The following is a 72,089-nucleotide window of genomic DNA, read 5'->3' on the forward strand; positions in this document are numbered from 1 at the left end:
TAGGATTAAGATTTATCTAATTCTATATAAGGAGATGTATATTGTGTTGCATAACTTGTGATTTATGATTTGAGAGTTTTGAGTGATGTATAAGAGAAAGACTTCTTATTAAGATTAATTGTGATTCTATATGGTTTGTGTGGATAAGAAATGGGGAAATGAAGAATAAATCTTGATTTTTAGGTGCATATAGCTAGAGCTTGCAATTGGTTGTTTATGGTGGTTGGGGTATAGATGACAAAGACAATATTGTATATACTTGATGAAGACGAGGATGATTGAGTATAACATTCATTTTTGGAAAAAACATTAATGGCATTTTTGTGAATAACTTGAATATTTGGGGTGAATAAGGCAAATGATTTTTTTTTTTTAAAAGACTTGCCATATTTGCATTTGACTTGAAGTTTTGAGTCATATTTGAAAGATTTGCTATATATCTTTACCAATTTTTTTTTGTACTTTTATCGTAACTAGGTTTACGCACTATGCATGGATTATATATTTGTTTTCATTTTCTTTATATTTATATCTTTGTTTTCATATACTTCAAGATATATCAATTACATTTTCTAACGATTCAGTTGAACCGGTTTTGTTCTCCAAAATCAACTGAAAACACACAAACAACAAACAATCAATTTTGTAGCTAAATTTCATAAATTGTGAAAACTTAAACGAATCAAAAGAAAAAAAACATTAAATCAGTGAAGCTGATTTCAGGGCTATATATAACCATCAGCCTGGAGTTACACAGACAAATCTTTCTTTCTTTTTGTCCCTTTTTACGGATAGGGTCTTCTCTCTTTTGTGTGACGTCATTATAGAATTATCACTAAATATCACAATTCTTCATAAGCTGTATGATATTGAAGCTTTACCAAATTATTTGGAGCTAAAAGTTAATTTTCTTAATACTTTTGATTCTTATTCAGAAGTTACAACATATAAACATATTAATATGTAGGATTTTTTGTTGTACTTGTATATGATGTAGTTGTAAGAACTAAATGAGAAAAATAATAAAAATGAAAAAATATTCCTACAACAGTACATTTTCAACAACTCACTATATAATGTTTTAGGAAACAGAATTTCTACAACAACATTTTTATTTTTGGCGTTATTTAAAAAAAAATTGATAAAGCATGATTGGTAATTTTTATTGTTGTAGATAGAAATTTAATCTAAAGACACTTCATAAATTCTAACCAATCACCTCCATTAATATTTATCACCGCGATATCACTCGCAACACTTTAGTATATTCTTTGACAAGCTGAAAGTGAATCTCTTACATGGTTTGATACGTGATATTCCGTGTTTTTAACGGTTTTAAACTCGTTTTGGAGCAATTAAATGGTCGGTTTTAATTAATGTTTTGGTCTATTTGATGCGTTTTGGTGTTCTTAAGTGTAATATGCAGGTTACTAGATAGCTTGAAAGAAAAGAACGCATTCGGGATTTATTCAGAAGCAAGATGGACCGAACAATGGACCGAATGAAGTATTGATCGCACAGAGCACGAGATCGACCGATCCGGGCCACCTGGATCGACCGATCCCAGGCTTTCATACACGAGATCGACCGATCCTGGCCATGTGGATCGACCGATCTCAGGCGCTATGGGCTCCACACGCACAAACGAGCTTTTCACTCCTTTTTACCCCCTCCCCTCAATAATTCAGAGAAGAACTCGACCTTTGAGACTCAGAAAAGACCAGGGGCGACCAAGGAGGAGATTTACAAGTTCTAGAGAGAGATTTGAGAGTTTTGTACTTATTTTGTGTGATTTGTGAAGATTTGTGAAGGAGTTCATCTCAAAACCATTTGGAGAAGATCTTCTGAACCTTTACTCTGTTTTAATACAATCTTATCATGTTTTCTTCATCAAAATCGTTTTGTTCTTGCTTAGTTATGTGTGAGTAGTCATCTAGTTGGGTTTAGGGGTTCTCATAGGGGATTTCTTGATGTTTTGATCCATAAAACGTGTGTAGACTAAGGGATTACGTTTTGGTTCTTCATCTAATGGATTTCTTACTGCTTGAACTGAATTGATCACTTAGTTCATGATTTCAGATTGTTTGATGCACCGAAAGTGATTGTTTGAACTTCCGAAAATACTTTAGATGAGCAAAGTGTCCTTAACCCTCGGAAGTTGATGTTATTGCGCTTTGTGAACATATTGAACCTGTTCTTAATGCTTGTTTAGAAATTGAAACTCAGCGGAAGTTAGTGTGGAATTTCTATAACATAGAGAATTAGCGCTACGGAAGTAGGTTAATTCTGATATCGTGTTTGAGTTCTAGACGGTTCTTAATATATCCCTGTGTCTGCCATTAATTGTATCTTGATTAAAAAGAAATCCCTGAGAATTCCCAATGCCCAACGTTTGTTTTAAAATAGTTTTCAAACCGTTTAAATCATCTTTTTACAGCTTGTTTATGTTTTGTGACACCTAAGAAAATTAAATAAAAACCATCAAAAATATATCTTGATTCGCTGTAGCTATTAACTTGTCTGCAACTCTACGTGTGATCATCGGTCCCTGTGGATTCGATCCCGCATTACTACTGCGTACTTTACTGTGCACTTGCAGTTAGATAATCGGGTTAAAACTCGAGACATCAAGTTTTTGGCGCCGTTGCCGGGGACCATTTGGTCACCCTAGAGTTAATGATCAGTTTAAGACTATAGCATTTTTTTTTATTTTGTCTAATGTTTCTGTCTTTCTCTTTCTGTTTGTGTTTTCAGGTGAATGAGCGGATTTCATACTAGAAGCAAAGGATCATCGAATTTAATACCTTTGGAGTTAGAGCTCGGCCGCCTAGAGAGACAAGTGAAAAAGAAAAGACTTGAGTCCGCTGAAGAGGTTGAAATGGCTGAACACCAAGAAGACCAATTTCAGAACAACCCGCAAAATCCAATTCCTGTAAGAGAACGAGAAGGCAACAACGCTGGTGATAATCAGCAGGCTGGCGTAGCTGCAAGACAACAGGCTGGAGACTATGGCATGCCTAGGATGACGCTTGCACATTATGATACACCAGATGCATTCTATGCCGATCGTTCTGGGATTCGCCCACCTCCCATTGAGAGAAGAGACTTTGAGATCAAGACTGGTCTCATTAATTTGGTGGAGAAAAATCCGTTTCATGGAAACCCGTCTGAGGACCCGATGTATCACTTGGAGCATTTTGAGCGAGTCTGTGACACCAGCAGACATAATGGAGTTCCTCAAGGCGCTTTGAAATGCAGGCTGTTCCCGTTTTCCTTAGCTGATAAAGCTATCAGATGGTTAAAGTCCATCCCTCCAGGATCTCTCACTACATGGGAAGAGACAAGAGCTGCTTTTCTACAGCATTTCTTCACCAAGTCAAGGTCCACATATCTAAGAAGCAGAATTGGAAGCTTTCAACAGCTTGATTCGGAAAGCTTTCATGAGGCTTGGGAGCGTTTCAAGGAGTACACACAGGATTGCCCTCACCATGGTTACACTGATGTGAGTTTGCTGAACATTTTCTATAATGGAGTTCATGAAGAGAGTCAAGATGCCATGGACACAGCAAGTAATGGTGATTTCATGACCAAGACTGTTGAAGAAGCTTACACCTTGTTGAACAACCTGTCATCCAGCAAAGCAAACCGCAAGTCAAGGTTTGATACCAGCCAGAAGGGTGTTGGTTATGAATCCAAGAAGATAGATGAGCTGAATGCCAAGATTGAGATGCTTCTCAAGAGAGATCAGAAATCTATGAAATTTGTGGAGGAGCAAGACTATCGTTCCTCACAAGAAGCTGTTGGTTATGATTCACATGATATGCATGCTGATGTGAACTACATTGGTGGTCAAGGAAACTACAACATAGGCTACAATCAGAACCTTGGGTGGAATCAAAACCAGCAAAATAATCTGTCTTACCGGAGCAACAATGTGGAGAATCCACAACATCAGTCCTACCCTCAGGCAGGAAACAGGCAGAACCAGAATCAGAACCAGAGTGTGTTCAACCAAGGATTTCAGAACAGAAATCAATATCAAGGGAACAACTCGGGCAACTCAGGATTTCAGCAAAGGCAGCAGTACAACAACTATCAGAATCAAGGAAATGCCTCTTCGTCACAGCCTTCTCAGGATAACGAAATTAAGAAGATGCTGCAAATGGTGCTAGAAGGTCAGAAGAATAGCACTGCAGAGATAAACACCAAGGTGGATAACATGTATGGAGAGCTTAATGGGAAGTTCGAAGCTTTGAACACCCGTTTGAAAGTTTTGGAAAAGCAAGTTGCTCAAACCGCCTCCAGCAGCAGAACAGCACCTGGATTTCTACCAGGGAAGTCAGAGACAAATCCCAAGGAGTTTGTGAATGCTATAACACTTAGGAGTGGAAAAACGATTGAGGAATCAAAAGAGAAAGAGATCGACCGATCTCAAGAACAGATCGACCGATCCAAGGGGAAGGAGATCGACCGATCCGGGCCATCTGGATCGACCGATCCCGTGTCGACGAAGCTAAATTCCTCTGAACCTGAAGAGGTGTATGTGGCGCCTCCTGCTTATGTTCCTAAGGCTCCATACCCATCCAGACCAAGGCAGAAGATCAAGGAACGTGAATACGAGAAGCTAAAGAACCTTGTTGGGGAGTTACATGTGAGATTGCCATTTGTTGAAGCGGTGAAGATGGTACCTTCTCTTAAAAGGTACATGAAGGAGATTCTTACCAATAAGATGAGCCTAGAGCGGGGTGTGTTGATGCTCAATGAGGAATGTAGCGCAGTTCTACAAAATGTCATGCCTAAAAAGCGTGAAGACCCTAGAGCATTTGTTCTACCATGCCGCATTGGATCACTTACCTTTGAGAAGAGTCTCTGCGATCTGGGTTCAGGTGTGAGCCTAATGCCTTTCTCTGTCTCTGAGAGGCTAGGCATGACGAACTACAAACCTACAAGGATCTCCTTGGTCCTTGCTGACCGATCAGTGCGAAGACCAGTCGGTGTATTAGAAAACATCCCTGTTGGTGTTGGAAAGGGATACGTGCTTACCGATTTTGTAGTTCTGGAGCTGGAAGAGGAACCTAGAGATCCTCTCATTTTGGGAAGACCGTTTTTAGCTACTGCTGGAGCCATGATTGATGTACAGAATGGGCATATAGACTTACGTCTAGGAGACATGGCGATGAGATACAATGTGGAGAAGGTGCTGAAAAACCCGACTATTGATGGACAGACTTTCTGGGTTGATACATTGACTGAACTGGTGGAGGAAATGGATGAAGAGTTGCACACTGATGATCCTCTACAAGTCGCATTGACCCAAAGGGAGAGTGAGTTCGGGTTCATGAACCAAGAAGTGGTTGGATTTTCTGAGATTTTGGATTCAGCCCCACCGATTGAGAAGCATGTCGCCTATGTCAGCCTTGAAGACTCAGGCACCGATAAAACCGTCAAACCATCATCCTCCCAACCAGATTGGAGTGAGGAGAATGCTCCAAAGGTGGAACTTAAAGCCCTCCCAGCTGGGCTGAGGTATGCATTCTTGGGACCGAATTCCACATATCCTGTTATTATTTGTGCTAACCTGAATAATGTGGAGACCGCTTTGCTTCTTTCAAAATTGCGAAAGTATAGAAAAGCATTGGGGTACTCTTTGGATGATATTACAGGTATTTCTCCAGATCTTTGCATGCACAAGATTCACTTGGAGGATGAGTCAAAGACGTCCATAGAGCACCAGCGAAGACTGAATCCCAAACTGATGGAAGTTGTGAAAAAAGAGATTCTAAAGCTGTTGAGTGCAGGGGTGATCTACCCGATTTCAGACAGCACTTGGGTGAGCCCGGTTCATGTGGTTCCTAAGAAGGGTGGCATCACTGTCATTACAAATGAGAAGGCTGAGCTGATTCCTACCAGAGCAGTCACAGGGCATAGGCTGTGCATTGACTACCGGAAGCTAAACTCAGCCACAAGGAAGGACAACTTCCCACTTCTTTTTATTGACCAGATGCTGGAAAGATGTGAGGAGAAGAACTTGGTGTTAAATTGGGAGAAGTGCCATTTCATGGTGAAAGATGGCATTGTTTTGGGTCACAGGATATCAGAGCAGGGTATCGAGGTTGACAAAGCAAAGATTGAAGTTATGACCAGCCTACAGCCTCCCAGGACAGTGACGGATATTCGGAGTTTTCTGGGACATGCCGGTTTCTACAGGAGGTTTATCAAAGACTTCTCTATGATAGCGAGACCACTCACCCGTCTGCTGTGCAAAGAGGCGAAATTTGTTTTTAATGCTGAAGGAGGAACCAACATTCCTTTATCGGAACCTGATCTCACCTAAGGACAACAAAATAGTCAGGCTCGCGACTTTAAACAAGCGCTGAGTGGGAGGCAACCCACATGGTTTGATTTTCTTTCTCTTTTGTGATTATGTTTTCTTGTGTGAATTGATTTTTGTTTGTGTTTTTAGATGATTTTCAGGCATGTATCACGAACAAGCTGAGATCGATCGATCCGACGCCTATGGATCGAAGGCGCCCACGACACCGTTGCTGGACCTGAGGCAGCGGAGGACTCTGATGATGATGGAGCCTTGGAGAGGCGCTCCAAGAGGCGCACTGACCGCAACGCCTGATCGGACTGTTAGCGCAGACAAACCGAGGAACCACTTGACCAAGCAACCTCTCTTTAAATCATTTATCAAGTCTCAGTGAATTGTAATCGACTCAACTATTTTTGACCACTAATGAATTTAATTTCTTTTGACCAGGAATCAACATCAGGAAACGGTACACCATATACACATTCAGGATTTTCTTTACCACATTCTACTACTCTTTAATAATCCTGAATGGCCAGACTCATCAATAGTTTGGTACCACACCTACACCTTACCCTTTTATTTCATCTCCATGCATTCTTACACGCTGATTATATGTGCATACATGTGCAAAAACAATGGAGAGATTAGGGTAGACATGGTTCATCCGACTGCTTAGGTAAGATCGGAACATTTAGGTGGTTAGACACGGACCTGTGTGTCTAGAGGTGTAAATAGAAAAATTGGGTGTTGTAAGTGTGTGATTGCATTGCAGTGTATATATTCGATTTCGGTTTGTATAAGTTTTCTTCAGAAAAAAAAAAAAAAAAAAAAAGTTCATGTTTATATCTCATTCAGTATATTTGATTTAGACATTTTATTTTTATTTTATGTACTAGAGATGATGCTTCATTTAAATTTGGGGTTAGAGTTTGAGATTTGTTGGGTTTTGATCATTTGAGACTTGAGCAGTTCGAAAACATGGTTATCAATATACTCGGTCTCTCCAGCGATTTTGCAATTTTGCATAATGTTTTGCATTTTTTTTGTTATCACTGATACCTACAAACACTTGAGCCTCACCTAATTAAACACTAAAACAGCCTCCCAAACACCAAGCCCGTTATACCTGATGGATATATCTTTGGTGGAAAGGTCACGCCCTTTTTAATGAATGTAAAGAGTTGATTACTTGAAACTGAGACTTGCAGGTCTGAAATATGGAAAGGTTTGCGCGGTCTTGGTGGGGATTTGGAATGAAAGCCTTGACAGTCTCTGATTCAAGTGGTTAGCGAAATCACAAGGTAAGGTCTACTGAGGGTTAGTGAGCTCCCAAATTTTAATCCTCTTTACTTGAGGACAAGCAAAGATTCAAGTCTGGGGGAGTTGATATTCCGTGTTTTTAACGGTTTTAAACTCGTTTTGGAGCAATTAAATGGTCGGTTTTAATTAATGTTTTGGTCTATTTGATGCGTTTTGGTGTTCTTAAGTGTAATATGCAGGTTACTAGATAGCTTGAAAGAAAAGAACGCATTCGGGATTTATTCAGAAGCAAGATGGACCGAACAATGGACCGAATGAAGTATTGATCGCACAGAGCACGAGATCGACCGATCCGGGCCACCTGGATCGACCGATCCCAGGCTTTCATACAGGAGATCGACCGATCCTGGCCATGTGGATCGACCGATCTCAGGCGCTACGGGCTCCACACGCACAAACGAGCTTTTCACTCCTTTTTACCCACTCCCCTCAATAATTCAGAGAAGAACTCGACCTTTGAGACTCAGAAAAGACCAGGGGCGACCAAGGAGGAGATTTACAAGTTCTAGAGAGAGATTTGAGAGTTTTGTACTTATTTTGTGTGATTTGTGAAGATTTGTGAAGGAGTTCATCTCAAAACCATTTGGAGAAGATCTTCTGAACCTTTACTCTGTTTTAATACAATCTTATCATGTTTTCTTCATCAAAATCGTTTTGTTCTTGCTTAGTTATGTGTGAGTAGTCATCTAGTTGGGTTTAGGGGTTCTCATAGGGGATTTCTTGATGTTTTGATCCATAAAACGTGTGTAGACTAAGGGATTACGTTTTGGTTCTTCATCTAATGGATTTCTTACTGCTTGAACTGAATTGATCACTTAGTTCATGATTTCAGATTGTTTGATGCACCGAAAGTGATTGTTTGAACTTCCGAAAATACTTTAGATGAGCAAAGTGTCCTTAACCCTCGGAAGTTGATGTTATTGCGCTTTGTGAACATATTGAACCTGTTCTTAATGCTTGTTTAGAAATTGAAACTCAGCGGAAGTTAGTGTGGAATTTTCTATAACATAGAGAATTAGCGCTACGGAAGTAGGTTAATTCTGATATCGTGTTTGAGTTCTAGACGGTTCTTAATATATCCCTGTGTCTGCCATTAATTGTATCTTGATTAAAAAGAAATCCCTGAGAATTCCCAATGCCCAACGTTTGTTTTAAAATAGTTTTCAAACCGTTTAAATCATCTTTTTACAGCTTGTTTATGTTTTGTGACACCTAAGAAAATTAAATAAAAACCATCAAAAATATATCTTGATTCGCTGTAGCTATTAACTTGTCTGCAACTCTACGTGTGATCATCGGTCCCTGTGGATTCGATCCCGCATTACTACTGCGTACTTTACTGTGCACTTGCAGTTAGATAATCGGGTTAAAACTCGAGACATCAATACGTACGGATTCAAATGACTCAGAAGATGCACATCTGCATTCGCAAATACAAAATACACAAGCTTATGCTTGCAACCTATTTGTTGGTGGATGGATTTTGGACTTCGGACTCACAATACAATGGATATAGTTGAGTATGTCTAGATGAGTGGAGAAGAGCAACTCCTATGTTGAGGAACAAAGAGAGACACTTGTCATCTCTTCATTCAGAATTGGATGCCCTTTTCTGGTCGATGGAATATGCTTCGACACATGACATGTCAGCACTTTGGGACGGACTGCAAGAATGTCATTTCAATGATACAAACCCCATCAGCAGGGTCGGGTTTTTTCAACAGAATTGGCGGAGATAACTTCAGTACAAACAAGATTCTATAGGATTTCAAGATCAGATATATACCAAGAGCAAAGAACCGGACAACATATTTTTTAGCCAAGATAACACGATCTTTTCGTAAAAACTTAGTTTTTGTTAGTTGTTCTATTGCGGTCTGAATTTCCATACCACGTCTAGTTTGTGTAATAGAATAGTGTTTGAAAAAAAAAACATAGTATATTTTTATGGCAATGGTTTTTTTCCTTATCTCAGTATCTACCATACACATACGATGCGTTTGGAACTATCAATCTAAATCCATAGAGTATACGAATCTCCGTTGTTTCACATCAAGAATTCTTCACATTATTCACATGCGTTTGGATTTATGTTTCTGTCCAATGGCTAGGCCATTTCACATGTTACAAGGACCACGGTACAATTATATCTGTCCAATGTCAAAACAAACTTTATATAATAACTGAAATGTTCACATCATGCGCATGTTTATCAAGTGTACATAAGCAACTAGTCAAAGATTTGTCCACATCCTATTCGAAAAAATTACTATATTCACCTTAAAGGTTGAGGACCAATCATTTAAAGACATGGCTTCCTATTTTTCTCTTTTGCGTCATTTCTTTATGATCTTTATTAATGTTACAAAGTTCTCCATCATCTTTTCGTCATATCCGAAATGGTAGAAGTGACCGTGATATCTTCGAGCACAGTTCGGCCCAAAAACATACACAAATCTGGTCGAACAAAGATCCATCTAACTCCTCATGATCTTGATCTTCTTTATCTTGTTTATCCTCAGAGAGGTCTTCTCTTCCCTAAACCAGACCCAAACAGCCATGTCATCCCTCGATTAAAGGCCGCTCTTTCCACTGCCTTAGATATCTATTTTCCGTTTGCCGGTCGTCTAGTCAAGGTGAACAATCCTGAAGACAATACAGTGTCGTTTTACATCAACTGCAACGGTTCTGGCGCCAAATTCATTCATGCCAAAGCTGAATCCGTCTCCGTGAACGACCTCCTTGAGTCTCACGGTTCTGTTCCTTGTTTCATAGATCTTTTTTTCCCAGCGAACGATGTTGAGAGTCATGACGCCCTAATCTCAGAGCCCTTGCTTGCGGTGCAAGTCACCGAGATGAAAGATGGAGTTTTCATCAGTTATGGTTATAATCACATGGTGGCCGATGGCTCTTCCTTCTGGAGTTTCTTCCATTCTTGGTCCAGGATTTGCCAGACCGGTTCGGGTTCTAATTTTCAGCCTCTTGTTCTCAAAGATTGGTTCCTCGACAAGATTGATTACCCTATACATATCCCAGTTTCAGAGATGGAGACACCACCAAATTGTGAAACTTCAACTAAGGAGAGAGTTTTTCACTTCACAAGGAAGAAGATTACGTATCTCAAAGCCAAAGCCAACGAGGAAATTGGCTCCGTTGATTCGAAAATCTCTTCTCTTCAAGCTGTTGTAGCATATCTATGGCTATCAATCATGAGACACAGCGGTCTAAACAGAGAAGAATTGACGCAATGCAAAATAGCCGCGGATATGAGGCGGAGGCTCGACCCTCCTCTCAAGAAAGAGTGTTTTGGGAATGTGACAGCTCTCGCGGTTGCGACAACCAACGTGGGAGATCTGTTGGATCATGGGGTAGGATGGACTGCTTTGCAAATAAGTAAAACGGTGAGGTCACAGACGAATATAAGTTACAAAACCTTTGCGGAGAATTGGGTTAAAAATGTGAAGATCCCAAAAATAGGAGTTGGAAGTAGGCTGGCTGATCGTTCTTTGATCGTAGCGGGCTCTCCATGGTTTGAAGTGTATGATCATGATTTCGGTTGGGGAAAACCGATTGCAGCTCGAGCTGGCCCGGGTAATGGTATTGGTGGTTTGCTCGTAATGTTTCGTGGAGTTGAAGAAGGGAGTATTGATGTCCATGCGACCTTGACGTCATCTTTATGGTCTGATGTACTAATGAACCTATTTTCTGAATAAATTGATTGGGAAATAAACATTATTGTAAAGTACAACATATTACACAATTTGTGGTGGGTTCAAAGGTTCAATAGACAATTACTAAATTCCAAACTTCTTTCAACTTAGACAACGACGATCAAGTTAACAGATTCTTGAAAGTAACTCATCAGAAGAATATTTGGCAAGATAAGAAGCGATGATAGTTTATATTTCGGTTTGGTATAGAAATTAGAACTCGTTTTCAACAAATAATTTTCCCATCACGTTTTCGCCTTGGATTCTTGGCCGAATAACCAGATTATGTCGGCAAATTAAACTTTGCCATGAGAAATATAACATATTGTATTCGCGTTTTAAAATTGAAGTCAGATGGAATGAAAAATAAGGTTAAAACTGATTACTTGAAAACTTTGGAAATTTGTCAAAATATATAGATGTCCCATATTGAGAGTTCGGATCAAAATTCACTAGTATGGAGAGTAGAGAACTTATGAAAAGATACAATGAATTTGTGTAAACCACGAAACCTAAGGTATAGGGTAGACCAACAAAACATGGAAATGCGCCTTTTATGACCGAGAAGGTGTTCTTTCTTTGGAAAACGTCTGTTTTAATTATTTGTGCTCCATGAATTTCAAATTGTTGGAGATAATAAACTTGAAGAATAACTTGGTCATCAAGTCATACTAATCCTATTCGAGTTATGTTTAGGATAAAAGGTTTTACTAGTTGGTTTAGAAGTTTTAGATCTCTGTATAAGAAGATGTTGAGTTGTGACATGAACTTATAAGTGAGAGAGATTATGGTGTGAGCTTAAGTTTTGAGAGATTTTCTTAAGCTAAATATGAGTGGTTATTATAATCTTTGCTTCCTTATACAAATATGTTAGAACAATATTTGGTATCAGAGAAAAATCGTGAGAGATGGGTGATACCACAACTATTACCGCGAAACCTAAAGAGGGATCCTTCTCGATCAATTGTCCAATGTTGAATACAACAAATTATACAGTGTGGGCGATTCGTATGAAGATTCTTCTCAAAGTTCATAAGGTATGGGAAAACGTTGAAGATGAAACCACTGAGAACGATAAGAATAACATGGCCATCGCTATTCTTTTCCAATCGATCCCGGAGGCACTTGTTATGCAAGTCGGCGAGCTTGATACCGCAAATAAAGTATGAGATGCAATCAAAGCACATCACCTAGGAGCAGACCGAATTCGAGAAGCTAGGTTACAAACCCTAATGGCAGAGTTTGATCTATTGAAGATGAAAGAAACAGAATCCATCGATGACTTCGTCGGGAAGTTATCCGAAATATCTTCAAAATCATCAGCCTTAGGTGAGAATATTGAGGAATCAAAGATAGTAAAAACGTTTCTCAAAAGCCTTCCAAGAAAGAAGTACATCCACATAGTTGCATCCCTAGAACAAGTACTTGACTTTAAAGTTACAAGTTTCGATGATATCATTGGGCGTTTGAAAGCTTATGAGGAGAGGATCAAGGAAGAAGAAGAAGATGGTCATGATGATCAAAAAAAATTGATGTATCTGAACTCAGGCACACAAAAGTCTCAACAAAATCGTGATTACAATACAGAATATAGAAACAAAGGTCGAGGAGGACGTTTCTATGGCACAAGTCGTGGTCGTGGGAGAACATATCGTGAGTTCGATATGTCAAAGATCACTTGTTTCCGGTGTGATAGGACTGTGCACTTTGCGTCTAGTTGCCCTGATAGACTATTGAAGCTTCAAGAAGCTTACGAAAACAGAGCCGATGATACTCAAGAGGCGGATAGACTCTTAATGCATGAGGTAGTCTACCTCAATGAGAAGAACTTCAACCCTAAAGAATTCGAAAGCAATCTCGATAATGATGAATTTGGTATTTGGATAACGGTGCAAGCAACCACATGACGGGAAAACATGATTACTTCAAAACCATTGATGAAACAATAACAGGGAAGGTTCGTTTAATTTTGGTGATGACTCGAGAATTGACATAAAGGGCAAAGGCTCAATATTGTTTATCAGTCAAAACGGGGAAAAGAAGGTGCTAGCAGATGTCTACTTTATGCCAGCTCTTAAAAGAAATATTATCAGCCTTAGCCAAGCCACTGAATCAGGCTGCGATGATTCAGATGAAAGAAGAATACTTGACGCTTCATGACAAAGACAGTAAACTCATCGTTCAAGCCAAAAGATCGAGGAATCGATTGTACAAACTAGAGATGAACATCGTTGAGACCAAGTGCCTTCAACTGATCACTCAAACAGAGTCATGTAAATGGCGTGCACGCTTGGGACACATTGGAGAAAACTCAATAAAGACGATGATCAAATCCTGTACTAGGAATTTTGAGTCTCAATATCGAAAGAAAAACATGCGCTTCATGTTTGCTTGGGAAGCAAACCAGACGTCCTTTCCCAACCTCAACAACATATCGAGCAACTGAAGCACTTGAGCTCATTCATGGCGTCTTGTGTGGACCCATCACGCCTCCTACAGCCGGAAGGAATAGGTGTATATTTGTTCTTATCGATGATTATTCAAGATATATGTGGTCGATACTCTTGAAAGAGAAAGGTGAAGCATTCGATAAGTTCAAGATATTTAAAGCCATAGTCGAAGGTGAAACAAAGAAGACGATCAAGACTTTAAGAACGGACAGGGGAGGAGAGTTTACTTCAAACGAGTTCAGAGCATTCTGTGAAAAATCAGGTATAAATCGACATCTTACTGCTCCTTATTCACCTCAACAGAATGGAGTAGTAGAACGCCGAAACAGAATCCTTCTTGAGATGACTAGAAGTATCCTGAAACATATGAGTGTTCCAAATTATTTATGGGAAGAAGGAGTCAGACACTCAATATGAAGTTGCAACGAGAGTATTGAAGTCACAAACTCCATATGAAGCTCTCAAAGGTCGAAAGCCGAACGTAGAACACCTTAGAGTGTTTGGTTGCATTGGATACGCCAAGACCTACAGCCCTTACCTGAGAAAGTTAGATGATAGAACCAGAACACTCGTTCACTTGGGAACGGAACCAGGTTCTAAAGCTTATAGGCTCTTTGATCCGATGAACCGAAGGCTGGTAGTGAGTAGCGATGTCGTGGTCGATGAAAATAAAGGTTGGACATGGAGTAATACGACAAGCGACAGCTTGAATGAGCCTGGTACGTTTAAACTATCAGAGCCGTTTGACTTTGATGAAGCCATAGAAGAGAAAGTGTGGAAGGATGCTTGCGACGAAGAGATATCTTCGATAATCAAAAACAAAACGTGGGATTTAGTCGACCTTCCTCCTGGAGCTAAAGCAATAGGACTCAAGTGGATATTCAAAATTAAGAGAAACTCAGATGGAACAATAAATAAACACAAGTCAAGGTTGGTGGCAAAAGGTTACATTCAACGACACGGTATAGATTATGAAGAGGTCTTCGCTCCCGTTGCAAGAATAGAAACCGTGCAGTTTATAATTGCATTGGCAGCCTCAAGCGGATGGGAAGTGCACCATCTTGATGTCAAGACAGCATTCTTGAATGGTGATTTAAAGGAAAACGTGTATGTCAGTCAACCAGAGGTATATGTGATCAAAGGGAATGAGGAAAAGGTGTATAAAATTAAGAAAGGTTTTATACGGATTGAAGCAAGCTCCAAGAGCATGGAATGAGAAGTTAAACAAAGCATTGGGAGACTTCCGTCACTTTACCGAAAGAAGAAAGACGGACATCTATTGCTTGTGGCCGTATATGTTGATGATTTGCTTATAACAAGATCAGATATGGAGATGATAAGCGAGTTTAAACAGAGCATGTTAAAGAGGTTTGAGATGAGTGATCTTGGACTTTTGACTTATTATCTCGGTATAGAGGTCTTGCAATACAATGGTGGTATCACGATGAAGCAGGAGAGTTATGCAAAGAAGATCTTGGAGAAGACAGGAATGATCGAATGTAATGCAATTCAATCTCCGATGGATGCAGGCTTAAAACTATCAAAGGCAGAAGAGGAGGCGGATGTAGACGAGAAGGAGTATCGAAGAACTATTGGTTTCCTTCGCTATCTTGTACACACTCGACCTGACCTATCTTACTCAGTTGGAGTGTTAAGAAGGTATATGCACAAGCCCAAAGAGACACATACCGCAGCCTTGAAGCAAGTTCTCCGTTATGTACAGGAAACATTCGCATTCGGTCTTAACTTTCAGAGATCAAGCAACACGACACTGGTGAGATATAGTGACAGTAGCCACAATGTGGATATTGATGATGGAAGGAGTACCACAGGTCATATGTTTTATCTCAATGATTGCCCGATAACTTGGTGTCTCAGAAACAAGATACAGTCGCCTTATCCTCTTGTGAAGCCGAGTTTATGGCAGCTACTGAAGCTGCAAAACAAGCTATTTGGTTGCAGGACCTATATGCTGAAGTAATGAAGAAATCATGTGAGAAAATAGTGATTCGAATAAACAATAAGTCAGCCATTTCTCTCACGAAGAATCCGGTATTTCATGGACGAAGCAAGCACATCCACAAGCATTTTTTTTTCAAGGGAGTTTATTGACAACGATCAAGTGAAGGTAGAACATATCGCATGCAATCTTCAAAAGGCTGACATATTGACAAAAGCTTTAGGAAGAATAAAATTCAAGGAGATGAGAGATCTTGTTGGAGTTCAAGATCTAAAGCATAATGACTTCAAGTTTAAAGGGGAGAATGTTGGAGATAAACTTGAAGAATAATTTGGAGATCAAGTCATACTAATCCTATTCGAGTTATGTTTAGGATAGAAGGTTTTACTAGTTGGTTTAGGAGTTTTAGATCTCTATATAAGAAGATGCTGAGTTGTGACATTAACTTATAAGCGAGAGAGATTATTGTGAGAGCTTAAGTTTTGAGAGATTTTCTTAAGCTAAATAAGAGTGGTTATTATAATCTTTGCTTCTTATACAAATACAACAATACAAATATATTTGGACAATTCTCATGAAAACCACAAAATAGTTTTAGCACAAAATAGCACACAGTAAAGAAAACGAAAAAATACTAATTAAATAATAAAGGACCAAACTAGTTTTAGTGAATAATAAATTTAATTCAATTAAACTCTTAAAATATTTTTTTATAAATATTATTATTTTTAATCTTATATCCTAAACTTAAATCCTATACCTTAAACCCCAACATCTAAACTTTAAATTTTTATTTCCAAAAAATCTTAACCCTATCCAAAACAGCTGTTTCTACCGATAAAAGTCTGCTCTAAGAGCAGAGATGTTAGGTTCAAATCTCCTCCACACCTGCGGATAATGAATTTAGCAACCGATTTTTATCTCTGGCCCAAAATTTACGGGTTTCAAGCCAGAAGTGCATGCGATAAAGAAAAAAAGCTAAACATTAAATCTTAACTATTTAATGTTATGGGTTATCTTTTAATGAATAGTAGTTTGATCACTTTCTCCTTACGTGCTATTTTTGTAAATTATGTGACATAATTTATGACAAGATAATTTATGTCACAAATTATCTTGCACTTCTGACAAAACCACGAAACCTAAGGTATAAATTAGGTATAAACCTAAGGTATAAATTTATCCTAAAGTTTTTCTCAATACCTTTCACTATTATGCCGTGGGGAGTGTAATTTTCCATGAATTTTCAGTGCAAGTAAAACTCTATTCCAAAATTAAGAAATGGGAAGGGATTATGTCGACGTTAACATCTAAATTAATAGTGTAAACATCGTAGCATACTGGTTAAGGAGGTTTAAAGGTTTCTACACCCATGTTAGGGTTCAAATCTTAAACAGTGCAATTTCTTGCTGATTATAAGATTTAAAGCTTATCGGAGGTTTCAAAGTACTATAAGCATAACCGTTAATCGTAGTCATCTATTGCGAAGAGAGTATCTATCAAAGATGTTGTATATGCAAAACCATCCATCGATCAAAGTGTATTGAGGAAAGCTTCAGTGTGGAATCAATATCCATGGAGTAATTCATTAATTTTGCATATATTGCAAGTATTTACCTCTTTTACACAACATAATATCTAGGGGTTTTAATAGTTTTGGAGAGAAGATCAAAGACTCATTCAGAAATTTGTATTGAAACTCCAATATATCTTACTCTATCTTTTTATGCACTTCATTCCGTTTATCTTTATGTTTTGTTTAATTATGTCTGAGTAGTTACCTTGTTAGATTTAGGGTTTATTAGGGATTTGATGAATTACTGAAACAGCTAGGGTGAATTATTTGGATCTTTCATCAGAATTGGACTTATTGCTTGTGTTCTACAGTAGCTAACTAGAACTCTCAACTTAGGATATTGACAACTGTGAAAGTAATAATTATGCTGAGCTAGGATATTAGATACATGTGAGAGCTGGTCTTGACATCTAGTGAACATATCGATTAGGTTGTTAATGTTTCTCTAAGGAAGCATTGATTGACACTCTGAAGTATCGATCGACACTTTGTTGTATCAATCGACGTTCACTCCTTGTTTCGCATGCGAGAGCTGCAATAAAAACTTAGCCATCTGATTAGACTCACAGCGAGAGATGGATATCTTACTATTGCATTCAAGTTCTAAGGCGGTTTACAATACACCCTTAGCATCTATACATCATAATTATGATTGCCTGAAACCCTAAGTTTAGTTATTTTCTTAACCAACTTGTTTACTCTACTATTTACTGATTTATTATTACTTGCCTAGTTTAATCTTTATATCTAAAATCTATTGTGTGCTCATTCTCTATGTGGATTCGATCCCTAAGTATTACAACATAACTTCTTATTTGAGAGAGAAAGTTGCTCTATGGTAATCTGAGCAATATCCACCACTTGGTAAGTTGTTTTACTTTCAAGAAAATACTATTCGTTGTTAGTTCACAGTGCCTATTAGAGATATAGTCTATCACATAGGTAGCTCAAATGGATCCTTAATAATATATATATAAGATATGTGGGATCTAGTCTTTAATACGTCTGTTTGAAATTATGGCTCTTTGAACGTTAATCTTAATATGTTCTGGTAAGAATATAATAGACCAATTTTGGGCCATATCTGTCCATCTCGGGTTGGATTACGTGGATTAGGCTCTGATATCATATTAAGTTAGATGAGCTTCCAAATTAAAATTAGTTGGTGATAAGTAGATTGATCCATCTATTTTATATATTACTTAGGATCCAGTCCAATTACCAATTCGGGAAGATGTCTCTAATAGTGATTTCCCGGTAATATTTATGGCTAAAGCCAAGAATAATTCGTTTTTCAATCAAAAAAATATATATAATAGTTTAACTAATTGTTTTTAAATAACACATATAAGAATCAAAGATATGTACTTGACTTATCGTAGCAAAATACAAAATCATTTAGTCATTACCAAAAGTAAATGATTATTCTTAACAATGAAATTAAAAGATTCAAGTTTGAAATATCTAAGAGATCAAAACATTACAAATATTATATATTAAAACAGAAGTCACAACCTTGATTCATGTGTGATTTGTTTTTTAAAATGGACCTAATGGACCTATTCATAGAAAATCATGTTGCATTTAATATCTAATCTTATCATTTAAATTTTGGGCCTATCAGAAAATTTTATTGGACTATCAATAATTAGATTTAAACAATATATGATCCATTGGATTTATAGATAGTATAAATTAAATAGACATAATTTAATGTTGTAATACTATACCTTCATATGCTAAATATTTAAATATTTGTCTATGTTAACTTTTAAAATTATAAAGATTTTTTTTTAAATAACAAAAATCGTATTATCTAACAATGATTAATCTTTACTACCTTAAACAAATGAAAACAAATTTTAAACTATATAGTTTATTTTCAAAATTAAACAAAAACTAAATGTTTAATTATTTACTTGATAATATAAATCTATGAAGCAAAAATTATAATTTTTAAAAAACTTTCTAAATTTGTGAAATGTTACAAGGGGGCCCATATTACAATATTTTTGAATATGACAATAAATAATATTTTACTAATCTTTATATATATAGTTACGATTTTAATAATGAAATAATAATCCAAAAATATATATATAGAACAAGATACAAATACATGTGAAACTTTGAAACAATCTATTCAATAAAAAAATATACAGCAAATTTATTATGTTTTAAAAATTGATAGACACATATATATTATAATATATACCAATTTAGAATTGAAAACAAAATATTTATATAAAAACAAATGAAAACAAAAATCTGCGCAGATGCGCGGATCAAGATCTAGTTAATTATTAATAAGAAAGCATAAAAAGGTGGCCTCAAAATTAATATATATATAAGTGGCCTAAATCTTGTGCTTTACATGTCTTACGGAGGGATGGACGGTTCTGTAATATTTCATGATGATATTGCGAATAAATTATTACATATATATAAGACCTATTATAGCACCTGCAATGGAGCAACTTGCCAATTTTGTAGCTCCACACTTAGGTAAAAAATAGTAAAAAATTTGATGGGTCCCGCAATATATTAAGGATTGGCCTCTTCATATCCTTCTTTAAGGATCAATTCGCTTGGAGTATTGTAACTGTTCGCATGCCCCGCTGTTAGGTGGTAGTCCGCCATTGGTTATCTTTTTTTTTCTTTTCGGCTGAAAAAAAATAATAAAAAAATAATAAAAAAATAAAGAAAAACATTTCTAAGGATTCCATCGATTGCTTTTACATAAGGTTCTAAAAACATTTAAATATTAAAATAATAACAGAAGGAGAGAGAAGGCTAGAGAAGCTAATTACATAGTACTTTTAGGAATGGTTCTAAAATTTGTGTTGCTATGTGTTAATATTAGTGGCTTATCATTTCCCAACAAAATTAATTTTAATCAAAAGTTTTTATTATGTTATAATATTATTATTTAGTGGTTTGTATATTGATTTTTAGAACTTCACCGATGGTGGTGCTCTTAGTGTTGCTAGACTTGCTAGTTCATTAATCGTCGCTAAATTTGCAGTGAAATTTCCCTCCAATGTCGTTGTCTATGCATAATAAACACAATAACAACTATGTCCAAGTTTTTTTTTTCCTTTTTTTTCTATGTCCAAGTTCATTGTAGAGTAAACGAACAGACCAAATCTCTTGCAATTAATCGTGGGCAACTTTTACGTGTGAAATGCCAATCTAATTATAACCATAAAACTTTGAAGTTTTATAGGATGCTTGAATCAGATACCCTCATATTACAGTACAAAACGCTAGGAAAAAGAAATACCAAAACATTCGAAACAAGTGCTTTAATTTAACCGTATCACATACCATGCTCACGTTTAGCTATTATTCCAAAATTGTACTTTAAACATACCACATACCTCTGTTTATGTTTAGCAATTGTTCCCTCAAAGAACCGAACCAAACTTCAACTTTTCTTTTGGTAAAAACCCTAACTTCAACTTTCTCCAAAGTACCTAACAGAACCATGCACACGTATGATTTTTTTTTATTTATATCAAAATGTGTCCATGTACCAACACATTATTTTCAATTATAAAACACAGCCCTTTAGCAAAAAAGAAATTATATATATATATATAACAAGAAATAAAAGAACACATAAATCATGTCTGGTTGGCAATCTTTTATGCCATTTGGACCACCAGGATGCAGACCACTGCCACCAAAACAGAGACCCCCAAGTCCACCACCTTTGGGGAGTTTGCCGCCTTGCCCAACACACTTGCGGAGCCGGTCACGTTCACCAAGTCCACCACTTTCAGAGAGTTGGCCTCCAGGTGTACCACCCACATGGAGTTGGCCTCCAAGCCCACCATCTCCAGAGTTCTGGCCGCAACATCCACCATCCTCGAGAAGCTGGACACCAGGTCCATCACCGCTTGGGAGCTGGCCGCCTTGTCCACCACCACCCTTTGGGAGGTGGCCACCTTGCCCATCCCGACTAGGGCACTGGCCCCAAGGTCCACCACCGATGGGGAGTTGGTCACAACGTCCTCCACCCATGGGAAGCTGGCAAACAGATCTACAATCTCTCGAGAGCTGGTCGCCATGTCCACCATATTCGGGAAGTTGGCAACTAGGGCCACCAAGCCTTGGGAGCTGGCCGCTTTGTCCACCACCTCCAGAGAATTGGTTGCATGGTGCACCACCACCTAGTTTGATGCCATCAGGTAGTTCATCTGGTCCACCATGTCATGATATCATGCCATTGGGATGTCCACTTGGCTCTATTCTACTCATCACGCCACCTGAAACTATACAACCAGCACCAAAGTTGGATGAAAAAGCTAAACCTTCGACTAAACCTGGTAGCAATGACAAAACAAAACCTTACAACTCAGAAGAAGTGAAATCTCCGTCTAAGTCAGGTGACTCGAGTAATTCTGGAAAGCTACCATTAAATCAAGATGACAAAGCAAAACCTTTGACTAAACATGGTAGCAACGACGGAACAAAACGTGATGCCTTTGATGAGGTGAAACCTCCAACTAAATTTAGGGACTACAGTAGTTTAGGAACACCACTAGCCAACACAGGTCCTCTAAATCATGTACAAAAGCCCTATGTCCAGGAAAATATTTCAACTACACCTGGTGAGAATGTCAAAACAGAATATCCAACTAAACATGGCGTCTCCTTTGAAGTGAAACCTCCAACTTCACTTGGCGACTCTAGTAATTCTGGAACATCACCAGCCAGTACAAATCCTCTTGAACCAGAACCAAAGCTAGAAGACAAAGGAACACCTTCGATTAAACATGGAGGAAATGACGAAACAAAATCTCCAACTAAACGTGACGGTATTGATGTAGTGAAACCTATAACTAAACCTGGTGGCTCTAGTACTTCTGGAATGCCAGCAGCCAATATAGATATTTCAAAGGTGGCATCTAAGCCGAATGACAGAGAAAAAATTTCGGCTGAAGTTGGTGGAAATGACGAAACAAAGCTTGGTGGATCTGATGAAGTGAAACCTCCAACTAAAACCGGTGGCTATGATAATTCTGGAATGCTACCAACCAATACAGATCCTTCAAAACTGGCACCAAAGCCATATGATAAAGAGAAGTCTTTGACTATTCTTGATGGCAATGACAAAACAAAATCTTCAACTATGCATGGCGGATCCAATGAATTGAAATCTCCGACTAACCTTAGTAGCAAGAATGAAACAAAACATCCGACTAAACATGGTGGTACTGACGAAACGAAACCGTTACATTGGTTTTTGATCCGCAAGTCTAACGTTTATAAAGTTTAAAACAAAGATTGAAAATGCCGTTACATTGTTGGTTAACGAAAAAAAAAATGCCGTTACATTCTATTAAGTATTCTAATAATGGTTGGTCTTGTGCAAAAAAACTAATGTTTAATACTACTACAAGCTTGCTTTAGTTGAAAACATTAATGTTTGTATGAATATAAAATTACAGTGAAATAACTGATAACGAGATATTAACATGTAACGGGTTATAACATGAAGAGTGTGGAAGAGACCATTCTCTTTACATACGAAGAACTTGAGTACATTAAAGTCACTGACTATTTCTTGAAAACGATTAGCCGGAAAAGGAATTTCACCAAACATGATCCAAAGCTAAAAACATGTAATGTAGTCAAACTTTACATTAACATACCGGCCTTGAGGAATACACATATATCGAGATTAAACTTTCCATGTTAAGAACTGCAATAATATAACTCCTTTTGGTCAAGGTGGTTCCAAGAACCTAAATCAAAGAAATTCATGAATCTACAAAATGGAAACAGTCGTTAAACACTGTAAGTTCATAATGGTCACTACCCTTATTCCTAGGTATTAAATACTCTATGAACATTTTTTATTCTAAAAATTTCAGGTTTTTTTTTTTAATTATTTAACATTAATCTATATACTTTCTTGTATAGAATACTCTCCTATAGTTTGTGGGGGTTATTGGTTTATATATTTTAGTGGATTTAAAAATCAAATAATTTATAAATTTTAATTTTAATTATGTGTTATTCAAACGTACGGATTTACAAATAGATTTGATTACATAATGGATTTGAAATAAATTTCTTTTATAAAAATAGAAATAAAAATCCATAAACATGCCTGGCTAGCCGTCTTTTCCGCCGTTCAGACCACCAGGGTGCGGACCACCGCCAATGGGATGCGGACCACCCACCAAGGTGCTGGCCGCCAGGTCCACCACCACCAGGCTCCATGCCACCGGGCTGGCCACCTGGTCCACCACCTCCTGGCTCCATGCCACCAGGATGCCCTCTGGCGGGCCTTCTGGTCCGCCACCACCTGGCTGCATGTGGCCAGGATGGCCACAACAACAAGGTGGCGCTGGTAACTCAGAAACGCCAGATCCTCCCAAACCACCACAAAATCCAAGTGACCCGCATAAACCTCGAGAAGTGAAACCTCCGACTGATCTGAATTCTCCCCCTGGACTTGATGGTTCTAGTGTAGTGAAACCTCCAACAGGTCCGGTTTCTGGTAGTGGCAATAATGAAGTGAAACCTCCAACCGGTCCGAATCCTGGCGCAGAATCTGATCCGCCACTCTACTAGAAAAAAAAGAGTCCTATGTGATCAATGTTAATAAAGTTTATATCAGGTAATAAAATTGTTATTTCAGTTTGTGCTTGTTGATGATTGGCCTTGTACGTATCTGCTAATATACTGTACTACCAGCACCGTTTGTTAAGGCTGTTTCCACCAAACTTCATCTGAATTGCATATATAAATTTTAATAAATCATCAAAATTCCCAAAACACACGACCAAAGGGGACTGTATGTTACTTTGCATCTATGCCTCAATACCACTAGCCAGGGAATTCCAGTGTACGTATCTTCCTTATAAAATCCAATGCTACCTTAGCTTACTCACGTACATACATGGACAAATTTACTCATTTACATATGTGGGCTCGTTATTAATTTCACTGTATAATAGTTATTCTAGCATTTGACGCTAATGATTGGTCTTTAAAGATTCTTTAGTATGATATGGTTATCTTTTTTTTTTTTGGCCACTATGATACGGTCATCTTTAAACCAAGAGTTCTATGTTTTTGCGAAAAAGGTATATTAGCCACGGTTGATTATCTGTAGGATGGTTAGTCCAATCATTGCTAGTTTTTCACTAATATGTTCGTACAGTGTAGTCCGTGGCTTTGGTGAAAGAAACTCCCATAGTGATAGGACCTTTAACATAACTCAGAATCCATCTTGAATTGTTGAAGTCAAAGACTAGGGGAGCCTGCATCTTCTGGTATACATTATACCTAACTAAGGGAAATCTAATATCTGGACGTGTTAATGTGAAATATTGTAGGTTTTTATCTAAGCTCAGGCATGTAGCTTGGGTAGGAGAAAGCTTCATCATGAGCTGGCCCTTATTTAACTGCAGAGACGGGAAATTCACTGGGATATACAAACTGTCATGGCTGCAACTGAAAGGAGATCTTCAGCATTCTATTGGTGAGAGAGAAATAAGCCTTTACTATGGAACTAGGCTCGATTTCCCATGAGGTAGTGAACTTCGCCAACGTATTTGATATGAGTTTTTTATTTGTATCATGAAGCAGTTTCGTTAGGACGGCAGGGTTGTTGCCTATTGCAGTCAAAACCATAGTCTAGGAGAAGTTTACAAAATCTATCAAAAATTGTTTTCTTATCTTTGTCAACGAAACCTACAAGCTCTCTCCTATATATTGTTTCTCCAAGATATTCATGGAGAAACTGTGTTCTTGACATCCATTTACTTAATTTCCCACTACATGACAGTAAGCAAGATGCAGAACAATTCAAGTGATTTACATATATCACCAGAGGTGAAAAGGATTCTTCATGTGAGCTATCAAGACCAAAAAGGGAACGTCATGTTGATCCCTAGCAGTTTATTGCAAGGTGAATTGTTGGAACTGGAAATTTGGATTAGCGAGTTGAGCTAAGTGAAATTCATGAAAATGGCTTTTTGACTAATAGATGCTTACTTGGTCTGTTTTTTCTTTCTAAGAATCTATGTACCTCCCTCCACTCGTCTGCACGCCAACCTTGATCTTACCATGCATGTTCTCTGTTTCAATTATATTCAGTTATCTTAATACGAACTAGTGATAAAAGTGTAAGGTTCATATGTTATATCCTCCACGAATCAAGAAATCAGACCTACAATATGCCCAAACCATTTTTCCAATATTTTTTCCTTCAAACAAAACACTTAAAAAAGAAGCACCATCTTACAACTTCTTGTATAAAATAACTAACAGTAATTATAAAAAAAATGTAGGATCAGTAATACGGGCTCTCAGATATGAAAGTTAATGAAGAACAAAGTGAAGAACAAGAGAGAAACTGAGAAGAGAAATCAAGAGTAAGAGAGATAGAGTAAAGAAGAATTTTTTTTTCTTAGTTCATTCAGATGAGTAGCATACACTATTTAAAGACTCAACAAGGAGTATACAAACAAGAAGAATAGAATAAATTATGTTGGGCTGGCCGAGATAGTGACAGTTCATAAACGGTAACTAGGCCACCACTCCCTTAAGTAGAACATAATACTCTTCTATTTAAATATCCTTCTTGCCTCAGATTTCTCCATTGATTTCTGATGACAAGTTTGAACACTTACTTCTCAAGTTTGGACAGACTTACTTCTCAAGTCTTGTGCTTACTTCTCAAGTCTTGTATACTCTTTCTTCAAGTCTTGTATATTCTTTCTCAAGTCTTGTACTAGTTTAAACTCGCCTAGAGGCTTCTCTTCTTTATTCTCCTTTCATGTCTTTATGTCAGTACTCCCCCTCAAGCTTAACCATAAGGTATGGTTGAGCTTGGAACCCATGAAGACATCCCTCATTAAAACCTTTTGTGTGAAAACCCCAATGGGACAAAAACACACAAGAGGAAAAAGAGTAGATGCTTCATGGTTTAAGAGGATCATGATCTAGACAAGTCTATGAGTCCCAATCTTGGATGGATGAACTCACAGACTTTGGTGCTTGCTCCTTTGGTGAAGATATCAGCTAGCTGGTCTTCACTTCTAGTGTAGCAAGGTAGAATGATCTTCTGCTCCACAGCTTGTCTCACCTTGTGACAATCCACTTCAATATGTTTCGTCCTCTCATGAAACACTGAGTTTGAAGCTATATGAATGGCTGCCTTGTTATCACAATTCATGGTGATTGGAGTTGTTGTTTCCACGCCTAAGTCTCTCAGCAGGTTCTTGATCCAGATGAGTTCACTAGTCAACTTCCTCATTGCTCTATATTCTGCCTCAGCACTTGAACAAGACACCACTTTCTGCTTCTTGCTCTTCCAAGTAACTAGATTTCCTCCAATGAAGGTGCAATATCCTGTAGTAGACTTCCTGTCCACTCTATCACCAGCCCAATCTGCATCACAATATCCCACAATCTCTGTGCTCTTGTTGCATCCCAGCCAAACACCTTGACCAGGAGCCTCCCTTAGGTACCTCATTATCCTTTCCACCATGTTCCAATGATGAACCTTAGGTGCTTGCATATGCTGGCTAACTTGATTCACAGCAAAGCAGATGTCAGGTCTTGTAATTGTGAGATAGATCAGCTTCCCAACCATCCTTCTATAGAGCCTGAAGTCGCCAAATGGAGTATCTTCAAACTCCCCCTCACGAAAGACCTTGTAACCTTCTTCAAGTGGTGTCTAAGCTACTCTTGCTCCAAGTTCACCTGCCTCTTTTAAAAGATCAAGTGTGTACTTTCTTTGAGATAAGAAAAGCCCCTCTTTAGAGCGGCATATTTCTATCCCTAGAAAGTACTTTAGCTCACCCAAATCTTTAATATCAAAGGTAGACTTAAGAAAAACTTTAGTAGAGATGATACCTTCCTTGTCACTTCCTGTTATGATGATATCATCTACATATATCAGAATCACCACAATTCCTTGTTTACTTGTGAGGGTAAAGAGTGTGTGATCAGCTTTCGACTTTACAAACCCTTTTCCATTGAGGGTTGTACTCAGCTTGTGATACCAGGCTCTTGGAGACTGTTTTAATCCATAGATTGCTTTCTTCAGCCTTAGGACATTTCCTGGCTTGACTATGTCTTCCATGCCAGGTGGTGGTCTCATATACACCTCATCCTCAAGCTCTCCTTGTAGAAATGCATTCTTGACATCCATCTGCCATAGATCCCATTTCAAGTTTACAGCGAAAGAGAGCAGAATTCTTATGGTGTGGAGCTTAGCTACTGGTGCAAAGGTGTCTAGATAGTATTCTCCCTAGACTTGGGTGTATCCTCTTGCAACTAGTCTTGTTTTCTTCCTTTCTGGCTTTCCATTAGCCAAGTACTTGACAGTGTAGATGAGGCGACTTGTTACTGCTCTCTTGCCTTTGGGATGTTCAGTTTCATACCAAGTATCATTCTTGACCATGGCATTGACTTCATCTCCAACTGATTCTCTCCATTCTTCATCAGCCATAGCCTCCTCATATGTTTTTGGAACATACTCTTGGTCCAGGTTACTAATGAAAGCTACATGCTCTTGAGGATAGCTTGCAAAGGAGCATGTTGCTTGGATAGGATGAGCCACTGCATTGCTGTTGAAGTATACTCTGGTGTAGACCCACTTGGATGGTTTCTTCACTCTAGTACTCCTCCTCAATGGTTGAATCTGCTCTTCTACCACTGCGTCTTCATACTGATCAGATTTAGCTCCATCTTGATCATGAACTGATGCTGAATCATCTTTTGGTGTTTCTGGTGTTGATTCATGCTCATTGTCCCCCTCAGGATCAGGATGGACTGGCTCAACAATTGGTACTGCTTTTTCATTGGTTACAGCCACTGGTGTTGATGAAGAGGTTCTACGCGCCTCACTGCCCCGAGGCTTACTGATTCCTAAACTTTCCAGGATGATCTTCAGGTTGTTTGCTCTATCAGATGGTCCATGTGAGAGATCCCTAAGGTTTTCCCAGCTCTTTCCATCATAGTACCCCTTTGATTCCACAAACTTGACATCCCTTGAGACCATTACCCTTCTTGAGTCTGGCAGGTAACACTTGTATCCTTTCTGTGTATGAGAGTATCCTATGAACATAGCTTTGATACTCTTGGGATCAAGCTTGGTCCTTTGCTCACCTGGTAACAACACATAGCACACACACCCAAACACACGCAAGTGATCAATAGGAGGCTTAGTTTTGTTCAATACCTAAAATGGAGAGACATCTTTGAGGACTCTAGTTGGGATTCTATTGATGAGATAGCATGCAGAAACCACAACATCTCCCCAAAATCTCTTTGGAACATTGGTGTGGAACATCATGCTTCTTGCAACCTCCATAAGATGGCGATTTTTTCTCTCAGCCACTCCATTTTGTTGTGGTGTGTATGGACAACTTGTCTGATGAATAATTCCATGTTTTGCTAAGTGTTGTTTGAAGGCATTGCTAGTGTATTCTCCCCCATTATCAGACCTAAAAATTTTGATCTTGGAATTGAAATGGTTAGTTACATAGTTTTGTAAGTTAATAAAAGCTTCTAAAGCTCTATCTTTACTTTGAGTCAATGTGAGCCAAGTATATTTTGATTTTTCATCTATGAATGTCACAAAATATTTATGGATTTCTCTAGAAACACAAGGTGCAGTCCAAACATCAGAGTGAACTAGATCAAAACAATTCTCATAAATAGTCATAGTTGAAGGAAAAACAGATTTATGATGTTTACCAAGAATACAAGCCTCCCAAGTCTCATTTTTAAGAGATAAATTAGGTAACATCAGTTGCAAAGCATGAAAATGAGGGTGGTCTAATCTAGCATGCCATAACACATCATTAGCTAAAACAGAACCAGAATTAAATGCATAAGTAGAATCTGATCTAAGCTTGGTATCTTCAAGGAAATACAGCTCTCCCTTGCTCACACCTTTGCCTAGCATCTTACTTGTTTCAATATCCTGAAAGCACACATCATTAGGACTAAAAATAATATTGCAATTTAAATCATTAGTGGCTCTTTTCACAGATAAAAGATTAGAGGCAAAGGTAGGTATATAAAAAGCTTGAGATTCTTTATCAAACAGATTCAGATTTCCTACTCCTTTAATTGGAATTCTATCACCATTTGCAATCACAACACTTCCTAGAGCTGGTTTAATATCACTAATCAGCTTAGCATCCCTAATCATGTGATGAGAAGCTCCTGAATCAATGATCATTGGCCTAGCAGTGTGTGATTCATTGTGAATAGAATTTAAAGCATTAATACTTTGGTCACCAGAATTTGCATTGGGAGCCTTGATCAAGGCCTCAATGTCTGACTTCCTGATGAATGCATCCTCGTGAGATGGCTGAGGCATGGCGTGAGAGGTGGAGGCACCAGTGTGGGTTGTAGAGACCAAGGCTCTCCCGTCATCTCCCATGTGCATGTAGCTTGGTGCTGGGTGCTTCTGAGCTCTTGCTTCATGGGCTCTGGCCTGGCTGTATTTGTTGGTTGAGGCTGGCCTGAGATGAGGATGGAGGATCCAACAGTTGGTTTTGGAGTGTCCTTGTTTCTTGCAATGTTCACAAGTCACTGTTTTGTCTCATCCTCCTCTTGGCTTGAAGTAAGCTTTGTTAGCTGATGCACTTTCCATATTCTTAGCCTTGTGTGCCATAGAAAGACCTCCTTTTCCACCTCCAAAGAGACCATCTGAGCCTATCTCCTTTTGAAGTTGAGCACACACTTCATCATAGCATGGAAGTTCTTTGTCTCTGAATATATGTTTCACCACATCATTGAAGCTAGGGCTGAGTGTGAGAAGCAATCCAAAGGTCTTGTCTTGCTCACGCCTGGCTTCAAGTGTGTCAGGGTCATTGGTGCTTGGCTTAGCATCTCCAGCTCAGACCACATCTGACTATACTTCCCAAGGTGCTTGGTGAAGTCTCCTTCTTCTTGCTGTAAGTTGTTAATGGCTCTCTTCACTTCAAAGATTCTGGTGAGATTTGAAGTGTTGCCATACACCTTGTGCAAAGTATCCCACAACTGTTTTGTGGTGGTATAGTGTGAGTAAGAGTCCATAAAAGGACCATCAAGAGAGCTTTGCAAGGTAGACATCACCATGAGATCTTCCTGAACTCATTTGCCTTCATCTACCACTACAACCTCCTTGCCATCTTCTCCTTGGGTGATTTGCTTTGGAGCTGAACTTGAAGAGACATGCTCCCAAAGACCTCTACCTCCAAGGGCTGTCCTGGCCATCCTAGACCAGGTAATAGAGTCTCCTGGTCCCTTGAGTGTGACTGGAATGTGAATTGCTCTGTACTGCTCCATTTCTCTCAATGAAATAAGATTAGAGACAGAACAGAGCGAGCACAGCCAAGAAATTTGAAGAAAATACTCAAGAACACTCAAGAACTCAAATTTCTTATCCACTGGATTAAAGAAATCTGTAGAGAAATTTGTGAAATAAAAACCAGAGAATCAAGAAACAAAGAGAAATAGAGTAAGCTTGCGGAAGTAATTGAGGTAATCAGGAGCTTAAAGCTCTGATACCATGAAAGTTAATGAAAAACAAAGTGAAGAACAAGAGAGAGAGTGAGAAGAGAAATCAAGAGTAAGAGAGATAGAGTAAAGAAGGATTTTTTTTCTTAGTTCATTCAGATGTGTAGCATACACTATTTAAATACTCAACAAGGAGTATACAGACAAGAAGAATAGAATAAATTATGTTGGACTGGCCGAGAAATAGTGACAGTTCATTAACGGTAACTAGGCCACCATCCCTTAAGTAGAACATGTGACTCTTCTACTTAAATATCCTTCTTGCCTCAGATTTCTCCTTTGACTTCTGATGACAAGTTTGAACACTTACTTCTCAAGTCTGGACAGACTTACTTCTCAAGTCTTGTGCTTACTTCTCAAGTCTTGTATACTCTTTCTTCAAGTCTTGTACTAGTTTAAACTCGCCCAGATACTTCTCTTCTTTATTCTCCTTTCATGTCTTCATGTCTTTATGTCAGTAAAATACTCTTCTCACCGTGCTGCCTGGGTAACCGATACAGCCACTGTGGGAGAACGAATGAGTAAAAATAAGAACCTTGCGGGTAGTGAAGAGATCTCAGAATGCGCCCACCGCTGCGACGTTCCAACTCCCTTTGGAGCATACGCTCACCATTGCGTAAGTTAATAGCTATCAAACGTTGGTGCTTCTGGCTGAGAAAGTAGGCTGTTGTAGCATCACAAGGGTTAATTCTCAACGGAATATAATCGAATTTGATCTCAGTCAAAGCCGTAGAGATTTTAGATATTAGTTGCCATTCCCAGCTCTTGAGCCGCCATACACATAACTTATGATCTACACTTCCAACTTGAGAGACTATGTTCATATACATGAGACTTCCTTGATAAGTTGTGCAAGCTCTTGTGAATTTGACACGTTTTTCTAAATCAGGGAAAGCCGTGTAACGGAATGGACCAGATGCCATGTTAGTGGTGTTGAAATCCATAGATACAACTTCATCATTATTCCGGGATAGCCAGTGAAGATTTCCGTTCAAGCTAATTGTATAGGGACAACTCTCAGACTTAGAAGGGAGATGCAATTTGCGACTCCACAAACCTGTCTCAGATGAATATATCATCAAACCTAAGTTCTCAACGTATATCTCAGATGAAAACGCAACAATTTTATAACTTGTAACGACGCCGTTATTAGTTCGTGTGGCGATTCCTAAAGGCCAGAAAATTCCACTATTTTCAAACGCTTTAGGAGCATCAATTTCAATGCATTCCTGTGAAACTGGATTAGCCACACACAAGGATCGTTTCTCGAAAGTTGACCCAGCATCGCTGTAAGATGATACATCGATCAAAACAAACCCTGCATCGCTGTATGCCACGACGCTGCCTCGTCGGTAATTGTGTCTCTGGTTCTCGAACTTGTAGGCAATGAAAGAGGAGATGTAGGAGTCTAGAGACCGTTGAAGTCCCCAAGTGTTGCATCTGTAGTGAGCCAAGAACTCTACCCTATCAACTGCACCCATGATGAGCGACCATGAAGAAGATTGAGTGTTTTGGTGTTGAGCTATGAAAAGTTCGCGGAAAATCGGAGAGTCAACAACTGAGTTCCATTGCTTGCAAACCAGTTTAAAACTTGTGAAGACTTTTATCGGTAGTCTCGATAATATTGTTGCACACAGATCATCTGGCAAGAAAACCATCTTCCTCTTTCTCTGTTTCAATGGGATTAGGGTTTTACTTTTTTTTTCTCGGACATGGGTTTGCTCTTTTATAAAGCAACAGAGCACAAAAACCTTTAAACTTACTATCAATTTCCAAGATAACTTACAACGGACGGGCCCAACTATAATCTAGTGGTCACTTGACACCTCAAATATGTGAATTTCTTTCTACGTATCTCATATATATTAATTGAGAAACATTTGAAAAAATGTAATCTCAATTTTGTAATAATTAAAAAATACTCTTTGCTTACGTGTCAATCAATTAGGTAGTTAATTAGTTCTACGTATCAGCCTCACGTTGAAATTGAAAAACATGTTGATCTAATTCGATTTTTATATCTCACTAGAAACATTTAATACCAACTACAGTATATGATATCATATGATATTAACTAAAGTAAGATGAATATTTATTATATATTATTTCCTTAAATAAAACCTACGGAATTACCTAATGTGATTATGATATATATAGTAATTAATAATTTTAAATAATGAAGATTTGCTAATAATCTGTATGTTTTCTATTATTTTTGTTTAATTTTTTACTAATAAAATAAATTACACAATTACATTAATCATATATTAAAAATTTAGATTTTTTTGTATATGTTGTATTTTGAATTTTTCAAAACGAGTATAAATTACTAAAACTGTTAAAAATCTCACATAAACTTTTGTGATCAATGTTTAAATTTTTTTCTATAATAAGATACAAAGATAATAAAATAATATAAATAAATGATTTCATTTTAATAGGTGTTTATGTTAATATATATATACTTCATATCGTTTAAATTTAATTATATATCATATGCGATAGATAATATTGATTATTTTGATTTATTTATTCTAAAATGATTGCGAATAAACAAGAGCGGCCATTTGATTTATATGTGCAAGCCAATTTATTACATAATAGTAACTGATTTCTTAGTCATTTAATATATAATTATTATTTTATTATTTTATAATATGCAGAAAAATATAAAATAAGTATTTATTCTGCACAAAGCGCAGATCTTAACCTAAGTATGTATCTCTTTAATAATTTTGAATCTTAAACATTTTCTAAATCTCAGGCCAAAATAAAAGAAAGAAATGAGAATAAACTCAAAAATAAATATTTATATCGAGCAATAACCAAAATGACACAAAAAAGAGAAAAATATCGAAGATAGATAGAATTGACACGTGAACGTAAACTTCTCATAACCATAATTAACATTTAAATTGCTAAATCTTGATATAAAACCGAGCTGACATAGTTTCATTGTAACTAAATAGTAGGCATGAGACTTTTCGGCCTAAACGTTAGGTTTTTATGCGATAAATAATTTTTTGACCTAAAATATTTTTAAAAATGAGATCGGTTCATTAATAAACAAATTATGTAATTAGCAAAAAAATATTTTAAAAAATTGTTTAAGAGCCAAATATATTAATTCGATCAATAATATAAATTTTTTTCCATACGATATTTCTTAAATAATTTTCATATAAATTTACCTTACGCAAAGCGCACGTCTTATCCTAGTGAGATTGTTAATTTTGAATCATTTACATATTTGAATCCAGACAAAAAAATCTTGCTTAATTTTTTTTTATTTGAACATATCACTCTCATTGAAACTCTACGTGGTTGACACATCAATTTGAAGAAAACCCCAGTTTCTAATTTTGTTTATTATTCAAATCTAATTAAGGATTGGATCTTTTTCCCAACAGATACTGAAATAGATTTTGGGGTTTTATTGGTGGGAATTGGTTGATAAATCTGAATAGAGTTTAAATCCCAGAACAATCTATTGTTATCCAATATTTGTTTTTTTTTCTTAACTGATTCTTATATTTAGAATATTTTTATTTTAAAACTTATTGTTATTGATCTTGGGTCGACAATTATTTTTATTTAAATAGTTTGAAATCTATTGTTATTTAATTCAAAATCTGAAATGGTGGATTAAAATCTAGTGTTATTCATGTTGGATTGATTTTCATTGTGAAAAAGTTATGTAAGAGTGAATGATTTTGATATTAATTTTTTGAATAAATTTTAGCAATCAGAATCCTATTTTACCCTAATATTTTAAGTTGAAGATCAACTCACTTTTTCCACGAAATTTGTTTAATGTAGAAGATTTTTTCTTTATTTTCCTGTGTAACTTTAAATTCTCTTTAAACATGAATGTTTTTTTAAATCTCTTTAAATTAATTACTCAAGTAATAAAATGTAACAGTCCTAAGATTAGTTATTTATATTTTTTTTCAGAGTATCTCCAAAGCTTTTAATTTGACTAGCCATCATTCCTTTATAATTTTAAATTTCTACACTTACAGACCTATTTTTAGAATTTTTGTTTGTCTGTAATTTTTGGCATTCTTTTGGTTACGCTGACTAATTCTTTACTGTGTTGATATTCAATTACTTGAAATTTAAACCTTCTAATATTTATAATGGTTATGATTTGTATTATTAATTATGTGTCCAGGGATGTTTGCTATTTTTCGTGACAGTTGAGCAATGTTCAAAATATATACCATATACATTTTTAAGAGGTCAAGTACTTCAGAAAAAGTATACACACTTCACAAGTTTCTAAGAAAATTAAACACGTTTGCACAAAGTTTGGTGGTCAAACCTACAGATATAAGAACACGCACTCGTTTATATCCTTATTTCAAGGTACAAAATTGAAAGAGGCCATGTAAGAATTAAAAGTTATGCTACTGAACTGAGCACCACTTTGCTAAAGATGTTGATATGGACCCAAGAAAATCCAGAAAATATTCAACATTTCATGTGGCCGGCGGTAGCAAGATGTGTTTATTGTTAGAATTTGCGTATTAAGAGCAGTGGCGGATGTACGTGCATTAATTAAGAAGGTGGCACTTGACCCCATGAAAATTTCAGGTCCTTTGTAACATACCCAAATTTTAGCTGCGGTTTCTCTATTAAAAATTACATTTTAATCTTAGTTTTTATATTTATGTGTGATTTGCCTCCTCCAAAATCTTATGCTACATCCGCACTGATTAAGAGTTTAGAATAAAGAACATAGTAACGAGTTTAGAGAGAATGTAAAGTTTGGGAAAGAAAAAGTGAAGTCTAAGACCAGAAAGACAAAAATTTAGAGAGAAAAAGAATAAACTGAGAGAAGTTTATTCTCCTTAATATAAATCTGTTACAAGAGAAAGACACAATTAGACAGAGCTGATAGGACAAATAACAGCTATATGATTCAAATTTTCAATCTCCCCAACATTCACAAGCAATTTCATGAACTTATGGTCACACAATTTTTGTTGACCATTTTGTGGTCGACTGATCTGCTTTGTACATCCAAGTTCCAACTTGAACCATATTATTTTCTCTTGGGTTTCTGTTCTCCATTTTTCTTCTTCTTCATGTCAATACTTTGAAAATCTACCTCCTTAAAAAACCTAAATATGATTGACCAAAAAAAAAAACCTAAATATGGAAAATCACATTGGACAAACCCATAGGGAAAAAGAGTTTTGAGTTGCTCACATCGGCTCTTCTCTCTAACTCTGCTTCCTCCTCTGCAGAATAGGTAGTGGATATGGAATCCCGCGAGGTTATGCCGCCTAATCTGCAACATCCGCTGCATTGCGAGTCCGGGGCTACTTTTGAAGCTGAAAAGGCCCCAATAAACTGGATGGGCCAACATGTCCCGTGTCTAACATCTCACTATAGCATGGACGTTTTCCTCCTCTATCCCTAGGAGTCATCTACAAACAAAATCTAAAACAAAATTAAAAACAATATCCAATTTGCAATCTAATATATACATTCCACAAATTAATCTAATTCTGCATCCTAACTAGTTCTGTTACCTAAACTAAAAAATCAGTCGGGGGTACATGACCCTGTAACGTTAGCCTTGCGTCCGCCCCTGGTTCTTGGTCTAGAGTGGGGATCTCGTTCTGGAAAATGCTGATGGGTCACGTGATGGTTTGGCTCTCGAGCTCATGAGCAAGTAATCTCACATCTTCATGATGCATACAACTTGTAAGCTGATTGAGGAAGAAGAATAACCTGTTCACTACAAGAAAACATAGTCATTTCTGACGGAAGAAATATTTGTCAGAAATTTCTGAGAAATTTCTGAAGAATTTACGAGTAATATGAAATTTTAACATTCATCGATATTTCGTCGGGAATATCCTAGGAATTTCTGACGAATTTTCACTCGTCGGAAATAATCGACGAAATACCAACGACTCCCCAGGAAAACTAAATGATTTAGAGTATAGATTTGGGGTTTATGTTTTCGGCAGATATTCGTCAGAAAATTTTGACAAAATTCCGACGAAATGCAAAACATTTGTAGGAAATTCGTCAGAAATTTTCGACGAATTTCCGACGAATTTATTCCCTGGAAATTTTTGAAGAATTTTCGACGAATTGCAAAATTTTCGTAGGAAACTCGTCAGAAATTTTCGACGAATTTTCGACAAACTTGAGCTTTAGATAAGAAATATTCAAAATAAAATTTAAACCGGATACCTACAAGATCACCATGACATATATTAAGTGATAAATATAGGTTAATGGTACCTTAATTATTTAAAGCTATATATATATATTCTTGCGATGGATGCATCGATGGATACATAACCTTGCTCGTTAACACTTATACACTTAAGAAAATACTTTACAGTGATCCATCTTACAATCTTTAATTTGTGTGTTTTCAAGTGTTTTCAAACATTACGAAGATTATAAACCCCTAAAAATCATCAATTTAGTATCAATGGCTATTATCGGTCTATTTTGGTAATGTTTCGAAACCCCAATACGTAATTCGTCGGAAATTTGTCGGAAATTTCTGACGAATATTTTTTCGACGAATTTGGTATATTATGGTGAATTTTCGGCGAAAATGGTATATTCGTCGGAACGTCGAAAATTGAAATTTACCCGGGAAAAACCTCATCTAATTTTTTGCGAAGCGCCAAAATAAAAATTCCGACGGATTTCCGACGAACGTAATCCGTCATAAACGTAAGCCCCTGCATCTTCCTCATTTCTCCTCTCTCTCTAAGCACACACAAATATATATATATATATATATATATATAATGTTTTCAATTTTTTATTATTTTTGTTGTTTTAAAACGTTTTTATGATTTTATTAAACAATTTAAGATTTTTATAAAACATTTTAAGTTTTCATAAAAAGTTTTTAAGTTTGTTATAGTTTATAAAACATTTCTGGTTCCTAAAGTTTATTAAAACGTTTTTCAATTTTTAAAAACCTTTTCAATCTATAAAAGGTTTTTGTGTTTTTTTGTTAGATTTAATTAAAACGTTTTTCAATTTTTAGAAAATAGTTTCAATTACAAAATAGTTTTTTTTTAAAAAAAAATTTATTAAAACGTTTTCTTTTTGTCTTAAAATATTTTCAATTTATAAAACGTTTTATGTTTTTAAAAATTTATAAAAGCATTTATTATAAACGATTTTAAAAATAATTATATTACAAAAACATTTTTCTAATTTTAAATTTTATTTTATTTATATATAAAGAATTAAAATATTTCTTATAAACGATTTTTAAATTTTGTATCCGACGGAAATATTTCTGCCATAATTTTGTCGGAAATTTGTCTGTCAGAATTTTATCGGAAATTTGTCCGTCAGAACTTTGTCGGAATTATTCCGTCGGAATTTAGTCAGAAATTCGCTTGAAAAATGGCTTATTCGTCGCAAACAGCTTGTTTCATACGGACGATTTTCGACTAATAATTCACATCTTTCTCACTACCAGTTTTTTCTCTTTCTTGTAATTTTTTTATCCTACATGCATCTTTAATGTCTTCATTTTTTAACATACATCTTTAGTTTATCGTTTCTATTATTGGATGTTTCTTTTAGGCTTGCTCCTTATAATTCTGTGTGTTTTAGTCAACCACTACAAGAAAACAGCGGTATTCTGACGGACATTCCGATGGAAAATGAAATCTTCGGAATATCCCGAGGAATTTCCGAGGAAGTTCCGAGGAAACACAAAATTGGGTTTCCTCGGAATTTCCTCGGAATATACCGACGGAATTCCGAGGAAATATCAATCCGCCGGAATATTCCGAGGAAATTCCGAGGAAAAATGTTTTCCTCGGAAAAAACCGATGAATTTCAAGGAAATATTATAGCCGTTGGAGAGCCGTTGGGGAATTTTACAAAATTCCGAGGAAATTCCGACGAACTACTTTTTCCGTCGGAATTCCGTCAGAATTTCCTCGGTCTGTCGGCAGGATTTAAACTATAAATACAAGCACTCCTCTTCCTCTTCATCCACTCCATATCTTCATCCTCCCTCTTTCTCTATTTACACACGAATTTGATTCATAAAAAATATGTCTTCTTCAAATTATTTTCGTTCTTGGATCGATCGACCTCATTTGGATCCGAACACGAGATTGCTTACGGAAGAATACCAACGAGGTATAACCGAATTCATGGGGTTAGTTCACCGACAACTGGAAGCAAAAACAGGTATGTTAAGATGTCCTTGCTCTAATTGTAAAAATAGAAAGGTTATTAAAGAGTGGGATGTTTGGACTCATCTATATTTGAGTGGGTTTACACGAAGTTACAAAATTTGGTATCATCATGGGGAAACTGATTATGAACATGGTAGTACTAGCGAACCTCAGCCAGCGGTTAGATTAGAAGAACCAATTAGAACGAATGTAGATTATGGTGTAGGTACTGAGCAGATGGTAAATGATCATTTTAGAGGGGAAGATTTACCCAATGCACAAGCTAGGAGATTTTATGATATGTTGGATGCTGGAAAGCAACCATTGTACGAAGGTTGCAGAGATGGTCATTCAGCTTTATCATCTGCTACAAGATTGATGGGCATTAAAACAGATTATAATTTGGCTGAAGACTGTGTGGATGCGATTGCTGATTTTGTAAAAGGTATTCTACCCGAGGATAATGTAGCTCCTGGTTCATACTACGAGGTTCAGAAACTCGTAGCTGGTCTTGGTTTATCGTATCAGGTAATAGATGTATGCAGCGACAACTGCATGATTTATTGGAGGGCGGATGTACAGCGGGTTACATGCAAATTTTGTGGAAAGCCTCGTTATAAAGATACGAGTGGAAGAGTTCCAGTGCCATATAAAAGGATGTGGTATTTACCATTGACGGAAAGGTTGCAGAGGTTGTATCTGTCTGAACGCACAGCGCAACCAATGATATGGCATGCAGAGCACTCAACAGATGGTGAGATCAGACATCCTTCAGATGCAAAAGCGTGGAAGCATTTCCAATCAAAGTATACCGACTTTGCGTATGAGAGAAGAAATGTCTACCTTGGATTATGTACTGATGGTTTCAGTCCGTTTGGCAAGAGTGGAAGACAGTATTCTCTATGGCCCGTCATTCTTACACCATACAACCTACCCCCAAACTTGTGCTTGCGACGAGAGTTTTTGTTTCTCTCGATTCTCGTTCCCGGACCAGAGCATCCTAAGAGATCACTTGATGTGTTTCTTCAGCCACTAATATATGAGTTGCAACAACTATGGACTCAAGGTGCTGAAACATACGATGTTTCGTATAAAGAAAACTTTCAAATGCGGGCACTACTAATGTGGACAATAAGTGATTTTCCAGCATATGGTATGTTTTCTGGATGGACAACGCATGGAAGGCTATCATGTCCATATTGTCAAGATAACACTGATGCTTTCCAACTAAAACACGGAAGGAAAACGTGTTGGTTTGACTGTCACAGGAGATTCCTACCACCTGATCATCCATATCGTAGGAGTAGGAATTTGTTTACGAAGAACAAGAGGGTGTTTGACAGTCCACCTCCGGAAATTTGTGGGAAAGATTTGAAGATACAACTAAGAGATTTTGGTGCAGAAAGGACGCCAGACGTCGGTGGACTTGAGCGTTTTCCGGTAGATGCTGTTGGAGAACTACATAACTGGCACAAAAAAGTATTTTCTGGGATCTGCCATACTGGGAAGATCATCTGCTAAGGCATAATTTAGATGTCATGCATATTGAGAAGAACTTTTTTGACAATCTCATGAACATGATCCTTAATGTTCAAAGTAAAACAAATGATAATTTGAAGTCAAGACTGGATTTAGTCGATATATGTGCTCGTTCAGAACTTCATGTTGATGAGAATGGTAAGGCTCTTTTTCCCATATACCGACTTGATGCAGAGGGAAAAGATGCGTTCTTTGATTGGATTTCAAACGATGTGGAATTTCCAGACGGTTACGCATCAAATTTGCGTAACTGTATCGACAGCAAGGAAGGAAAGTTTACTGGCTTGAAAAGCCACGATTGCCATGTAATAATGCAGCGCCTCCTTCCGTTCGCCTTCAAGGAACTATTAGCATGAAATGTTCATGAAGCAATTGCAGGGATAAGTGGTTTCTTCCGCGATTTATGCACGAGATCAGTGACTCTTGAAGGTATTGAAAATTTGAAGACTAACATAGCCGTGATTCAGTGCAACCTTGAGAAGATATTTCCTCCCTCATTTTTTGATGTTATGGAGCATCTTGTTATTCACCTGGCAAGAGAATTGGAACTTGGTGGTCCTGTGCAGTATAGATGGATGTATCTGTATGAGCGGTATATGTTCCATTTGAAGAAGATGGTGAAAATTTTAAGTAGGGTGGAAGGTTCTATAGTCGCACAGATGATCAATGAAGAAACTTCAAACTTTGCCGAGTACTACTTTCCAGCAGAAGTTCAGACCAAAAACAGAAGACCTGCTCGGCATGATGATAGAGGCGAACGGGCAACATATCATGTTACGGTTCCAAACATTTTCACAGACGTTGGACGACTTAGCGGAAAACCAAAGGACCGTCGACTTACTGTGCAGAAGCGCAGTCATTTGCAAACATATTTGCTCACCAACTGCGAAGACGTTCTTCAATATGAGAGGTAAATAAATGAGCTTACAAATTTTTATTTTAACAAGTTGAAATTTAAATCTTAATTAATTACATTATTGTCATCATATACAGGATTTTCATGGCAGAAAAGCGGTTCGAGTATAGATACGCCACAGAGGACGAACTAGAAGAAATGAAGCAGAGAGAATTTACTGGATGGATGTTTACTTATGTGAGTTCTTTAAACAAATTAAAATATATTTTATCACATATTTATACTAATTCACATTTATTGATATAACATATATATATGTGCTACTAATAGGTGTCTGCTGGTTTGGCCAGAGGTGAAACATTTGACGATTGGATACGTGAGATGGTCGTTGGACCAAACTTTGTTGTGAAGTCATATCCGAGATTTTGTACTCGAGGATATGCATTCACAACTTAGAAGAGGAGACGTTCGAGTACGACTTATGATGCTGGCGTTTGTTCTGCATCAGGAGATGATGTATACTACGGACACATACATGAGATTTTGGAAATCAAGTATTTGGGCATGGTTGGATTGCGCTGTACTGTTTTCTATTGTGATTGGCACGACAACACTCCAGATCGAGGTGTGAGAACAGATGCATTTGGTGTTACATCAGTAAATTTGAGGCGAAAGCTGCAATATTATGATCCTTTCATTCTTGCTTCTCAGGCCGATCAGGTAATTAAATGTTAATTATTCAGAATGATTCATCATCATGTGTATTAATTTATAATTTTTCTAAATGTTACAGGTTTGTTATATCAAGTACCCCCGGGTAAGGAACAGAGATGATCCATGGGTTACTGTTACAAGACTCAACCCGAGAGGCCGAGTTCAGGGAAGTTCTGAGCTGGAAGACCCACTACAACCAAGCACATCCGGCAACTTAAGTGCAGCAGAAGATTTAGCTGGAGTTGGCCTTGTAGTCGATTTAACCGACTTCGGAGAGGAAGCCGTCGTTCACGTAGAGGATGAACCAGTGATTGGAGATTTTCACCAAGATCCAGATTCAGATTCATCTGGTGATGATGACTCGGAAACAGACTACCATTGATTTTTTTTTTTTTTTTAAGAAATACCGAGGAAATTCCGAGGAAACTTGATATAACCTCTTTCCTCGGATATTAGTTATTTGGTTTATCTAGCAAGGCAAAGCTGAATACGAATTAAAAACTACTCAAAACACAACCAAATAAAACGAAGAAACCATGTCAAAGAAATACGAACTCAATTAAGAAAAAAATTAAAAAAAAAAACTAAGTTCAAAATTAACAGAAAATAAGACCATAAAACGTTAGAATAGAAAAGAAAAGAAAATAGCGCGGTCGGAAATCAAATGGCAATACTGGCCGGTGATAGCTCCTACTCCTCGTCTCCTGCTCCAGATGTTCCTGCATCTTTGGGTCTCTTGGACCTCTTTCTTACCCTGTGTGTACCACTCGAACCCGAACCAGAGCTGGATGGAGAGTTGTCCCGATGAACTACATCATCCTTTTGGTAACGACACGACTTGATACGTGAAATAGCAGCCCAGATCTTGTGTAGCATGTCGTTGTTAGTCTTTATGCTCTGATCTCTCCAATGTTGTTGCTGGCGCGAAGTGGCGTTCGGTGGAAGCTCTTGCAGCTTGTACTGGCTGGAGTCTGATGGGAGTAGCTGATGGGGTTGTGAATGTACTCGGCCCTCGACAGGGGACATCCGACTTTCACTCACTTCCCTACCGACAAGCAGGTTCTGTGGTTTCGTCAGTTTGCGGTAAGTATTCTAATTTTTAACTTATATTTTTAATCTTTAATATAAATTTTCAACTAATTGTGTTTTTTTTTCAGCAAGAGTTCAACTGGAATTCCGATGAGATGCTCTTTATCTATCACCACTTCGTCCATAAAGTTATGAACAACTATGGGAAGCAGATCCACGAGTGGAAGAAGAAGTGGGAAATCAATAAGGTTCGATTTAATTTATCAAACAATTTTTTAATTTATTAAACTACTTTTTAATTTATTAAACTATTTTCTTTTTTTTTTTATTGAAAGGTCCCAAAGTCGATGAACGACACGGTCTGGAAGGAGTTGTGTGCACATTGGGATAAGGAAGAGACGAAAGAAACTTCTTCCACCAACTCCTCCAACCGCAGGAGCGACCGTAAAGGGAAGGGCATCTACAAGCATAACTTGGGTGCTCAATCTATTGCCACTCTGGGAGATCGCATGGTAAGTTCAACCGCTTTTTCTTCAATTATTTGAGTTTCAGAATTTTCATTTATTGTGCATTTCTTCTAATTTCTAATGTTTCTTTAATTTTTGTTTTTTTTCAAGGCGGAAGAAAATGATGGCGAGCCGGTTGATGATCTCGCCCTAATGAGGAGGGCGTATACCAACAAGAAGACCGGCCAGATTGATGACGGTCTTGTGAGGGACGTGGTCGACCTGGTCCAAACTCAGGTGGTAGACGAAGTGTCTCAGCTTCAAACCGAGGATGACGCTTCGACGGCTTCGACCAACTTGTCCCGGTTTCGAATCAATGAAATCGTTGAATCCGTAAGTTCTTTTTTTTTAAAAGTTTAATTCATTTATTTCTTGGTTTAAATTTGTAAATTTGGCTATTTTCTATTCAGTCGGTTCCAAAGAAGAAGGGACGTTTGGTCGGTTTGGGTCGTCGCACCCGGTCGGTTCCTCCTTCTTCTGCACCACCGCCCTTTGTTGATCCAGAAGTACTTACGGCTCAGTTGAAGGACAAGGATGATCGCATATATTTGTTGGAGACCCGGATGGCAGGCTATGAGGCACAGAGGAGGCTGAACCAACAAATGATGGAGATGATGCAGAGGATGTACCCGAACGAGGTGTTCCCGGACGTGCCAGACCCGTAGTTTTTTTTTTCCAAAAACTCGGAATGTTTTATTTTTATTTGTGAAACTTTGAATATTAATTAATATGATTTCAATTTTAATTTTAATTTTATATTTTCGAATTTAAATTTCGAAAATTTTATTTTTTTTAAAAAATTAATATTTTTTACATTCCGAGGAAATTAATTATATTTTTTACTCGATCGATCGATGCGTTTTTGGACATAAATCCATCGATCGATCTGTTTATAAAAAAACGTTCGGAATATACCGAGGAACATGTTCCTCGGAATATACCGAGGGACATGTTCCTCGGAATATACCGAGGGACATGTTCCTCGGAATATACCGAGGGATATTCCGAGGAACATGTCCCTCGGTATATTCCGATCGATCGATGGATATATGTCCAAAAACGCATCGATCGATGAACTTCCGAGGAAATATCCCGACGAAGTTCTCCCTCGGTATATTCCGAGGAGATTTCCGACAAACTAGTGATCCTCGGAATTTCCTCGGAAATTCGTTTCCTTGGAATTCCGTCGGAAAATTCCGAGGGATTTCCGAGGAAAGAAGAAATTCTGAGGAATTATTTCCGAGGACTTGTTTCGTCGGTATATCGTCGGAATAACGTTATTCCGACAAAATTCCGATGATTTTTTCCCTCAGTATCCTTGTTGTTTTCTTGTAGTGAACGTTCCTTCTATATAGAACCAAACTTTAGCAAACTGCCTCAAAAAGCAAGGTTCAATACATTTATCTCCCAAAATAAAAACCCTAAGCCATGTTCGTTTGTACATCTGGAAGATGCATCCAGATGGTCCATCTAGATGTCTTATCCAGATGTTGTTGTTCGTTTCTTCATTTCGTCAATGCATCCAGATAAATCATCTGAATGCAGATATGTTCGTTTGCTTTTCATTTTTTAACTTGCATCTGCATCTAAGTGGACTTGTTAATAAAATGACTAAAATACATTTTTTTATGTTTTGGCGGAAAAGTAGCTTTTTTATGGTTTTGGGGGAAAATACTTTTGCGATTTTTGAGGAAAAATGTGTTTTTGACGAAAAAGTGCATTTTTGTTGTTTTGGCGGAAAATACGTTTTGCGGAAAATACGTTTTTATGGTTTTGGCGGGAAAAGTATGTTTTGCGGTTTTGACTGAAAATGTGTTTTTGACGAAAGTGTTTTGCGGGTTTGACGGAAAAGTTATTTTTTTGATTTTGGCGAGAAAATGTATTTTTGTGGTTTTGGGAGGAAATGTGCATTTTTGCGTTTTTGACGGGAAAATTGACTTTTTGTTTTTGGCGGAAAATATTTTTTTGCGGTTTCAGCGGGAAAATAAATTTTTCTAGTTTTGGCGAGAAAATGCGTTTTTCTGGTTTTCGCGGGGAAAATACGTCTTCCAGTTTTGGCGAGAAAATGCGTTTTCCCGGTTTTGGCAGGAAAATACGTATTTCCAGTTTTGGCGGAAAATGTGTTTTCCTGTTTCTGGGGGAAAATGCGTTTTTTCTGGTTTTGGAGCGGAAATTGCGTTTTTCCGGTTTTGGCGAGAAAATGCAATTTCCCGGTTTTGGCGGGAAAATTACTTTTTCCGGTTTTGACGAGAAAATGCTTTTTGCGGTTTTGGCCGGAAAATGCTTTTTGGGGTTTTGGCGGGGAAATGTTTTTTTCGGTTTTGGCGGGAATATGTGGTTTTACTGGTTTGGTCGAAAAGTGTGTTTTATAGAAATGTGCTTTTTACGTGTTTTTGCGGAAAAACGCATTTTGCGGTTTTGGCGGAAAAGTGTGTTTTTCAGTTTTGGCGAGAAAATGTATTTTTCGGTTCTGGAGAAAAAATGTATTTACAAAAAAATAGAATTTACGGTTTGAAAATAATATTTTGATTTTAAAAGGTCATTTTTGTCAATTATCATTTTGGACTGAACTAGATGCATCTGCATCCAGATGCACCATCAAGACTCACCTTCATTTGGGTGAGAATTTGAGACGAGTTTTTAAAAATTCAGTTGGGTGATCCATCAGGATATAACTTTACAATGCACAAAATGAACATCGATTTGCATCTTCATTCACCCAGATGGATCACCTCGTAAGCAACGAACAGCACCTAGCCTGCTAGCCAGAAAAATACCAAAAAAAAAAAAAGGAAAAGACGAAGTGGAGGATGAATTCCTTCACAAATGATCTAAGGGCAACATTACCAGAAAATAGCATCATCACAACACCCAAAGAAACCATAATCCCAGAGGATCTATGTGCTATTATACTATCTAGATTACCAATAAAGAGCATCATCAGCATCAAACTTGTTTGCAAGAATTGGAATCACTCGTCGAATCTCCGTTCTTTCAATGGAATCACTCGTCCAATCATCGAGAGTGCAATGGAATCACTCGTCGAATCATGGAGAGTGCAATGGTCAGTTGATGGTGATGCAGGTACTGCCTTCTTTCATCGAGTCATTCGAGCGAGACAGGCCCAAAATCATATCCACTTCCTTATGGCTGCTGACAACCTCGTCATTGATACCCTCGATGGCATTAAAAGACATGCAGTCAACTACTTCGAATCATTGAGAGTGCAATGGTCAGTTGATGGTGATGCAGTTGTCAGTTGATGTCATTGATACCCTTGGAATCACTCGTCGAATCATCGAGAGTGCAATGGTCAGTTGATGGTGATGCAGGTACTGCCTTCTTTCATCGAGTCATTCGAGCGAGACAGGCCCAAAATCATATCCACTTCCTTATGGATGCTGAGAACCGCGTCATTGATACCCTCGATGGCATTAAAAGATACGCAGTCAACTACTTCCAGCAGCTTCTTGGCGGCACAAACATACCAACATCCTCCACCCCGGATGCTATTGCTTCACTCATGCAAGTCAAATGCTCTGCTAGTGCTGTCTCTGCCCTTGAAGCACCATTCTCTGACCTCGACATTGAAAATGCCTTTCTGTCCCTCCCACTGAATAAATCGCCAGGACCCGACGGGTATCCCGCTGAATTTTTCATTGGTAACTGGAAGGCTGTGGGCCGAGATCTCATTGATGCTGTAAAAGAATTCTTAAGCACTGGCGAGTTCCTACAACAATGGAACGCTACTCTCCTTATCTTGATCCCGAAGAAGACAAATGCAAATAAGATCACAGAGTTTCGACCCATTGCATGCTGCAACACAGTGTATAAAGTAGCATCAAAGCTTCTTGCAAACAGGCTAAAAGATCATCTTCCGACCCTGATCTCCACCTCTCAGTCAGCTTTCGTTCCCGGCCGCTTGCTGGTAGAAAACGTGTTGCTAGCTACAGAGCTAGTCTCAGGTTACAACTGGAAGAAAATCTCCAAAAGATGTATGTTAAAGGTAGACCTCCAAAAGGCCTTTGACACCCTCGACTGGGACTTTATCCTCTACACCCTCGAAGCTCTTGACTTCCCGTTGGTGTTCAGGAATCTGATCAAAAAATGCCTGACGACAACGCGCTTCTCAGTTGCTATAAACGGAGAATCATGTGGATACTTCAAGGGAACTAGAGGCCTCCGTCAGGGCTGCCCTCTTTCGCCCTATCTCTTTGTCCTTGCCCTTGAAGTTTTCACACAACAGCTGCGATGGAAATACCTTAACGGGTCCATTGGATTCCATCCAAACACTGCAGCTCTTCAGGTCACTCATCTCTCCTTTGCTGGCGATTTGATGATTTTCGCGGATGGTACTGCTGAATCTGTGGAATGCATAGCTGCAACCATGGAGGACTTTGCTCTCTGGTCGGGTCTCCGCGTGAAGAAGAACAAAACTGAGCTTTATACTGCTGGTCTAGACAATGAAGAAGCTGAAGCAATCTCCAGACTTGGCTCCACCATTGGATCAATGCCAATCCGATATTTGGGCCTCCCTCTTATGTATAGGAAATTGCGACTGCCTGACTTCAAGCCTCTGATTGACAAAATCTCCTCCAACTTCAACTGCTGGTCGGCAAGAGCATTATCCTTTGCAGGACGAAGGCAACTTCTTTCTTCAGTGATCTATGGCTCCATCAACTTCTGGACCTCTGCGTTTATTCTACCTAAGAACTGAATCAAAAAAATTGAAAGTCTTTGTTCTCAGTTTCTCTGGGGCGGGTCTGAAACAAAGAAGAGCATTGTGAAGGTTGCTTGGGAGACTGTGACCCTTCCTAAGAAAGAAGGGGGCTTAGGACTTCGGGACTTATCCCGCTGGAACAAGAAACTTTGCCTAAAGTTGATTTGGAGACTATTCACTGCCAAAGACTCCTTGTGGGCTTCTTGGGTGAGAGAGTACAGGATCAAAGAGGGTAATTTCTGGGCTTTTGATGCCTCCAAAGCCTCGTCTTCCTCTTGGCGCAGCCTTCTTTCTCTTCGAGGTCTTGCATCAAACTTTCTCAAGGTAAAATTGGGTAATGGACAGCAAACAAGCTTCTGGTATGATCGGTGGACTCCTCTTGGACCCCTCATCTCTCGTTTTGGTCCCCTAGGTCCAAGGGAATTGCAGATAGATGAATTTGTTACCGTCGCACAAGCTTGCTCAAATGGAGGTTGGCACCTAAGGGGAGCGCGCTCCCAGGCAGCTGAGGAGCTTCAACTGCACCTCACTACCATTCCTCTACCATCACTGAGTGCTACGGATGATTCTTATGTGTGGGAAACGGGTGGGAATGAGTTGCAGGAGTTCTCCACAAGTAAAACCTGGAGCCAAGTAAGAAACAGGGCCTCTGAACAGCGCTAGACTCAAAATATTTGGTTCAGAGGCCACATTCCCCGCCATGCTTTTACTACTTGGGTTGCTTTTCAAGATCGATTACCTACGAGAGCAAGACTGGTGAACTGGGGAATGAATATCTCGTCCTCTTGTTGCCTTTGTAACCGGGTGGATGAGAACAGAGACCATTTATTTCTTCGTTGTGAGATCAGTGAATCGGTTTGGCGCTATGTGTTATGCAGGCTAGGGTACTCTCATCGGAGGTTCCATACTTGGCATGCCCTCTCCGAATGGATGCGCCTAAAGGACTCTGTTGTGAGTTTAACTCTTAAGCGCGCAGCTGCTCAGGCCACTATCTCCAGCCTCTGGACAGAGAGAAACAGGCGACTCCATGACAGCACCTCCCAAACTCCCCTCTCCATCTTCAAGAAGATTGACCGCATAATCAGGGACGCAATTCTTGGAAGAAGAAGAAAGAACGACCTGTTCATGCTCTTGATGCAGAAATGGCTCAGATATGAGTAATTGCCTTTCAAAAAATTTTGCTGTTAGCTTGGTCTTGTTTATTTTTTTGCCAAGGCTAACCTAACATAGTCTTTTCCCCCTTTTGCAAAGTTTACAAACCTTTCTTATATTTATATGATATTCACATTTTGGCGAAAAAAAAAAAATCTCCGTTCTTTCGCGACCTATACCTTTCCCATAAGCAAAAGTCACATTCTTCTTCGTGGTCGTTCATGTGTAGAGGTTGCGAGACAGAAACTATGTCTCATTACGGATCTGGCAGTTGGAATCTTACACGTTCTCTCGGTTCTTTCATCTCATCTTTCCTAAAAGAAAAGTTCGAGAACCGACAAGGTAGAATCGTGGCTTACACGGATGTTGGATTGGTTTTGATTCATGTAGTAACTAGTCAATCCTTCTACGTGGCTAATCCTGTTTCAAGACAATGCGTAGAAATCCTTCCTCGTGTTCCTCTAGAGAAATGTTTTTGGATCCTTGAAATTGCTACACGAACCAAGGACGGAGTCGTTTTGGGTTACAAAGTTGTTCTGTTAAAAACTGACTTTAGTTTCTTGATTTATTCATCTTAGACCGGCTTGTGGAGCCTCGAAGCTTCCCATTTTCCTTTCAGTTTTATCTCTCAGGAACTTGTGAATCCCATTAGCTTGAGCGGAAGCATTCATTGGCTCGCCCATAATCACGAGCATCAAGATTTTGTTGTATCTTTCGATTTCTACGCTACTGGGATAGGCCATTCTTCTCATCCATGCCATGCTACTACACCTTTCCCTGATTTAGATAAAAATCCAAAATTAAGAAGAGCTTGCACAACTTCTCAAGGATTTCTCATGTATATGAATGTCGTCTCTGTACCCAATCGTCTTGGAAGTCTAAAGGAAAAGTAATGTGTATGGCAACTAGTATCTGAAATCTCCCCAGCTTTTATTGAGACAGGTTTCTGTTATATTCCTTTGGGAATAAACCCTTTTGATGCTAAGAAAGGGTACTTTTGGAAATGGAACCAGAGGCGCCGGTGTTTTTTATCTGTTGATTTGCACAATGGGGAGTTTGTGCTCCACAAAGAGTTGAAACGTAGCGCACGAGAAATGGAATATCTCTTGGAAGCACATTTTCCTCCTTCTTTCTCCAACAATGGTTGCATCCGTTTCCGAATACGGTGGGAATAGTTTAGTTATATTGCTAGCAGGACTAGTTGTTTCTTACATATTTGTTATACACTATTTGTTCCTTGTGCAAGAGAAGAACATGTAGCATGTTTTTAGTTTTTCTTTTGGATATTTTGTTTGGTCTAAATGAGAGAGAAATAAAAGGATTGTTGTGGCGTTTTGTTGGCTTGATATTGAGAAGCATACTAAACGGAGGATGTAATATTTTCTTTTTCAGGTTTCTAACTCGGAAAGTTCTTTAACCTAATGGCTTGTTAAGAAACTGGAGAAGAATAAGATAGTGACTACGATGAAGACGACGATCTCTCAGTCTTCGATCCCTCGGAGAACCTCCGAGGACACGCAGCCTGAAAGGGGAGAAAGCTCTGAGCCTCACAAGCTTTTATTGTACCTTGACGTCTCGTTATTAGCTTGCTTTCTCTCTCTTTTGTAATTTGATTCTCTCTCTAGCTCGAGGAAGAAGATGACGATTCTGTTATGACCTTTAGTTCGTTTGTAACAACCTTTTCGGGTCTTATACCCGAGTTGTTTTAAACCCAATCCCGTCGGCTCTTTTGTTGTGTATCTAATGCTTGAACTTGATAAACTACCTAGTTCATGATCTTAGGTTTTTTATATACAGCGATAGTTTATTTGGTTGCTTGAAAATAATCCATGTGAGAAAAGTATCCTTAGCCAACATGAGTTTTTTTTTTTTTTTTTTTTGTAAACTAGCCAACATGAGTTGATATTAAGGTGCTTTGTGAACTTATAAAAATTCGAACTTAATGCATGTTTAGATCTCCTAGGAAAACGAGTGTTGGTTCTCTAAGGTTATTAGACAGTCATTGGAGTCACCAGAGTGGAAAAATTATACAATTGTATTTTGAGTTCTAGAATGGTGTTTAATTGATTCTCTGACAAAGTTATCTACATTGATGATCTGATTTCTTGTGAATTCATGATATATACTGATTTTATTCCATAATTTACCTCGTTGATTTATTTGACTTGGTTTTACTTCAGTTATACGTTGAAAACAATAATATATTTAGTGTTGTCTAGCTTAATCTGAACTGTGAATTGAAGTGTTTGTCTGATTTCTTTGGATTCGGTCGAGTTCATTAAGACTGCAAATTCCTTTGCACCATTGGAGATCAGACGTACTTCAGATGGAGGGTCATAGGAGACTCACACTTAGAGATATCGGTTCACCGGAAGCTCTCGTTGTGAACCATGATGAAGGGGAAGCGGAAGTTCGTTGAAGTTTTCGTGCAACGTTCGTTGAAGGGGAAGCGGACGTTCAGTTGAAGTTCGTTAACAATGTTAATGAATATAATCGTCTTACCTATGACTCATAACGTGAAGAGGATTCTTGAACTGAGCTTCTCAAAGCCCTAAAGTGAATATAATGTGTATCCCTAATAGTTTTTTTTTTCCATAATAGTTTGTTGTTCTAATATTATATATACATATACATATATAGTGGATATTATTTTTCGAACGACATATTTGAGATTCTTTTAAAGGAAAAGAGAAAATTTGAAACTGCAGACAGATTTGGATTACTATCCGAAGACACTGTTAATGCACTGAGGTCGGAGTAAAATGCATAAATAAACAAGACATACATTTTTCTTTTTTCGAATTCACTAGAACAAGAAAGTCTTACACCAATCTTTTTTATTACAAGAATCCTTTAGGATTATCCCAATCCTAAGCTAAAACTCACCCTAGAGCCTAGACTTTTGTTTAACAGAATCTTCCCGATCCCGAGCTAAACTCCCCCTGAATCTAGACTTCAATCTTCCAACTCCGCGGAAGTACTTCACCAACTACGTCAGCACCTAGCGCAGAGCAGTGACACCAAAGACTTGATCACACAAGCACCAAACAATGATCTCTCGACTTTTTTTTCTTTTTTTAGAGACAACTCTCATCATAGAGGCACGTCCTACATGTATACATAACCAGAACTTGCTCTCCAAGTTCTTCCAAAAACAACTTAAGCAACTTTCCTTTTTCTCTCAAGGAATAACTCTTTTGCATTTTTCTCTTCAAATAATATCCATTACACTTAATGTAAATCTTCCAATAAACATATTGCTTCTTCTCCAAGCTTAACAAGCCCACGGACATCACAACATACGAACTTCAACCAAGCCCATCTTTATGACACACGCATGTACTACCTCCTGTAGTACTTCACGAACTGATACAAAATATATATCTTCAGACACTTCACTGCAATTATTCACCATGTGACCACATAAATATGAGATCCCCTATGTATCAAGGAGAAGCACTTTAAAAATTACTTTAAAAGTTTATTGGCAAAGAATGTGACGTGGTGACGTGACTTCACCAGAAACTTTTATTTAGTAAAACGCTTAGATGTTCAGAGAACGTTTCTCACCAAAAATGTGAATTTAATACGTTCACGCTAACATTCCTTTAAAAGAACTTCATACCATCTATACTTTTCTCGACGAACATTTTTACGTGATAAACTTTCAGCTTCAAGTTCGATTAGTTGATTTATCAATCTTCTCAATATAATCATATCATCAATAAAGATTTATTATTCCTCTATATGTTTCTGTTAAAAACGGTAACTCATCTGATTTATCGCCATTAAGTCGATAGATCCGTAGAGACGACAGAGCGCGGGTTACTATTTACTTATATTATATTTGGAGAGATGGTCCATTCATGGATGTACCTATTCTTGGAAATTAGGCTGGACCATTCTATTGGTCCAAGGTACTAGTTAATTCTAAAAAAAAAAACAAACCAAAGAACCAAACAATGAAAAAGAAAAGGAATAATGACAATTACTCGGATTCCTTATTAGATAAGGAAATTGACTATTCTAGCGGAATTGAAAATCTCAATTCCTATATATGTGTGTGTTCTAAGATTGTGAGTTTGACGGCCGAATGAAAAAGCAAAACCACGTTCCTATCCAAAAAAACTAATCGAAACCTATCGTCATGGAGTGTGTCTCAAGCACAGAGGACAAACCACGCACGGGAATACTGAATCTTGATGTTCTCAGTTGCCCTATTTGCGTCGAGCCGTTCACTATTCCTATCTTCCAGGTTACTCTTCGAATTTTGCGTTACGAATTCATGTTGTTTCTGATGATATTTGGTTTTGTGATTATCTGCTAGAATATTTTGTTAGGTTTCGTTTCTTGGATGGTGCTTTGATTATAATTCATTAGTTTTTGTATTTCAGTGTGATAATGGGCACTTAGCCTGCTCCTCTTGCTGCCCCAAACTGCGTAATAAATGCCCTTCCTGTTCTTGGCCTGTTGGCCACAGTCGCTGCAGAGCAATGGAGACTGTTCTTGAGTCGATCTCTATCCCATGCCAAAACGCCGGGTTTGGATGCACGACAAAATTGATTTATGGGGAAGAATCAACTCATGAAAAGACATGCACTTTCTCTCCATGCTCCTGCCCTGTAAAAGATTGCAATTACACTGGCTCATGCAAGGATGTCTACGTTCACTATAAAAACCTTATCCACCCGAATCCCCAATCAACATCACAGCGCTATAGGGTCCGTTGTGGCGAATCCTTTAGTGTCAAGATGAATATCAGTGATAACTTAGTAATCGGTACGTTGTATAAGGAGAGGCTATTGTTTACAGTGCAGAGTTTCAGGAAGTCTTATGGTGTGTATGTTATTGTAAGCTGCATTGCACCATCTTCTCCAAAAGTAGGAAAGTTCTCATATTGTATAACTTATACAATTGATGGACACAGTATAACTTACAAATCACCAGAGTTGAAGAAGATTCAGAGAGTGAGCTTTCATACACCTCAAGAGAATTATATGTTGATTGCTAACAGTTCACTGCATGGTGAATCGTTGGAGATGAGGATTTGCATCAAGAAAGAAAAACGAGATAAAACAAACGATATAAAAGGTCCTCATCAGAAGCGAAGAGCGTTCTTGAAGTGAGCTCTTAAATCTCTAAGTCTGAACAGAGTTTCATGTTTGTTCCTAACAATTTTTTTGTTTGGTAAATCGTTGAAGATTAATTACCAACTAATCGATTTCTCACACAATCAGACATTGTGGCTCTTGTAATCTGATATACAAGATTGGACTTTTTATTTTTTCTTTTGATATTCTTATGATATCTCTATCTACCTCAGACCGATATACAAGATTGGTCTTTTTATTTTTGCTTTTGATATTCTTATGATATCTCTATCTACCTCGTCTGTTCGATTTAATGCTCCCGTTTTCATTAACTACGATTTAACTTTGACATGATGAACTAAGATCAAATTTAATTATGAGGAGCTTGATAGTCTCGTATATGGATATTCCTATGATGCGAACATGAGTGATGATAATTAGCATATCGCCTGCTTTTCGTCTGGTTAGTTGTTTCTCTGGAAACTCTATCTATCTCGTCTCTTTTGATTGAACGGCCCATTGTCTTAGTTTTATGAGAATATTGTTAGGACTAAGTGTTGTAGGGAGGGAGATGGTACTATTAGACGCACTGCACCTTCTACTCCAGGATTAAGGAAGCTATCATATCGTCCTTCCTACAGTGATGATGGACAGATTCTTATTTGATAACCAAAGCGGAAGATACTTCTTGACGTGAGATCTCTCAAACCCTGAAGAGACTTTCATATTTGCCAGATTTTCCCTGCATTCTTAATTGGATTATGAGCATATCATATGGTGCATATCTCATGATGTGCACCATATCCCTAATGCGCGTACAACTTATTCGTAAAACTGGCAATCTCAATATTATACATATGAATTCTACTGTGAATCGACAGTAAGAGAAAAAAATTTCATCATCGAAAAGATCAGAGAGAAAAAGAAAGAAATAGTGACACTACAAGAAAACATCACCTTAACGAGGGCGGTTTTCCTCGTTATTTCGTCGTAAAAGAGGCTTTACGACGAAATAGCGAGGAAGCGCGTTTGCTCGTTACTCGTCTGTCGTAACACATATTTCCTCGCTAATTCGTCGTAACTTAGCGAGGAATATATTTCGTCGCAAAGACGAAGTAGGGCGATTCGTCGTAAAGACCACGTCAATATTCCACGCAAAGACGTCGCTACAATTCCTCGTAAATACCTCGAAATGAGTTCCTCGTAACCTACACGTAAATACCTTGAAAGAGTTTCCTCGCAAAATACACGTAACAACCACGAAACGATTTCCTCGTAAAATACTCGTAAACTTTTCCTCGTTATTTCCTCGCAAATGTTTCCTCGTAAAATAGTCGTTAATTGTTTCTCGTCATTTCCTCGTAAGGTTTCCACGTAAAGAGGTCGTACATTAGCTACGAATTTACTTCGTTTTTATTATTTTTACAGAATTTAAAAATATAATTAAAAAATAATTAAAATTATTTAACTTAATAATAAATTAAAATTTAAAATAAAAATAAATCAAAATGAAAATGTTTTATATATAAATAAGTTTTGAATTTATATAATACAACAACCAAAAAAAAAACTAAGGGTCGTTCATCGCCCGGTAGAATTCATCACTCCTCGTAACATCCGCCTCGTTATGTACGTCGGATGACTCGCCTTGAATGGGATGTTGTTGTCGCATGTTCCTCAACATGGACTCCCATTCCGGATTTGTGGCCGCAATAACGTCCAAGAAACCCTCGACTCCACCCATACGAGATTTTGTCGCGGTCAACTCGTTACGCAGCTGAGCGGACTCTGTACGCAGCTCAGTGACTTCATCATCCCGTCGCTGACCATAAGACGATGTCGCTCTCGGAACATCGTTGACGGAACCAATACCCAACGTCCGTCCCTTTTTTTTTGGGACAACCTTAAAAACAAAAAATAAATATTGTAAGTAAAAATTTAAAGTTAAATTAAATGAATAATAAAAAATTAATTTTTTTGAAAATTTACCTCCTCGTAAATCTTATCCACGTCAAGTGTGGATAAGGTGACGGGTAATCCGTCGGTAGACTGCTGGGTCAGCTGAGTCTGGCGGTCTTCAACCCGAGCAACTACGTCGTTGTAGATTTGCTCGGACTTGCCATCTACAAATACGCCCGCCTTGTTCTTGTGGGTCCTCTCGTAAAGTTCCATAAGAGAAGGGAGATGTCCCGTCTCTTTGGCCTAAAAAACAGTTAAGAAAGTTAGAATAAATTTATATATATATTAAAAAAATTATTTAATAAAATATTTAATTACCATTTCCAAACGGACACCGGCGTGGGGTTTTTGGCCCGTAGTGTGAAGCATCGGCCCGTTCCCGTGCTCATCGACCGTGTTACGGGAGTTAGAGCAAGCCTGGGCGATTCTAATGGAATCAGGAAGGCGCCAATAACGGATGAGGCCATCCCACACATCCGTGGTGAGCTCAGCGGGTTTGCCACGCTCATACCCCTTCACGATCCAGTCACCCTTCCAGTTGGAGACCGTGTCCAACAAGCGAACTTTCGCCTTCGCGTTAAACTTCTTCCTCACCCTCTCAGTGATCCCCAAGGCCCAAGTATATTTTTGCTGTTGGAAAAATAAATTAACAATTAGTTTTTTAGAAAGTATATATATAAATCATGAAAAAATTAAAGTATATATAATTACTTCGTGTAACCACTTAGGATAATCTGCATCGTCGTCGTCATAATCAACCTGCAAAAATAAAGAGAATGTTAATGAAATACAGATAATGTATGAAATTTTTTTTAGTTAATACCTGATTTCGCAACCACTTAATGAAGTGTTGATCTTTCCTTTTGTCTACTTCACTTGTGGATATACCAGGAAATGTTTCTTCGACTTGAGAAACAAATAGGCTGTAAAATCACATTTTATAGGAATGAATCTCTCGCAATTATACAATTAATTATACTTATATGTGTTTCGAAGTGTCAATATATGTTACCTTTCAAAATAACGAATCAATGGATCTTCGCAATTGAGTAGAATATAGGTGTGTGCACTATGAGCGCCTTGTTCACTCGACCACCAAACCTCTTTAGACTTCCCACCGAGTCGCCCAATCTGGCTAAAGATGTCTGGAACACCAGCAACTGCATATGTTGGCGCAACACCACCATCATCATATCTTCTTGGAGCTCTTCTCCGTGTACGTACTTTTGACGCAAAGTAGTACGATGTGAAGTGAGAAACTTCTTCCGTCAAACTTCCAGCAATTATAGAACCTTCAACTTTGGCGAGGTTCTTTGCTTTTCCCTTCAAATATTTCATGGCTCGCTCATACTGATACATCCATCCGTAATGTACAGGTCCACGAAGCAATGCCTCATATGGGAGGTGGACAGCTAGATGCTCCATGACGTCAAAAAATCCGGGAGGAAATATCTTCTCCAAGTTGCACAATAAGATGGGAATGTTCTCCTGAAGCTGTTCCACAACTTCTTCTTTAAGAGTGCGTGTGCTCAGATCCCTGAAAAATGCTCCAATGCCTTTTATATTCAAAAAAAAATTAAACACATTGTTAGTCATATATTATTTTGTAAATTATTGTGATATAATACACTACGTACCTGCAAGTGCTTCATGTACGTTTGTTGGAAGTAGCTCCGCAAATGCAAAGGGCAGTAGTCGTTGCATAAATACATGACAATCATGACTCTTCATCCCGGAGAACTTTGGACCCTTTTCAACACATCTAGAGAGATTCGAAACATACCCATCGGGGAACTTCACTTCTGATGCCACCCAGTTGAACAACACCGACTTTTTTTCTGAAGATAATCTGAATATCGGAACGGGAACTTGTCCATTGCTTTTAATATGTAACTCGCTTCTTGAAAAAATATCCGGCAAGTCCAACCTCGATTTTATGTTGTCTTTTGTCTTCCCGGGGACATTCAATATTGTATTCATGATGTTCTCAAAGAAATTCTTCTCTATATGCATCACATCGAGGTTGTGGCGCAGAAGAAGATCCTTCCAATATGGAAACTCCCAAAATATACTCTTCTTGTGCCAGTTGTGATGAACACCGTAAGAATCTGGCATATTACGAGGGACATGCCAATTACCACCCCAACGAACTGTTTCGTTAGCTCCGTAGTAGTCGATTTGCGCTTCAATTTGTTCTCCAGTTAGATATGGAGGAGGAGTGTCTCCCACAACCCTTTTGTGCCTAAACAAATTCTTGTTTCTTCGGTAAGGATGGCCAATGGGAAGAAATCGACGGTGACAATCAAACCAACTTGTCTTCCTACCATTCTTCAGTTGAAATGCATCTGTCGTTCCATTACAATATGGACAAGCTAATCTCCCATGTGTAGTCCATCCAGACAACATCCCATAGGCAGGAAAATCACTTATGGTCCACAAAAGCATCGCTCGCATCGTAAAATTCGTCTTCGTTGAACAGTCATACGTCCTCACCCCTGTTGACCACAAATCCTTCAACTCTTTTATCAGTGGTTGTAGGAAAACATCCAGGGACCTTTTTGGATGGTTCGGACCAGGTATTAATATGGTCAAGAATAGTAACTCCCGTTGCATGCACATCTCCGGTGGCAGGTTGTATGGAGTAAGAAAGACTGGCCACAATGAATATTGTCTCCCTGACATTCCGAACGGACTAAATCCATCTGTGCATAATCCGAGATACACATTCCGGATATTGCTAGCGAAATCTGGATGTACTTTGTTGAAATGTTTCCAGGCTCTTGCATCTGATGGATGAGTCATCTCACCATTCGTCTGAGTATGCTCGGCATGCCATCTCATCTTTCCAGCAGTCTGCTCTGATTGATACAATCTTTTCAATCTATCTGTAATTGGTAGGTACCACATCCTTTGGTACGGTACCCTATTACGTCCCCGTCCTTGCGGCTTGAATCGTGGCTTCTTGCAGAATCGACATTCTTCTAGCTTCTCATCATCTCCCCAATAGATCATGTAGTTGTCGATGCAAACATCTATCATCTCCGAAGGCAACCCAAGACTATAAACCAGTTTCTGAATCTCATAATAAGAATCAGCAGACACATTGTCTTCCGGCAAGTACTCTTTAAACAAGTCCGCCCATTCGTTCATGCAACTTTCACGTAGATTGTGATCAGTTTTAATATTCATCATTCTAGCAGCTAACGACAATTTAGAGAGACCTTCTCTACAACCACTGTAAAGTGGTTGATTCGCCGCGTTTAACATTTCGTAAAACTTTTTTGCATCTATATTAGGTTCTTCATCTTCATCATGAGCTACGAATGCATCAGCTACCATATCATGAACCCTATCATAATCTACCATCTCCTCCTGATGGTAACTATGTTCATTATGCAAATGATGATCAACCGGTTATTTTTCCTAAAAATTGCTATTACTACTACTTGCTTCATTCTGATCATAATTAAAACCTTCTCCATGTTGAAACCAGATATAGTAATTTGCCGTGAAACCTCTATTTATTAAATGCTTCCAAACATTTTCACGATTTGCCAGTTTCGAATTGTTGCATTTCCGACAAGGACATAACATCTTACCACTTTCTTGGGCGAGCGGTGTTGAATCTGCTTGATGCATAAATGTCTCCAGACCCGCAAGGTATTCTTTCGTCACTCTCCCGTTAACATCTCTATGCATATACATCCACTTCCGCAACTCGTAAATAGTCCCGAAGCCAGCCATTTTTTTTCTTTCACGTTTTTTGTTGTTGGTGTGTTTAAAATGATGTTCAAACATCCATATTTATAGGAAAATTCGAATCTGGTAGTTGTAATTTTGCTATGAATTTACGACAAAAATTAATTAGGTGGGCAAAAAAAACGTGTAACACATATAAAGTTGGTGGATTCAAAAATTTCCTCGCTAAATACACGTAAACTATTACCTCGTAAATACCACGCAAAGTTTACGTCGTATTTACTAGGAAATAGTTTTTCCTCGTAAAATTACATCCACTTTACGACGAAACAGTTTTGTCGTTACGTTACGAGGAAATAACGATGACTTTAGTTTTTCACGTAAATTCGTCGTAAACTCGACGCAAATTTACGAGGATTGTTTTTCCTCGTTAATTTTCGTAGTTAAGCATGTGTTTTCTTGTAGTCTTGTAGTGTGATTGATAGGTACATGAAACGCACCACCACATGGCTACACATCTGCAAAAAACCAATATATTGAAAACTACACGAATTATATGAATTGCATGATGACATCACTGAACTAATATGTGTTAGGTTTCTAACACCATAAATATAATTTGAAACTTGAAAAAACGGCTGGATTGGAATTTGGCACCATCCGGTGAATTATCTTATGAGAAACGGATCATAATATATATCCAAATGATCAAAAACAAAATGAACACAAGTAGATCAAGTATACAAAATCCAATGCTATACATCAAAGAACAGTTAAATGTCATCAGAAATTGCTGGATTAAAGTTCGATATACTCTAATGGCTATTAGAATTATGTTGATATATAGTGTTAGTAGCATATAACATATATTAGTTCAAGGTTATTGTAATGTGATTGATATATGTAAGTATTTCAGTTTCATTAGTTTTTTTCCAAATGTGTGTCTATGTGGTGATGTATGTTCCTATAACTGGCAATCATTTTTTTCCCAAAAAGAAGCAAGAATGTGTTTTAGAACTAGTAAAAAACAGTGTCTAACCATATATATATATATATATACTAGTATGGTTCTCACTTATTTTTGCTTATAAATAAGACCAAATTTCAGTTTTAGATAACTAAAATTACATGTATAAAACAACTTTTATTTTTATAAAAAGATGAGTATAGCAAAAAAACAAACCATGAACACACTAATCAGTTTATCACTGGTTAAGTTAGATTAGTTATAAAAAAATACATTGATCATATAATTAGATTAGTTTTTAAAAAATACGATGATTTTATATTTAGCTCCCTCCATACAATTCTAATTTGAAGCTTTTCTGTTTTACTTCTGAATGTTTTGTTCTTCCTATGTTTTCCTAATTCTTAACCTGTAATATATGGCTTTAAACATTCAGTATATATATCAACTGCAAACAAAAACAATATTACAACAAAGTTTTATTTGTCAACCATCATTATAATTTACAACCAATTAATTAAAACAGTAAACAATAACTTATAATAGATACACCGTTTTGTGAAAGCAAATCAAAGAAAAAAATCATTTATCCACAAAAACAATAGAAAATAATTGACTAATCAAAGTTAACAAACTCCTTAGTTTTAGAATAGGTGATATTTACTACTATACCTTTTAAATATATACAACAGAAATGATAAGCTCACATCAGACATGAGTAAAACATCAAGTGCCAAGTGAATTCTCGTATTAAAAGGGTAATTTGAAAGCATACTTCGAAACTAAATGTATAAATGGATAGTGGCACATTTATGTGAAGAACACACAAGGGAAAAAAAAGTAAAGAATGATGCTCAGGAGGACTTGTTAAGGTAATCAGCCCTCAAAATATGTCTTGCATCTATTGCACCCTTTTCAAAAAGTAGGTTCAAACTTAGGCGGAGGTTCATACTCAGGCTTAGGCTTTGGCCTGAAAGTAGATGTATTTCCCTTGAATTGTACGTTGTATATCATTGACAATAGGGGTGGGCACATTACCCGATATCCGAAGCCGCACCCGAACTCGATCCGAAAAACCCGAATCGAAATCCGAGCCGAAGTAGTAAAATATCCGAACGGGTATTGAATTAGGAGAGATTAGATATCCGAACCCGAACGGGTAATATCCGAACCCGAATAGATATCCAAAGATAACCGAACATATATATAATTAACCTTATATTTCTAGTTTACATCTCTCATTTTATATAAAACTAGGATCGGCCCGCCCTACGGGCGGGAAGTTATTATAAAAATTATTTTACATGAATTTATATTAACTTATGAAACATTTAAAATTATTATGTATTAAAAATAATATTATAAACAAAAAATAATGGAAATAATTCTGAGATCATATTGTTATTGTTAATAAATATTTTTGATTTGAATTAAAATGACAACAACTTTCATTATTCTCTATCGTTAAATAATACAATATTAACAAAAATAATTAAGAAAATGTAATAATAGAAATATTCTTATTATTTCTATTTCAATTTGACATAGTAAAAATATAAAGTTTATACAAATAATACTATATTTATTTTAAGAAGCTTCAAATTTTTAAAAACATTAACATAATTTTTTTTTCTAAAGAACCTACAGTCCAGTAAGTAAAGAGCCTTTGTATTGTTGTCAATTTGTCATCATATAAATCCGGCTAATCTGTAATAAAACACACAAATAATTATACATAAAAGATAATGAAAATCAAATTCACGCTCCCTAGAAGTTAGCTGAGTGTACCTGTCAACCAGCTTCTATGCTGTTAAGATACTTTCTGAATAAGTCACTGAGAAGCCATATCTGCGAGAAGGTGAACTCGTACTGCTGATGTATCTTTGGCTTCCACACATTTATAGTTACTTTAGTTTTATAGTATTTATTTTTTCCCTTCCACATAAGATATAGCATTCTACAGTTCCAAAAACCAAAACAAATAACACATCTCAGATTAAGAAACCAGAAAAAAACTTTTAACTCTTCTGATGACCACTTTGGTTCATGAGGACATGTTCCTCAGATTTAGGAAACGGGAAACTTTTATACTTTTTCATGCCATATTTTTTGTTTGAACTTTTTCTCAAGACAACATCTTCCTCTGTCATGGTTTCTTCAGCACATTTACCATATCGATGATATAACTGAGGGATATGTATGTCCTTCTATTTTTGACTTCGTAAAGACACTTTGTTGTTATCAAAGAGTCCCTCATTATGATACAATTTTTCAATTTTTTTTTGAGATTATACAACCTTCTTCGTAAAGACAAATTATTTCAATACTAAGATATGTTTTAAAAACAAAATATCTTAGAATCAATAAAAAGCATGTCAATTTCCCAAAAACTGAGCAACCTCACCTCTAAGGTGGAAGAACAACCCATAACTCAGATCAGCAAGTCGAACAGAGGAGTTCACTATTATAATGAGAAAATATCGAATGCTATTGGATTTGTGAGGATGATTTTCAAGAGATGAAGCTTTACCTTTTTATAGGTGGAGATTCATTGCTAGGAAAAAGGGATAAAGCGAGATACAATGAATGAGAAATCATGGAAGCATTTATGAAGGTTGTTATGTAACGCTTCAGAAGATTACAACAGAAGACGAAAAGACGCAATTAAAGCTTGGCACATAGGTTTTTCACTACAAGAAAACACATGTTTAACGACGAAAATTAACGAGGAAAAACAATCCTCGTAAATTTGCGTCGAGTTTACGACGAATTTACGTGAAAAACTAAAGTCATCGTTATTTCCTCGTAACGTAACGACAAAACTGTTTCGTCGTAAAGTGGATGTAATTTTGCGAGTATTTTACGAGGAAAAACTATTTCCTCGTAAATACGACGTAAACTTTGCGTGGTATTTACGAGGGAATAGTTTACGTGTATTTAGCGAGGAAATTTTTGAATCCACCAACTTTATAGGTGTTACACGTTTTTTTTGCCCACCTAATTAATTTTCGTCGTAAATTCATAGCAAAATTACAACTACCAGATTCGAATTTTCCTATAAATATGGATGTTTGAACATCATTTTAAACACACCAACAACAAAAAACGTGAAAGAAAAAAAATGGCTGGCTCCGGGACTATTTACGAGTTGCGGAAGTGGATGTATATGCATAGAGATGCTAACGGGAGAGTGACGAAAGAATACCTTGCGGGTCTGGAGACATTTATGCATCAAGCAGATTCAACACCGCTCGCCCAAGAAAGTGGTAAGATGTTCTGTCCTTGTCGGAAATGCAACAATTCGAAACTGGCAAACCGTGAAAATGTTTGGAAGCATTTAATAAATAGAGGTTTCACGGCAAATTACTATATCTGGTTTCAACATGGAGAAGGTTTTAATTATGATCAGAATGAAGCTAGTAGTAGTAATAGCAATTTTCAGGAAAAAGAACCGGTTGATCATCATTTGCATAATGAACATAGTTACCATCAGGAGGAGATGGTAGATTATGATAGGGTTCATGATATGGTAGCTGATGCATTCGTAGCTCATGATGAAGATGAAGAACCTAATATAGATGCAAAAAAGTTTTACGAAATGTTAAACGCGGCGAATCAACCACTTTACAGTGGTTGTAGAGAAGGTCTCTCTAAATTGTCGTTAGCTGCTAGAATGATGAATATTAAAACTGATCACAATCTACCTGAAAGTTGCATGAACGAATGGGCGGACTTGTTTAAAGAGTATTTGCCGGAAGACAATGTGTCTGCTGATTCTTATTATGAGATTCAGAAACTGGTTTATAGTCTTGGGTTGCCTTCGGAGATGATAGATGTTTGCATCGACAACTGCATGATCTATTGGGGAGATGATGAGAAGCTAGAAGAATGTCGATTCTGCAAGAAGCCACGATTCAAGCCGCAAGGACGGGGACGTAATAGGGTACCGTACCAAAGGATGTGGTACCTACCAATTACAGACAGATTGAAAAGATTGTATCAATCAGAGCAGACTGCTGGAAAGATGAGATGGCATGCCGAGCATACTCAGACGGATGGTGAGATGACTCATCCATCAGATGCAAGAGCCTGGAAACATTTCAACAAAGTACATCCAGATTTCGCTAGCAATATCCGGAATGTGTATCTCGGATTATGCACAGATGGATTTAGTCCGTTCGGAATGTCAGGGAGACAATATTCATTGTGGCCAGTCTTTCTTACTCCATACAACCTGCCACCGGAGATGTGCATGCAACGGGAGTTACTATTCTTGACCATATTAATACCTGGTCCGAACCATCCAAAAAGGTCCCTGGATGTTTTCCTACAACCACTGATAAAAGAGTTGAAGGATTTGTGGTCAACAGGGGTGAGGACGTATGACTGTTCAACGAAGACGAATTTTACGATGCGAGCGATGCTTTTGTGGACCATAAGTGATTTCCCTGCCTATGGGATGTTGTCTGGATGGACTACACATGGGAGATTAGCTTGTCCATATTGTAATGGAACGACAGATGCGTTTCAACTGAAGAATGGTAGGAAGACAAGTTGGTTTGATTGTCACCGTCGATTTCTTCCCATTGGCCATCCTTACCGAAGAAACAAGAATTTGTTTAGGCACAAAAGGGTTGTGAGAGACACTCCTCCTCCATATCTAACTGGAGAACAAATTGAAGCGCAAATCGACTACTACGGAGCTAACGAAACAGTTCGTTGGGGTGGTAATTGGCATGTCCCTCGTAATATGCCAGATTCTTACGGTGTTCATCACAACTGGCACAAGAAGAGTATATTTTGGGAGTTGCCATATTGGAAGGATCTTCTTCTGCGCCACAACCTCGATGTGATGCATATAGAGAAGAATTTCTTTGAGAACATCATGAATACAATATTGAATGTCCCAGGGAAGACAAAAGACAACATAAAATCGAGGTTGGACTTGCCGGATATTTGCTCAAGAAGCGAGTTACATATTAAAAGCAATGGACAAGTTCCCGTTCCGATATTCAGATTATCTTCAGAAAAAAAGTCGGTGTTGTTCAACTGGGTGGCATCAGAAGTGAAGTTCCCCGATGGGTATGTTTCGAATCTCTCTAGATGTGTTGAAAAGGGTCAAAAGTTCTCCGGGATGAAGAGTCATGATTGTCATGTATTTATGCAACGACTACTGCCCTTTGCATTTGCGGAGCTACTTCCAACAAACGTACATGAAGCACTTGCAGGTACGTAGTGTATTATATCACAATAATTTACAAAATAATATATGACTAACAATGTGTTTAATTTTTTTTTGAATATAAAAGGCATTGGAGCATTTTTCAGGGATCTGAGCACACGCACTCTTAAAGAAGAAGTTGTGGAACAGCTTCAGGAGAACATTCCCATCTTATTGTGCAACTTGGAGAAGATATTTCCTCCCGGATTTTTTGACGTCATGGAGCATCTAGCTGTCCACCTCCCATATGAGGCATTGCTTCGTGGACCTGTACATTACGGATGGATGTATCAGTATGAGCGAGCCATGAAATATTTGAAGGGAAAAGCAAAGAACCTCGCCAAAGTTGAAGGTTCTATAATTGCTGGAAGTTTGACGGAAGAAGTTTCTCACTTCACATCGTACTACTTTGCGTCAAAAGTACGTACACGGAGAAGAGCTCCAAGAAGATATGATGATGGTGGTGTTGCGCCAACATATGCAGTTGCTGGTGTTCCAGACATCTTTAGCCAGATTGGGCGACTCGGTGGGAAGTCTAAAGAGGTTTGGTGGTCGAGTGAAGAAGACGCTCATAGTGCACACACCTATATTCTACTCAATTGCGAAGATCCATTGATGCGTTATTTTGAAAGGTAACATATATTGACACTTCGAAACACATATAAGTATAATTAATTGTATAATTGCGAGAGATTCATTCCTATAAAATGTGATTTTACAGCCTATTTGTTTCTCAAGTCGAAGAAACATTTCCTGGTATATCCACAAGTGACGTAGACAAAAGGAAAGATCAACACTTCATTAAGTGGTTGCGGAATCAGGTATTAACTAAAACTTTTTTTTCATACATTATCTGTATTTCATTAACATTCTCTTTATTTTTGCAGGTTGATTATGACGACGACGATGCAGATTATCCTAAGTGGTTACACGAAGTAATTCAATCTCCACTTGTAAAGGTCACCACATCACAGATGTATTTCACACGAGGCTATACTTTTCATACATATGACTATGGTAGACAGCGGGCGACCAGTAACTATGGAATATGTGTGAAAGGGGAAACAGATTTCTACGGGATCTTGACGGAGATTATTGAAGTCGAATTTCCAGGGATACTGAAGCTGAAATGCGTCCTCTTCAAATGTGAATGGTTCGACCCCGTCGTCAACAGAGGTGTTCGGTCTAACAAATTCGGTGTAGTTGATGTCAACGGTGGACGAAGGTACAACAAATTCGAGCCTTTCATCTTAGCTTCACAAGCAGACCAAGTTAGCTTCCTTCCATACCCTCGGATGAGAGATTCAGGTATAAATTGGTTAGCAGTGATCAAAGTTACACCTCGAGGACGAATCATCAGTGGAGAAGAACCACCATTGCAAGAAGAACAGATAAATGAAGTTGAGGAACCTGAACAAGAAATTGATGACATCCTTCTCATTGATCCGCATAATCACGAGTACGAAGATCTTACCGATGATGCCACAGACGAAGCTGTTGAAGACGAGTTTAATGAAAATGATGATGTTTCTAGTGATGACGAGAATGTCGATGTATCCGATTGATGTATTTGTTTTATGAATAAGATGAGGGAGTTTGTTTTATGAATAAGATAATGTGGGGTTTGTTTTATGAATAAGGTAATGCCGGGAGTTTGTTTTATGAATAAGCAAATGTGGGAATTGTGGTTTGGAATGGAAATAAAGATGGGGTTTGGAGTATATGAAGTAGAAAATAAGGAATATGGGGTTTGGGGTTTCGGATTCAAGGGATTTAAACATAACACTCGTTAATTCCACGTAACAAAAAATCGTCGTAAAGGACTCGTAGGTCAACGAGGAAATAACGACGAAATATAAAAATAAAGAACGCGGGACTCGTTAATTCCACGTAGGACAAAATCGTCGTAAATACCACGTAGGATGAATTCGTCGTAAAAACCACGTAGGATGAAATCGTCGTAAATAAAACGTAAGACAACGAGGAAATAACGACGAAACCTAAAAATAAAGATGGGGTTTGGAATATATGAAGTAGAAAATAAGGAATATGGGGTTTGGGGTTTGGGGTTTCGGGTTTCGGGTTTCAGGTTTGGGGTTTCGGGTTTCGGGTTTTTGGTTTCGGGTTCGGGGTTTGGGGTTTGGGGTTCAGGGTTTAGGGGTTTGGAGTTTGGGGTTTCGGGTTTAGGGGTTCGGGGTTTGGGGTTCGGGTTTTGGATTTCGGGTTTGGGGTTTCGGGTTTTGGGGTTTCGGGTTTCAGGTTTCGGGTTTGGGGTTTCGAGTTTGGGGTTTCGTGTTTAGGGGTTCGGGGTTTGGGGTTTCGGGTTTTGGATTTCGGGTTTCGGGTTTGGGGTTTCGAGTTTGGGGTTTGGGGTTTAGGGGTTCGGGGTTTGGGGTTTCGGGTTTTGGATTTCGGGTTTCAGGTTTCGTGTTTCGGGTTTGGGGTTCTAGGGATTTAACCATAACACTCGTTAAAAATAACGACGAAACTTAAAATTAAATATGGGGTTTCGAATATATGAAAAAGAAAATTAAAGATGGGGGTTTGGGTTTCGGGTTTCGGGTTTGGGCTTTCGGGTTTCGGGTTTGGGGGTTGTGGGTTCGGGTATGAGGTTTCGGGTTTCGGGTTTCGGGATTGGGATTTCGGGTTTCGGGTTTCGGGTTTGGGCTTTCGGGTTTCGGGTTTCGGGTTTGGGCTTTCGGGTTTCGGGTTTCGGGTTTGGGCTTTCGGGTTTCGGGTTTGGGGGTTGGGGTTTAGGAATAACGACGAAACTTAAAATTAAATATGGGTTTTGGAATATATGAAGTAGAAAATTAAAGATGGGGGTTTGGGTTTCGGGTTTCGGGTTTGGGCTTTCGGGTTTCGGGTTTGGGGGTTGGGGTTTGGGGTTTCGGGTATGGGGTTTCGGGTTTCGGGTTTCGGGTATGGGGTTTCGGGTTTCGGGTTTCGGGTTTTGGATTCTAGGGATTTAAACATAACACTCGTTAATTCCACGTAGGATGAAATCGTCGTAAATACCACGTAAGCATAAATCGTCGTAAAGACCACGTAACCAGAAATCGTCGTAAAGACCACGTAAGCAGAAATCGTCGTAAAGACCACGTAAAAAGATTTAAACATAAAACACGTTAATTCCACGTAAGCATAAATCGTCGTAAATACCTCGTAATGTAAAAACTAGAAAAAAGGGAAAAGGATCAAAATACCAGAATAACATGTGGCAAGACTTTCAGCAATTATAATACGTAAGTCTCGCCCACATGAATTCTAATATCTTATCCTTTTCCTATTTTTTTCAAATATTTATAATTTGAATATGATTTTGCTGAGGAATGTGATTTCAGATAGGTGTGTGATTTGGGAGTTTATGTGCGGTTTGAGAATGAGAGTTGTGTGTTTATTTATAGGAAAGCAAGCCTCGTTAATTTCACATAGGCAAAATCGTCGTTAATACCTCGTAAACAAAAACACGGGCCTTTGTGATTCCTCGCAATTTCCTCGTAAAAAAAACACGGGCCTTTGTAACTGCTCGCTATTTCGTCGTAAACTTACGACGAATTTGCGACGATATGTAATCTTATATATACACCCGAGCGCTCACTCTTTCTTTCCTCTCTACTTCCTCTCTACTTCCTCTCCATTTCGTAGCAATGGTAAGCCTCTCTGATTCCTCTCTAATTTGGTTAGTTTAGGATAGATTAGGTGGTTAGTATAGGGAATTTAGATAGGTTTGCGGATTTTATGTTATTTAGTGTTGATTAGGTGGATAATGTTGGGAAATATATTGTTGATGTTAATTTTAAAAATTTCATTTTTTTCCCAGGTTCGAAAAGGAAGACTTACTGCCCATTACAGAGAGATCTTCGGTGAGCCGGGTAGTCGTTTAGACCCGGCCTCTTCTTCCGCTCCCAGTTCTTCGGGCCAGGAGACTGTCCCCGAGACTCAGTACACTCAGAGAGTCTCTGGGTCTACTTCTTCTAGTGCACCATCGGCTCCTCATGTGCCTCCTCCGATGCCTCCTCCTGTGCCTCCTCCGATGGCACCTCCGATGGCCGCCGATATTCATCCTGATCTGATGGTGCCTCCGAGTGCTCCTTACTCGCAGTACACTGTAGAGGACATTCTCAGTCTGCCAGGCAGAGAAGGTTTACCAGTCATCGACCCAGACCGACCGGACGGAACGTTGTGGTATGTTGCATTAATTTTTTTTTAATTCGTTTAAATTTCTTTTATAACATTAAAAAATAATTTATATTTTAAATTTGTATTTTCCAGGTGGGGGGTTGACGGATGTCTTGCATCGGACGTAACCGACACGAACAAGGGTTACTTCTCCATGGCACATCCAAACTGGAGTAAGACGCCTCACTACGTCAGAAAGACGTGGTTCAAAATTTACGCTGTAAGTTTCTATTAATTAATTATATATATTTTAATTTTTTCATGATTTATATATATACTTTCTAAAAAACTAATTGTTAATTTATTTTTTCCAACAGCAAAAATATAATTGGGCCTTGTGGATCACTGAGAGGGTGAGGAAGAAGTTTAACGCGAAACCCGCTGAGCTCACCACGGATGTGTGGGATGGCCTCATCCATTATTGGCGCCTTCCTGATTCCATTAGAATCGCCCAGGATTGCTCTAACTCCCGTAACACGGTCGATGAGCACGGGAACGGGCCGATGCTTCACACTACGGGCCAAAAACCCCACGCCGGTGTCCGTTTGGAAATGGTAATTAAATATTTTATTAAATAATTTTTTTAATACATATATTAATTTATTCTAACTTTCTTAACTGTTTTTTAGGCCAAAGAGACGGGACATCTACAACGACGTAGTTGGCAAGTCCGAGCAAATCTACAACGACGTAGTTGCTCGGGTTGAAGACCGCCAGACTCAGCTGACCCAGCAGTCTACCGACGGATTACCCGTCACCTTATCCACACTTGAAGTGGATAAGATTTACGAGGAGGTAAATTTTCAAAAAAATTAATTTTTAATTATTCATTTAATTTAACTTTAAATTTTTACTTACAATATTTATTTTTTGTTTTTAAGGTTGTCCCTAAAAAAAGGGACGGACGTTGAGTATTGGTTCCGTCAACGATGTTCCGAGAGCGATATCGTCTTATGGTCAGCGACGGGATGATGAAGTCACAGAGTTGCGTAGAGAGTCCGCTCAGCTGCGTAACGAGTTGACCGCGACAAAATCTCGTATGGGTGGAGTCGAGGGCTTCTTGGACGTTATTGCGGCCACAAATCCGGAATGGGAGTCCATGTTGAGGAACATGCGACAACAACATCCCATTCAAGGCGAGTCATCCGACGTACATAACGAGGCGGATGTTACGAGGAGGAGTGATGAATTCTACCGGGCGATGAACGACCCTTAGTTTTTTTTTTTGGTTGTTGTATTATATAAATTCAAAACTTATTTATATATAAAATATTTTCATATTGATTTATTTTTATTTTGAATTTTAATTTATTATTAAATTAAATAATTTTAATTATTTTTTAATTATATTTTTAAATTCTGTAAAATAATAAAAACGAAGTAAATTCG

General features: G+C 37.9%; 5 protein-coding genes, 1 non-coding gene and 1 pseudogene across 6 annotated transcripts; 5 read left to right on the forward strand and 2 right to left on the reverse strand.

Annotated features, from left to right (window-relative positions):
* Positions 1-3,388: 3,388 nt before the first annotated feature.
* Positions 3,389-3,495, reverse strand: LOC125586680. Its single transcript, XR_007323216.1, has one exon. It is a non-coding gene; the product is annotated as a small nucleolar RNA R71 (small nucleolar RNA).
* Positions 3,496-9,043: 5,548 nt separating this feature from the next.
* On the forward strand, positions 9,044-11,366 carry LOC106429441 (uncharacterized acetyltransferase At3g50280). The gene has a single exon (XM_013870186.3). It carries the CDS (start codon positions 10,036-10,038, stop codon positions 11,347-11,349), a length of 1,314 nt encoding a protein of 437 aa, XP_013725640.2. The 5' UTR covers positions 9,044-10,035; the 3' UTR covers positions 11,350-11,366.
* A 3,757-nt stretch (positions 11,367-15,123) lies between these two features.
* LOC106429416 (uncharacterized mitochondrial protein AtMg00810-like) lies at positions 15,124-16,086 on the forward strand. The gene is made up of 3 exons (XM_013870163.1): positions 15,124-15,570; positions 15,675-15,848; positions 15,955-16,086. The coding sequence occupies exons 1-3, from the start codon at positions 15,124-15,126 to the stop codon at positions 16,084-16,086; spliced, it is 753 nt and encodes a 250-aa protein (XP_013725617.1).
* A 5,270-nt stretch (positions 16,087-21,356) lies between these two features.
* On the forward strand, positions 21,357-22,616 carry LOC106429415 (proline-rich receptor-like protein kinase PERK10). The gene has a single exon (XM_013870162.1). It carries the CDS (start codon positions 21,357-21,359, stop codon positions 22,614-22,616), a length of 1,260 nt encoding a protein of 419 aa, XP_013725616.1.
* Positions 22,617-30,554: 7,938 nt separating this feature from the next.
* LOC106429414 (putative F-box protein At3g28280) lies at positions 30,555-32,844 on the reverse strand. Its single transcript, XM_013870161.3, has one exon. The coding sequence runs from the start codon at positions 32,533-32,535 to the stop codon at positions 31,327-31,329; it is 1,209 nt and encodes a 402-aa protein (XP_013725615.1). The 5' UTR covers positions 32,536-32,844; the 3' UTR covers positions 30,555-31,326.
* A 13,157-nt stretch (positions 32,845-46,001) lies between these two features.
* LOC106429413 lies at positions 46,002-51,656 on the forward strand (annotated as a pseudogene).
* Positions 51,657-51,935: 279 nt separating this feature from the next.
* LOC106429408 (E3 ubiquitin-protein ligase SINA-like 7) lies at positions 51,936-54,880 on the forward strand. Its single transcript, XM_013870157.3, has 2 exons — positions 51,936-53,837; positions 53,977-54,880. The coding sequence occupies exons 1-2, from the start codon at positions 53,730-53,732 to the stop codon at positions 54,706-54,708; spliced, it is 840 nt and encodes a 279-aa protein (XP_013725611.1). The 5' UTR covers positions 51,936-53,729; the 3' UTR covers positions 54,709-54,880.
* The last annotated feature ends 17,209 nt before the right edge of the window (positions 54,881-72,089 follow it).

Source organism: Brassica napus, chromosome C4 (assembly GCF_020379485.1).
Source record: "Brassica napus cultivar Da-Ae chromosome C4, Da-Ae, whole genome shotgun sequence".
Taxonomy (NCBI): domain Eukaryota; kingdom Viridiplantae; phylum Streptophyta; class Magnoliopsida; order Brassicales; family Brassicaceae; genus Brassica; species Brassica napus.

What these genes read in the sequence shown, in the direction of transcription:
- LOC106429441 (XM_013870186.3), top strand. Translation starts at nt 10,036, where the DNA reads ATGGTAGAAGTGACCGTGATATCTTCGAGCACAGTTCGGCCCAAAAAC.
- LOC106429414 (XM_013870161.3), bottom strand. Translation starts at nt 32,535, where the DNA reads ATGGTTTTCTTGCCAGATGATCTGTGTGCAACAATATTATCGAGACTA.
- LOC106429415 (XM_013870162.1), top strand. Translation starts at nt 21,357, where the DNA reads ATGGGAAGCTGGCAAACAGATCTACAATCTCTCGAGAGCTGGTCGCCA.
- LOC106429408 (XM_013870157.3), top strand. Translation starts at nt 53,730, where the DNA reads ATGGAGTGTGTCTCAAGCACAGAGGACAAACCACGCACGGGAATACTG. An exon ending in TCACTATTCCTATCTTCCAG is followed by an intron (nt 53,838 to 53,976) that starts GTTACTCTTCGA and finishes TTTGTATTTCAG; the next exon opens with TGTGATAATGGGCACTTAGC.
- LOC106429416 (XM_013870163.1), top strand. Translation starts at nt 15,124, where the DNA reads ATGGAGATGATAAGCGAGTTTAAACAGAGCATGTTAAAGAGGTTTGAG. An exon ending in GATCAAGCAACACGACACTG is followed by an intron (nt 15,571 to 15,674) that starts GTGAGATATAGT and finishes TTGGTGTCTCAG; the next exon opens with AAACAAGATACAGTCGCCTT. An exon ending in TTTCTCTCACGAAGAATCCG is followed by an intron (nt 15,849 to 15,954) that starts GTATTTCATGGA and finishes AATCTTCAAAAG; the next exon opens with GCTGACATATTGACAAAAGC.